At 35.8% G+C, this 72,089-nt stretch overlaps 2 protein-coding genes across 7 annotated transcripts; one reads left to right on the plus strand and one right to left on the minus strand.

Moving 5' to 3' along the window:
* The first annotated feature begins 16,855 nt into the window (after nt 1-16,855).
* Nucleotides 16,856-59,222, plus strand: TCERG1 (transcription elongation regulator 1). Of its 6 annotated transcripts, none has more exons than XM_070937347.1 (21): nt 16,856-16,954; nt 21,261-21,486; nt 24,447-24,590; nt 25,356-25,629; nt 28,528-28,770; nt 33,284-33,346; nt 34,620-34,820; nt 37,141-37,256; nt 39,567-39,655; nt 39,932-40,092; nt 42,414-42,480; nt 42,709-42,844; nt 43,871-43,960; nt 45,753-45,871; nt 47,861-48,011; nt 53,341-53,505; nt 54,922-55,104; nt 55,339-55,518; nt 56,535-56,618; nt 56,771-56,871; nt 58,053-59,222. In XM_070937347.1, the coding sequence occupies exons 2-21, from the start codon at nt 21,262-21,264 to the stop codon at nt 58,252-58,254; spliced, it is 2,994 nt and encodes a 997-aa protein (XP_070793448.1). In that variant the 5' UTR covers nt 16,856-16,954; nt 21,261; the 3' UTR covers nt 58,255-59,222. The 6 variants fall into 6 exon arrangements, with proteins under 6 accessions (XP_070793448.1, XP_070793454.1, XP_070793449.1 ...); XM_070937348.1 differs by having other exon boundaries at nt 16,876-16,954; nt 42,399-42,480; XM_070937349.1 differs by lacking the exon at nt 16,856-16,954 and adding an exon at nt 17,152-17,228 and having other exon boundaries at nt 42,399-42,480.
* Nucleotides 59,223-62,855: 3,633 nt separating this feature from the next.
* Nucleotides 62,856-64,082, minus strand: GPR151 (G protein-coupled receptor 151). Its single transcript, XM_070933945.1, has one exon. It carries the CDS (start codon nt 64,080-64,082, stop codon nt 62,856-62,858), a length of 1,227 nt encoding a protein of 408 aa, XP_070790046.1.
* Nucleotides 64,083-72,089: the final 8,007 nt, after the last annotated feature.

Raw genomic sequence — 72,089 nt, forward strand, 5'->3', positions numbered from 1 at the left:
ATTAAACATGTAGAAGACTTGATTGGCTAAAGAAATAAGAGGAGGATGTAATAAATCTGAATGAAGATGTGGTCTTATCTTAGGGTACAAAGTAAATGAATACATGCAGGGAACAGGAGGCATTGGTTTAATCATGAATGAAGAGGCTAAAATCTATATAAAGATAAAGGTAAAGGTATATAAAGGTAGTCTAGATGGGAACACCTGGGTTGAGTTTGAGCCTGTTTCGCTGGATGACGTGGACAGGATTATGGGTAGGCTGGGGTCCTCCACGTGTTTATTGGACCCTTGTTCCTCCTGGCTTGTTTCTGCAGCCAGAGAGGTAACTGGAGACTGGATCCAGGCTGTTACCAACACTTCATTAAGGGAAGGGGTCTTCCCTGCTGCACTCAAAGAGGTGGTGGTTCAACCCCTCTTAAGAAGCCCCGCCTGGATCCTGACGTTCTTAACAACTATCGTCCAGTCTGTTGAGTCTGTGGTGGCGCAGCAATTCTCTCAATTCCTGGAGGAAACAGACTACCTCGATCCTTACTAATCTGGTTTCAGGCATGGTCACAGCACGGAAATGGCATTGGTCACCCTAGTAAATGATCTCTGGTGGGCCAGGGATGGGGGTTGTTCCTCCATCCTGGTCCTTCTTGACCTCTCAGCGACTTTCAATACCATCAACCATGGTATCCTGCTGCAGCAGCTTAGGGGGATAGGGATAGGAGGCACTGTTTTACAGTGGTTCTCCTCCTACCTCTCTGGTCGATTGCAGTCTGTTTGGGTGGAGGGTCAGGGATCCTCCCAGAGGCCCCTCACTTGTGGGGTGCCTCAGGGTTTGGTTCTCTCCCCTCTGCTCTTTAACATCTATATGAAACCGCTGGGTGAGATCATTCGTGGTTTGGGGGTGAGGTATCATCAATATGCTGATGATACCCAGCTTTACATCTCCTCCCCTGACCACCCTAGTGATGCCCTTTCCGTGATGTCCCACTTCCTGGAAGCAGTGCGGGTTTGGATGGGGAGGAACAGACTCAGACTCAACCCTTCCAAGACTGTGTGGCTGTGGATGCTGGCATCTCGGGATCTAGAAGTTCCATCTTTAGTGATCGGAGGAGAGACTCTTACTCCCTCCGACAGGGTCCGCAACTTGGGTGTCCTCCTGGATTCTCGGCTGTCCTTGGATGACCATCTGACAGCTGTAACCAGGGGGGCCTTCGCACAGGTGCGTCTTGTGCACCAGTTGTGTCCTTTTCTAGTCCGGGATGCCCTTGCCACAGTCACTCATGCCCTAGTTACCTCTAGGTTGGACTACTGTAACACCCTCTACATGGGGCTGCCTTTGGGATGCATCCGGAGGCTCCAGCTAGTCCAGAATGCAGCCGCACGGGTAATTATGGGGGTTTCTCAATACTCCCGTGTAACACCTCTCCTGCGTGAGCTGCACTGGCTGCCGGTGGCGTTCCGGATTCGTTTCAAGATGCTGGTACTTACCTATAAAGCCCTTCATGGCTTAGGCCCGGGGTACTTGCAGGACCATCTCCTGCTGCTCTCCCATCGTCCCGTGCACTCTCACAGAGTGGGCCTCCTCAGGGTGCCATCGGCCAAACAATGTAGACTAACAGCCCCCAGGAGGAGGCCGTTCTCTGTGTGAGCTCCGACCCTCTGGAATGGATTGCCCACTGAGCTCAGGACAACCCCCAACCTCCTTTCGTTCCGTCGCGAGCTGAAGACATGGCTCTTTTGTCAACTCAACTGATCCGTTTTGGGTGTACATTGTTATAATTTTAAATTGTTTTAATTGGCTGTTGATTTTAATTTTATTGTGATTTGTATTGGAAATTGTCATTTTTGTAAGCCGCCCTGTGTCACTCAGGAGAAAGGCGGCATATAAATTGCAATAATAAATAAATAAATAAATAAATAAATAAATAAATAAATAAATAAATAAAGTTTTCGCCTGTTCAGTCATGTACGACTCTAGAGGAAAGTGCTCATCTCCATTTCTTAGCCGTGCGAGCCAGCATTGTCCGAATTTCCATGGTTATGTGGCAGGCATGGCTATATGCTGAAGCACACAGAATGGTGTTACCTTCTCACCAAAGTGTTACCTAATGATCAATTTGCATTTGCATGTTTTTGAAATGCTAGGTGAGCAGGAGCTGGAGCTGGAGCAAGGACAGGAACTCACCCCCTCAGGCAGCACTTGGGTCTCAAACCGGGGCTGTCAGGTTTCCAGCTGACAAGCTCAGCATCTTTAAATGCTGAGCCATCGTGACCCCTCTTCTCCAAATGTATATAAAAAACATAAATTAGGGTCAACTGTAGATACATATGAGCATAATCAACCAGCCAGAAAATCATGGAAACAAGAAAGACATTGCTTCAAAAGGTAAAAGTAAAGAGAAATAAATAAAAGTAAAACACCTTTGATATGCAAGTAGAGTCCTTCTTGTGTCAAGGGAGTGCAGAGTTCCTAAATAAAAAATTACTACACAGCAGCCTGGGGGATAACCTCTGATAACACAAGTTAATGGAGAGGAAAACATGAGAGAGTGCAGAAAAAGCAACCTGGCCATGTGCCATTTCAAGATTAAATAAGGATAATGATTGTTTATTTATTTTTTTATTTTACTTCAAATTTATATACCGCCCTTCTCCCTAGGGACTCAGGGCGGTGTACAGCCAAGTAAAAACACATAAATACATAATACATAATACATAGATTAAGAACAGATTAAAAGGAAATATCTCAATTTGGCCCAAAATTTGAAAAGACAAACGAATTTAAAATCATTTAAAATCATTTAAAAGGATTTGTTAGACCAGCCCGGCTTGTTGAAAAAGGAAAGTTTTAAAGGAACGGCGGAAGGCACGAAGGTCTTGGATTCTCCTTATCTCAGGGGGCAGTTGATTCCAGAGGGTGGGAGCCCCACAGAGAAGGCCCTCCCCCTGGGGGTCACCAGCCTGCATTGCTTGGCTGATGGCACCCCGAGGAGGCCCTTTTGGGTGAATATCAGTTCAGAAAAATAGATAAATCTATTCATGGGTGTATCTGGCAAAAGAATGAATATAACTCTAAAAGCACGATTAATTTGACTTTTTAGAATGGAAGATTAAGAGAATTAATGAATAGACTAGAAGACTAGAAAGGTGATGAGGGGTTCTGAATGGGACAGACCATTTTTTTCTCTCTGCCAAGATCTTGGGGAATAATAGACAGGAAAGAAAAAGAAAAAAGTGAAAGAAATCAAAATGCAATAGAATACAGGTAGTCCTCAATTTACGACCATAATTGAGCCCTAAATTTCTGTTGTTAAGTGAGGTTTGCCCCTTTTTACAAACTTTCTTGCAACAGTTGTTAAGTGAATCACTGCAGTTGATAAATTAATAATCTGGTTGTTAAGTGAATCTGGCTTCCCCATTGACTTTGCTTGCCAGAAGGTCGCAAAAGGTGATCACATGACCTTGGGACACAGCAATGGTCATAAATATAAATTAGTTGCCAAGCCTCTGAATTTTGATCACTTAGGGTGAAAAGTGTGTAAGTGTGAAAAACGGTCACAAATTACTTTTTTTCAGTGCCGTTGTAACTTTGAAAAGTCACTAAACAAAGTCAAGACTACCTGTATATGCAGGAAGAGAAAATACACAATTTGTATCAGAAGATAAATTAGTTTCCACACCAAACAAAATGTAAAGATACAGGATGTCTGCTGCTTAAAGCAAATTGAAAAGAATTGTGTTAAGAGTGCCACAGAAGTATGTAGAGTTATGCTAAGGGCAAACATTAAAAAGGGATGTTTAATGGATGAATCGAAAAAGACATGCATGCTACTAAAAGTGAGGGAAGGGAAGAACAAACAGTTAAGGGAAAAGGAGATTCAGAAAAGATAACTCAGTTCTGGGAAAGAAACAAACTCAGGTTGAGAAAGCAACTCAAAAGAATCCTTGTTTTTGTTCAGCATAAAATGTGGTAGAGAAAGATTGACAGGTATTCAAGATTCTAAATCAATAAAGAGCATTCCTGGACTCCATGCTGCTTCTGTTTCCTGACCTTGCCTACCTTGAAAGGTTCACAATAGTCTTGAAAGCCTCATTACTCTCCCATCAGAATCTTGCCTTCTACACTTAGCATATGACAACAGAGCCTCCAGGTATCCCCTATTCACAGAACAAGTCCTCAGTGTCCTATTCCAGGCCAAACATGTCCATGTACACCCAACAGTAGTTAGCAGAGGCTTGTAGAAAGATCAAACCCCACTCCCTCATATCACCTTTACCCTGTTTCTTACCTGACCTTCCAACCCAAGATGATTATCATATTGATTTATTTATTCTCATTGTGTTCCTTAGTCATTGTGTTCCTTTATTGTTCTGTTATTTTACTTCTGTTTACACACCTTTTCATTTTCTTTCTTTTATCATTGTCAGCTGCCTAGAGTAGCCCATTGGTGAGATAGGTGGCAAATAAATTTAACAAATTTACTGATCCTTGGAAGGTTTTTTCTAAATATCATTCCCTGGATGATCTGAATATCTAGCCAGCACTGGCAGTGGTATATCATTTATTGTACATGAGGTAACTGGTTTTTTTAAAAAAGCCTTCTGAAACCCCAGAGGCCTCTTTTTATAAAAGAGTGGGTTATTCAGACTGCACTAGCAACAGACAATCATTCTGAACTGTCACTAAATGTGTAGTACCAATGGTTTTAAGCTAAATAAATATATGAATAAAATTAATAACAATAGTATCAAAGTGAAAGCAACCAAGATCTGTTTTAACGCCTGTTCATCCAAAGACTCCCTTAGTAACGGTGGTTATTCAAAGTAGACAGCTGTTTCATGGAGGGAAACGTAGAGAGAAACAGTAAACTAGGAAAATGGAATGACAGCAGATCAGCAACAGAAAAGGAATCACATACCTGTGGAATTGGTGAGCCACAATTCCTATAGCTTTGTCCAGTTTGGTACCTTCCAGATACCCAGGACTGTCATTTTTCAGAATGTTCTGATTTGTCATTCTAACTCAACTAGAGCATATTAAGTTGGGGAAAGCTGAAGAATCAATCACAGATATTTATCCTTTGATGTTCTTCCATTTTAAGGTTGAAAGAAAAAAGAAAGAGCTTGTATGACCTCTTTTTCCCTTCCTCTCTTCTCACTTTTCCATGTTTTTTTCTTTGTATTTTAGAATAGAATAGAATAGAATTCTTTATTGGCCAAGTGTGATTGGACACACAAGGAATTTGTCTTGGTGCATACGCTCTTGGTGTACATAAAAGAAAAGAATTCATCAAGAATCATAAGGTACAACACTTAATGATAGTTTATACTTTGATAAACTAATAAAAAAAGTTTTAAAAAAGAATTCCAAGGAAAGAACCCAAGAATCAATACAGGGAATATGTGCCTTTTTAAAAAGCCAATCTTCAGCCAATGCATTCCCTCTGGAGAGCAACCACTCTCAACACTGCTAGTTCAAAACATTCCTTGTAATATATACTGACAAAAAAACCTTACATATGACACTAACAAGGTCCTGATGTAGTTATGACATAGTATCCATAATGCTCAAGTGAAGGGTTTTTTTTTTTTTGTATTTATCATGACCCAGACCTTGGCAACAATCTCCCACATTGTTTTGACCATTTAAATATGCATGAGGCCATTATCAGCAATACTTTCAAGTAATCAGAAAAGTCTTTTTTAAAAAAATCTTTCCATTCTGGAGAATAATATAGTATTTCCAAGAGGATTTGCTTACTGGTATTATTTCAGCCCATGATATTCAAGGTGATACATTTATTAAGCAACTCAGTTCCTCACAAGACACTTCCATACTATGTTTGTGAAAAATTATGTATCCTTGCATTTATGTGGTTTCAGATTATTGTAACTGCTACTCTATTGAACATCACCTGTGACTCTTTGCTGATAATGAAAAAGAAAAAAAGAATTTTTTTTAAAAAAAATCTGTTTTACTTTTCTATAAATTAGCACCAGTGTGAGACATTAACATAGATAAAGTAAATTGTTTGATATCCATGTCATTATTCAGAATGTTATGAAATGTGTATACTCCTGCTACTCTTCTTCTATGCCATTTTGAGTTAATGGTTTGGTTAAGAGACAGTTTTTGTTATTAAGCTATTTTTGAAAGAAGGAGCTGTCTAGATTTTAAAAAACAAAAATAGTTTTAAACACATATACTTATTACACACTTTCTTTATTTACAATAATTCTGTCCATAAGAACATTCAACTTGTTTGATTAATGTTGAATATTTCAAGAATGAAGCAATCTGCATTAGACTTCCCTAACCTGCCTATTTTCCAGATCCATGGATTTCAATTCCCAGAATCTTTAGTGACAGTCATATGGTTGTGGAATTCTGGGAGTTGATTCATATATTTGAAAAACCCTGGTAAATAGAATAACATAATTGGAAGGGATCTTGGAGGCTTTCTAGACCAATTTCCTTGCTCAAGCAGGAGACCCTATACCATTCTGAACAAATTGCTGTCCAATCTCTTCTTAAAAACCTCCAGTGATGGAGGTTGACGATGATTTGATAGCTACTTTAAAGCCCTACATGGCTCAGGGCCAGGTTATCTTCGAAACCGCCTTCTGCCGCATAGCTCCCAGCAACCGGTAAGATCCCACAGAGTTGGTCTCCTCCGGGTCCCATCAGCTAAACAATGCCAGCTGGGGGGCCCGTGGGGGAGGACCTTCTCTGTGGCTGCCCCAGCTCTCTGGAACCAGTTACCTCCTGAGGTCCGGACCATCCCCACCCTATTGGCCTTCTGAAGAGCGGTGAAGACCTGGCTTTTCCAGCAGGCCTGGGGCTGTTGATCTCGCTCTTGTGATCTGGCGAGATCCGGCCATGAATGGCATGAATGAGTTTTTAGTTTTTAATGTTTTTAATTTTAAAATGTTTTTAATAATGATTTTTTAAAATGTATTGTGAGCCGTCCTGAGTCTTCGGAGAGGGGCGGCATATAAATTGAATTAATTAAAATTAAATTAAAATTAAATTAAATTACTGTACTGTGGTGTACTGATTAAATGCTGGTCTGCATTATGTCAGTTTCTATCATCACAGCACTGCTTCTTTAACTGAATTCAGCGAAATATTCTGCCTGTGATTGTTTAGAAACAGATGTTATTGCCCATATTAAAACAAAATTATAAGATTTACACAATACAGAAAGCACTGGTTTCTTGTAGGGCAGGAATTGCGAGAATTTCACTTTTTAAAAAACAACCTCTCTCACTACCTCACAGGTGTGTATGTATGCATGTACTGCATGTGTGTGTATATGAATGATTTGATGTGATGCTTCTGTTTTCTATAGGAAATTTCTGTAAGATATCTGAAGCAAAATCTAAACACTTAGAAGTAAATATGCATATATTTTTTCTTCAGCCTTAAGCTCATTGATCATACATAATAGAATACATAATCAGATGTTCAGGAATCCCGTGTGGCAGAAGGAGGGAACAAGAGGTATTTTTTCCTAAAAGCACATAATTTCTTCAAAAAGATCAGACTTGTCTCAAAAAGCCTCCATTCCTCCACTAAGAATTTAGTCCAACTTTTATGTCATGTTTGGATTGATCCCACAGATCTTCAGCTCCTCCTGGGTTATTTTTCATTAAACATTATTAATAGTCTTTAGCTTCATCTGATGAATTAACATTACAGGTCTCTCAAAAAAAAAAATCTTAGGACTAGTGCAGGTTTTGTTTTGGTTTATTTTTTGTTTGTTTTTTTATATTTGGCAGTTTGCTAAATGTTTTTTTTCCTAGTTTGTTCTCTGTCCTACATACTTTCATGTTGATCTCAGCAACCATTATACAATTACAACAGACTTTGAATCCTAACTGCTGAGCAAGCATTTGTTCTACCTGCTGCTCTTTTATTTCTAAATAAAAAAGTCCTGACAAGAACTGGTTACGATAGCTTCATAAACAAAACCTCTATATTGGAAGTAAGGCTAAATCTCTAAGCATACATATATTCATAATTTACAATAGGTTAAGGTAGCTCCATAATAGGTATTATTTAATACAAATATTAGACCCTTTCACATTTGTAGTTTTCTATCTGTTACGGAATTTTGTCTATGAATTTGTTTATTCATATCCCACGTTATGAAAAGTAAATTCCAGCTCTCTAAATAGGCATGATGTGGACTTGCCAAGTAAGTGTCAGACATATGTAGCTAAACATATGTAGATTAATATTCCTTCATATCTGATACTAAATTTGTTTTAATCATGGTTTGTTAAGAAAGAAGATTATTAGCCTTTAAAAAGTAATCACAACTTGTTTGGCAAATCTTGATTTGTTTTTTTTTTCCTGTTTTCTTCTGCAGCTCTGAGGATTGGCTAGAGACTTAGACAGTGGTGAAATCCAAATTTTTTTACTACCAGTTCTGTGGGCGTGGCTTGGTGGGCGTGGCAGGGGAAGGATACTGCAAAATCTCCATTCCCATCCCACTCCAGGGGAAGGATACTGCAAAATCTCCATTCCCACCCCACTCTTGGGGGAAGGATATTGAAAAATCTCCATTCCCATCCTACTCTGGGGCCAGCCAGAAGTGGTATTTACCGGTTCTCTGAACTACTCAAAATTTCCGCTACCGGTTCTCCAGAACCTGTCAGAACCTGCTGGATTTCAGGAACTTAGACAAATACAACAGGAATTGATTTCTGCTTGTGATGGCACAGAATGTGCAAGACCAATTTAACATGACTGAGTTTAAAGAAGCTTGGGGTAAACACATGTCCATCACCCAACAAAAATTAAAAATCAAATATAAAAATAACAATTAAAAATAATAAAGAAACTATAAAGAAAACAAGAAAATAATAAAGAAACTATAAAGAAAACAAAAAACAAACTCAAAGGGCAGACTCCATGGCCCACTAAGTCTTTTTCGGCTGTCATTTTTCTATCTTTCTATGACCAAATCCTGAGTCAATTGTTTTCTCCATGATGACTGTGAAGAAAGAATAGAGGAAGATGGGAAAACAGTTATATGGGAATCTTCTTATCTGCTGAAATTAACTGAAATTAAATGGTTTTAATATTTCACGCTGGATTTTTGTTGTTGCAGGGGACAAGGCTAATTTTTGAATAAGTACAGAATTCCAACTTAATACTCCTGCAAACTTCTTAGAGCGGCACCTTTATAGTTGCAAAATGATCTCAATATACCATTAACACACAATAGTTCAATTCATAGGCATTGTTCCAAGAAGGCATGTGGCTCTCCAAAGCCTTGGACTCAGCACCCAGAACTTCCAAGAATAATCAATTTGTAATATTTAATCTGACAGGACTGAAAATATTAAATAATGAAATGGAGAGTCATCATATTAACTATTTAATTTTATCAAATTTAAAGGTAAATTATATTATAATTTTTAATCTTGCTGCCCACGACTTTCTGAAGGACATCTATAGATCTATATCTAGCCCACAGCCTGCAAAACAGTGTTCCTTCTTACATTACATGAACATAAATGTAGAGCTTTGCTGTAACAACCCTTAACACTAATATATATTTAGGATCCATAAGCCCAGGGAGATTTAGCTGAGATGAGATATGAAATAAACGAGGGAAAAGATTGCACTGCAGGACCATAATTGTCACATAATGAGTTATTTTGTGTTTTCCCCACCTCTAATTTTTCTGACATACCATGGTTTACTGTCATTAGAAATAGCAGTGGACAAACACACTGCCTTATATGTTTCTAAAAATGCAGATGTCATCAATCTACATATTTCTAGCAACAACTCAGTAGTTCCTCTTGAAGTTTTGACGTGATCACCACAGAATGGTTGGGAATATGTTCCATTTCTCTGCTAACTCTTTGTAGATTCCCATCTGTGACTCTATGAATATTTGATGCCGGGGGCCATTCTACAAACCCACATTACTGATAACTTTTGCCCAGGAGCCAAAGCATGAGGATCAGCCATCAGAGCAAGTTAAAAAGAACTCATTCATTAGTAACATCAAAGGATGTTCTTGTGTAAGAAAACACACAAAACAATTTTCATTAATTTTGTAGCTATACAATTAGCCAAAGCTCTCTGGTTAGGTTACTACCTTCCTTAAAAATGCTGCAAAAAATAACCCAAGGTAGCTGAATGTTTCTGTCCTATAAATATATCTCTTTATTATCAAATCTTTCCTTTATAATCCCCTTATTTAGTTGTTTGAACATCTTTTGATGATTTATTATTTGCTCCCGTCCTGTCCTGCATCATCTAGAATCTGTGTTAATATTGTTTTACAGGTATAATGTATAAAGCATCTCACAGGGTTGTTGTTGTGAGGAAAATAGGAGGCAGGAGTATTAGGTATGGCCACCGCCTTGAGTAACCTTTAAGTAATAAAGGCTGGATAAAAATCTAATTAAAAAAATAAAAAAATAGCAGTTGCACAAAAGTCATGAGCAAAAGTGGGCAACTTATCTAGATTAAACAAAAGAAATGGTGATTTAGAAAAACATAATATTTTAAAAAAAACATATTTCCTGAATGCCATCACTCTGCTTAACAATTAATTCCCACAACACTGTCAAATAATTTACTAAGACTGTATTACTATTCTTCTTCTCTTCTTTACTAGTATCTCTTTCCACTTATTACTATAACCATATTTCTTGTATCTTTCAATTTTTATTGTTTTTGTTTATTTGTACGATTTGATAGTTTATTAGTAACCTTGGCTATCACTAAGTGTTGTATCTTTTTATTCTCGATGAATGTATTTTATTCTCCTTATGTACACTGAGAGCATATACACCAAAGACAAATTCCTTGTGTGTCCAATCACTTTTGGCTAATAAAGAATTGAATTCTATTCTATTCTGTTCTGTTCTGTTCTGTTCTGTTCTGTTCTGTTCTGTTCTGTTCTATTCTATTCTATTCTATTCTATTCTATTCTATTCTATTCTATTCTAAACGATGGTACAATGAATAACATCATCTATGGTTCTGACTTCCATAGACTTCTGTTGGTGTGCTTATACTAGTGGCTAGCCTCTTCCAGTTATTCACAAATTGGCAAGCATACAGATATACAGATGTAGAGATATTTCTCAATTCCTAACATTCTGTTTTACCACACTACGACCAAGAAACAGAATAGAGCCATTAAAATTAAATATTGAGCCACAGAGAGATGAATTTCAGTTCTAAATGGCTATCAGTGAATGGTGAATGGTAGACTAAATGGGCTATAATCAGAAATAAACACTTTTACAAGGAAAATTTATTACATCATGCAGCGCACAGAGCATAAGAACAAGTTTTTATTTGTTCCACTCTGATGGCATCTCAAAGTATATTTTTTTCTTTCTCTTGAATAGAGCAATGAATAAGCAATGTGATAAGTTTAAAAAGCTGCTAACTCCAACATTGGGTTAACAGATTATTATTGCTAGTGAAGTCAGAACAAAGATCTTTAAATTAAGTAGCAAGAATATCATGCCCACCATCATTGTGGTGGTGTGAAAGACTGTGAACAGTCTCCCTTCCTAGAGTCTTGTGACAGTGTACATTCCAGTAACAACAATGGTAAAGTTATGAGTCTATATAGATGTCCAAATATATCCAATAGGATTTTCAAGTAACATAAACATAGGATTACTGTGTGTAGTATATCTACATGTGTCTTACCAAATGCAAGTAGAGAACATTTAAAACATGGATATTTGGGGGAAACAATCATATTTCTAAGCTAAAAAGCACAGGAGAGAATGCAGTTCATAATCAGAGTTTCCTTAACAAGCAAGCATTCTTTTCCTGTTTTAATCAATTGACTGGCACACCACCTGGAAGAATAGAAAGAATGAGAACTAAATTACTCAGTTCAGAATTTTTAAAAGAAATATCTGTTGTAATTACCTACAAAAACCCAAAATGAGTTATGAGTCCACTTAAAACAAACTTTTTGGCTTGGTTAAGCAGTTGCAGCCATTTGCTGTGATGTGGTGGCAGTCTTTAGAGCGACCAAGGAGGGAGGGAGAAAGAGAGACAGAAAGTCATAGGACATAGGTCATAGCTCTTTGTGATTAGCAAGTTCAGCTTGCTTAATACTAAATATCTGTTTAATGGAAAATGAGAGAGGGATTATTATATGTTATTCAGGTGCTAGCCCAGACACAAATGTTCTTCTTCCCAAGGACCAAAGGAGTCCCCAAAAAAACAAGGCTGACTGAAATTTGCCATCAGATTTCTAATAAAATTGTCCAAAGCTTAGATGCAGAATTGAAGAGATGTGACTATCAGAACAGATTTAACTAAATGAGTGTCTTTTTCAATGCAGTCTTCCAAGTGGACAATCACAAAGAGAGACAGGTGGATTAAGTAAAGGACTTCCAACAAGGGTTGCATTATTACATCTATGAAAAATGTGCCTTCATAGAATAATAGCTAAAGCTGATGAAGGGGATCTCCTAGTGGCCAAAATGAAGAATGAAAATAAATGAAAATAAAACCTGTTTAATAAAAAAATTATAGACATGATGAAATAGAAGTTGTAATTTTTATTCACGTTGCATGTGGGATTCAATTCTTGTAAAACTAATTTGACTACCTCCAATGATGCCTATTGTTATTTACTAGAATTTGTTGTACATATGTTTTAAGATTTACTCATTATTGGAAGATAGTTCTTTACCTTCTTTACATAAGAACTCCAACTGATAATGCTCTACAGATGTGTAGCTGGGCTTTCCAACTTGGTCACAATTGCCCTGACTTCTTGACCCAATGAGCAATTTATTTCAGAAAATGTAGCAGAGCCAAGGAAGTGCTAGGAATTAAAAGGATGGTTTCAGAGGGTCAGAGTTTAATTGTGTTTATATAATAAAACTATGACGTTTACCTGGGTTATAGAGAAATGTATTCCTTGGAATTGTTGCTAGGAAAAATATGGACTAATAAACAAACAAACAGCTGGGAGTTAGTGTAACTGACATATGATACCACTTGGATTCTTCTCACAGTATGTAGCATATTTTTAAAAGAAAACTCTCACAAGCAAATAAATAAAATACATAGTGAAAAGGAAGAAACAGAACTGGATTTGGAATAATTTTGGTGAGATGGAACAAACATGCTGAAAACAAGGAGAGAACATTTAAGTAGGACTGTATAGAAATAAAATTATTCTAAATTATTCTAATACTAGACAAACCCTTGAATTAAATGTATGCTTGTTCTGTTTATGTTAAGACCATTATTATTAATGATTCTGTGCTGTCAAATTGGTATGACTCCTAGTGGCCAAATAGGTACATTTACTTCAGGATGATCTGTCCCCTACAGATTATTCAGATCTTCCAAGAATGAACCCCTGATCTCTGCGATTAAGTCCATTCACCTTGCTGATACCATCCTATCTTTCAGCATTATGGACTTCTATATCACTTTATAATGTGTCCAAAGTATTATAATTTGAGCCTACTCATGTGTGCCTTAAGTAATAACCCAGAATTGATTTGTTTAATGAACATGACTGAAGAATTTTATATTTTCCAAACACAAGAATAGGGGAAAAAAACTTAATTGGCAAGAGAAATTATACAGAAACTGTTATTCTGGCCAAAGGAATACTTTCAAAATATTGATTAAAAATTGTCAAATATCTGCACTTGCCATATTCACAATTTTCTTATTTTGAATCTGAAAGTAGCAACATGTGAACACAAAGAATGTATTCGAATCTGCAGAAAAATATTGTGCTTAAAATTTTATTTTGAGAGGACTGACCTTGAATAACATAGATGGGAATTATTTTTTACTTTTATTAAATAAACAATAAACTTGTTTATATTATTATATGAGAGCCAGTCAGACACAAATGAATGGAAGAAAAGAATTATATGATTTGCCTGAAGACCCATGCTAGACACAACTTTCTTAGAAAATGATCCTGGTTAACAATGAAAAAATCAAGACAGAGGAAGAAAAATTTCTATAGGATATTCTAAGAAAAGGAGGGTAGGGCTTTCCTCCCCCCCCCTACCATTCTAACATGAAATTATTCATGTGAATTATTTGGAAATTATATAAGCATAATAAATACCCTATTTCCCCCCAAATAAGACATCCCCTGATAATAAGCCTAATCGGGCTTTGGAGCACATGGCAGTAAGTCCAAGCGCTTATTTCAGGGTTCAAAAAAATATAAGACAGGGTCTTATTTTCAGGGAAACACGGTACATAATTTGGGAAAAAGTAATATAAGGAACACAGTAAAGATAATACAGCTATTAGGTTTACAACAGACTGCAAATTTTTGCACTGCTCAATATGTGCAGTTAGTGAAATTGCTTCTTATCATCCCCACTACATCCCTGGAAATTTCTTACTTTTTCCTTTTTCTTTGTGAACTGGTCCAGAAACATAGAGGGGATGGTAAGAAGCCATTTCACTAACTATGCCTGCACATACTGACCAGTGCAAAAGTTTACAGTCTAACACCTTGATTATCAGGTGAGCTGGTACATTCTCAACATAACACTGGGGTTTAGCCCTCCATCATTGTTATTTCCCAAGAATACTTATGGCGTATTTATGTGTAAATAAAGATTACAATTTTTCAATTTGCAGAATGTTAGCTTCCTGTGTTTGATTTGGTTAGTTGGTTGTTTTAGGAAAATAATAAAGTAGGTTTCATGAGGGAGGCACTAGTGAATTGCCTAGTCCTGGTTTACAGTATCTTGGAACAGAAATTATACACACGGAAATCTGATCTGCACCATCAAGTTTCTCCAGTTTGAGTGTAACCCATTACCTATTTCTGGAGGCAGGAATGTACATCATCCTTTACCTGACCCCAGACTACTAGAAAGTAATCTCTCCCATCTTTTCTTGCTATGGGGCCAATATTTTTGAAGTTATCTCAACTAGTGAATGCCTGTTTTTTGTTTGTTTGTTTGTTTCATACTGATGGATATTTTCTGTGGATTTTATGCTGTTGTTCTTGCTGTTTAGATTTTCAATTATAAAACACAAAGGTGATTTTTTCTTTTTTTTTCCTTTTCATTGAAATTGATGAAAGTTTTCAACCTATGATTTGTTTTGGGAATGGCAATATTTTATACCAAAGGTTTGTGTGTATTATAGTATAGATTCTGTGATATTTTACAATTATGTCTTCTGTTGTTCATATTACAGTAGTGAATTTATTGGTAAACTAGTGACCATTGATAAACATTTTTTTTTCCTTTTCCTTAGATGGTATTTTTAGTTTGCATTTTTAATTTTTTTAGGTTTCCTTCTTTTTAAGATTAAGCACTGTTTTGTTATAAAAAATATTTTAAAAAAATAAATTTACTAAAATTTTGCCAATTTTTCCTAAGAGCGGGAATCAATACAGTAGAAGAGATTGGCCAATGGAAACCACTTCCTTAAAATCCTGCCCATGGAATGGAAAGGGTTTGACATTGTACAGCACTTGCTTTATTTTATTTATTAGATTTGTATGTCGTCCATCTTGTTTCTTGGCATGGGTAGGAGTGCAACGAACAGCTTAAAGTGGAAAAAACCCCATAGTTTTTGAAAGTTAAATAACCCGCACTATATTTAACTTCAACAAAGCTGCAGAAAAAGCGATTCCCGCTATCGCCGAATACCTTCCCCAAAGGCTCTATTGTGTACCTTTTAGAGAGCAGGGGCTTGAAACAATACACTGAATCTGTCCGACACAAACACTCGGTTAAATCAAAATTTCCCTCTCAATTCCACCACCGCCTCTTCTCTAAAAGTGACTCCGCTATTGCGGATTGGATCCCGCAGCTCAAACGTCTCTTCCCATGTGCCCATTAAATTGGTATGTGATTTGGTATTATGCTGATACCGAGATGTCTTTTAAATGGGTGCAAAACTCGCCTTTTTATCAGAAGTATAAGATTTGTAGGATACATAAGCTACTTAAGTCGCTTTTGTCCCCTTTCTTTATAACGGAAATCCAATGCAAAATCCAAGGTTATCCAGCTATTCAGTAGTCGGGTTGATCAAGACAGCAGGAAGCAAGAAAAGAAAGGCTCCTCGTATCTCTAAACGAGCTCATTAAATATAGTTTTAAATAATTTGAAACGCGTATTGTGCTTGCATGGTATTAACGCCCCGCCAATAAAAATCCACCAGAAACAGGTGAAATTGCAGATTAATTTTAAAAATTGCACCTTAACATGTGCAGAAATCTAAAAACCATTAAAAAAAAAACCCCTAGACTTTAATACGAAGACTGTGACAAAGACGGATGCCTTTAGATTTTTCTAAAAAAAAAACCCGAATTTTTTCTTAAAACGTCGCAAATTGTGGCATGTCGTCACTTAGAATTTGTAGGGTGAATCTGACGGGCTGCATTGAAATTGGAATTAGCAATACGGTGGCACGCTTAAAAATAAATCATAATTGATTCACATCAAGCAAGACCTCAAAAGGTAATAAATCGGGCTACAATATAACCTCGGACATACGAGATTACAAAACATTTCTTCCTTTTCTATCTCTGCAATTTTGGTATAGCACTATATTTTCTTTCAAAAGGCCTGTTCCGGGTTACAGGTCACGTGACGCCACCTTGACCGGTCCACAAGAGGGCGCATACAACGGGGCGCTTCCTGACGGTCTAGGAATAAAAATGGCCAGTCATCGCGCGCTTTCCGCCTCTCATTCAAAATCGGCGGCGACCACGGCCAATCAGAGATAAGATGAGCCCTTTCGTCCTACGATCGACGTTCCTAGTAGCCATTAGCGAACAGATGGGCCTGGCGGCCGTGGGCGTGAACAAAGCTAGAGTCGGCTAGTGATGGCGGAACGAGGCGGCGGCGGCGGCGGCGGAGGAGGAGGTGGTGGTAGCGGCGGCGTTGGTCCTGGCGGCGGCGAAGGTGATGCTGGTGCAGCGGAACGGTACAACAATGAAATAAGGTAAGGAGAAATCTCCCGCTGGAATCACTTCGCGCAGAACACCGGGAAGGTGGGAGGAACAAGCGGTCGCCGGCAGCACGAGGCCTTTTAAGAGCGCGCGCCTGCGCGCGCCTGCGCACACGACGCGCCGAAACCTCGAGCGTTCTTCGGCTTCACTGTTTCCTCAGTGGTTCATTCGCCCCCCCCCCGCCCTCCCTCTCTTTCGGCGCGAGGCGGAAGCGGCCGTTCAGCTTCCCCCCCTCCCCGCCCCTCTTCAGTCTTCACTTCAGCTCCGGTGAGGATTTGCTCTACGTTTGCTCTCCCGGGAGGGACCCCCTCGTTCTTTTCCCGACGCTCCCGAAAGTGTGCCGTTTGGGTGTGGGCTTTTTTGTTTGTTTGTTTGTTTGTTTCTAACGGCTATCAGGTGTCTTCGAGGAAGAGAAAACGCTGCGGGGACGGAGCGTTTGGTGCTCTCCTCAGGGCTGGATTCCCGGGGTGGGGGTGGGGGTGGTGTGTGTGTGTGTGTTGCTTCTGGGCGCGAGGACCTCGTCAAGCAAGCGGGGGGGGCGCCGTGGGGAGGGGGGAGAGAGAGAGAGTTCTCGCCCTCTCTGGTTGAACCCCGAAGCCTGACACGTGGCTTCGGCATTAGGCATTTAGGTGGTGGGCTCAGCCCAGAAGTCTGAGGTAATGCCGGACGACAAACTTTCCCCAAGTCTTTGGAGCCGCAGACTGACTGGATCCGGGGTCATTCAGCAGGAGGCAGCGAGACGTTGGTATGGATACAGGAAGACTGCACAGATGGCGATTATAAGATGGTCAGGGGTCGTCTGTGTCGAACTGTGGTAGTATATATATATTATATATGGGTGTGTATACACATAAATACACATAAAGGCCTACGAAAAGAATTTGTGTATATATATATATATATGTGTATACACACACACACACACACACACACACACACACACACACACACGAGTTCCAGGTATATTAGTAAAATGTATATGTATAGGCATCTATATGTCTATATATATATATATATATGTATTTCTCTTTAGCCAGGTTCTTCCTACATAAACCAAGATTTTTATGCAGCCCTAGTTCAGTGAAATCACAATCCACTAGTTTCTAGGCTTTTTTTTCCCGGCAGCCAGCAAACACTGCTGCCTATTGGGAGACTATATATATATATATATATATACCACCTCCATCTGAGGATCTTTCCCAGACTAATCCCCCTACAAGGATTCTTTCTCCAACCCGTCAAGTAGCTATAGCACGTTTTTCCCATTTGTAAATGAGATCTTGGGTAAGGGTGTTTGTCGATCGCATGCTGGGGAAAGCTGCAGCTTCTCCACATAACACCAAATCGTGTTACCCAGTTATAGGGTAGTCTGATAAGGTAATACAACCGGGATTTCCATTAGAAAATATTACTATATCTCCCTTTATTAGAATGAATGTATTGTTTCCGTTAGAAAATATTTAATCATCCATATAGTAAATGTTCTTCCGAAAAGAGTACGGTATATTATGAAACTAACCATGAGGATATTTGAGTGCGGTTATTATTGGATTGTAATAAAGCCCTTTGCATTTTTTAAGATGCAATTGAGGGGGCTCAACATGTAGGACTAACATGTAGGACTATAATCATAGGGTTATGATTAGTGTACCCTGCAAAAAAGGCTATCCAGAGTTTACCAGGATACTTTTATGATAAGAGAATTGTCCCTCTTCCAAAAAAAAAAATCACCCATAATTTTGTTAAAATTATAGTTAAATCTTAACTCCTAGGATGTCTTTCCTACAATGCCGATGAGTCTGGGTTTTTTTCTAGTGAATAGCATTTGTCAGTTCAACAAATCATGTGACTTATAACAGCCATTTGGGCCACTATTCCAAAAATCTTTGAGTGACAAGTGAACAGTTACCATTTTAAATAGTGTCCATGGAGATTTAATCATGATGTAGAACACTGAAAACAGTGCATCATGGTGGTAAAATGAAAAAGAGTGGAAACAAATATAGCTGGAATTGTCCCTTTTATGGTTACTCTAGCCTCTAAAACTTTGTAGGTGGAAGTGTTCAGATGTTTACTTATTCAATTTATGGGCATCACCAGTCTGCATCTGGTGGCTAGAAATCAGTTTATATCAAAGTAACTCAACGTTTTGAATCTGGACGACAAGATAACTGTAGTTAAGATATGTTACACAACAGCAAATAAGTAAAAAGTAAACTTTTTAAGTAAAAAGTTTGCCCAAGCCTTTAGTTTAAAAACTTATTCTCAAAATAACCTGGTATAAAGTCTTACATGAATGCAGCCTTAGATTTTATGGTAGCAGACTGCAATTACCCAGGTTTATATATAGTATTTGGAATTAGTAAACAATAGTGTTCTTACAGGTAATTCTCAACTTACTGTTTGGAGCAGAATTTCCATTGTAGTTTGTTGCAGTTGTGAGTCAAGTTGGATCCAATTTTATGACAATTTTTACAGGGTCATTAAGCAAATCCCCACAATTAAACAAATCCAGGTTTTCCCAATGGTTGGGGGTTTTCCCCCCAGAAATTGGCAAAAAGAGTACAAATTGCAACCGCATGGCTGCAAGACACTATCCAGTTGTAAATGCAAGCTGATTGCCTCATGATCACATGACCATGGGGTGCTGAGACAGTCATACATGCAGGTCATAAAAGCGAGTAAGTCACTTTTTCAAGGACATAACTTAGAACAGTTGTTAAATGAATAGTTGTAAGTCAAGGACTACCTGTATTAAACATCAGAAATTAGGGGGGAAAAACTAGACTCTGCTGTGGTAGATTTGGCCCAAATCTTGTTCATTTTTACAATAACTATAGCATGCAATATTGTATCCAATAATTAAAAGCCTTCAATATAAGATACGGTTAGCTTACACTGTTTGCCTTAATGCCAGAATTTGAGCAGTGGTTATGTCCAGTGAACAGTGTAGATTTTGGTGGAGAAAGGTAACGGAGGGTTTTATTTTGTGAAAGCGCTGTATTCTTTGGGATTACATTGTCCCTTCTGAGTCTGAAGACGTTTTTCTAAATGCCTACTATGAACTAAACTGAAAATATGTGTAAACATAGGAAATAATACGGTACATGTTCTGTTGAATCTGTCATGTCGTCGTGTCATTTGTCCGTCCGTTTTCCCCCCCCCCCACCTCCCCCCCACCCGCATGATTGATTTAGAGGAAGTTGCAGAACACACTTGCTTCACTGGTCATCTCCAGTTTGTATAAAATTGGTAGTCATGAGAGAATTTACTTTTCCATTCTGTATCTGCATGGCAAACAGGAAAAATCTAACTTTTTGTACAAGTTTTGGTTCGGGAGTTAAACTTATCTTTTCAAAGAGTTCATGTCTTTTATGATTGTAGATGCGTTTACTCTTTGGAAGAGCTAACCCAATCAGATTTCAAGGTGGTTATATTTACTGTAAGCAAATTGTACTTATCTATAAGCAAATAATTAAATGCTTCATAAGGAGATCTAATGAGACATGTGGATGACAGATGGAAAGGTTAGATCAGCATTGCTGATATTTTTAAAATGCCACAAACCAGATGTTGCGCTGTTTCCCATTTTTATTTTCTATTTCTAGCTATAATTTTTGGGCTTGAAGTTTAAATGGATAGAGGCTATTACATTGGCTTCACCAATGTTAAAAGCATAATAAAATATTTACATGTTCATCTTTCATATCAAATTATGAATTTACTATTAACAATTACATTCTTAAGCATATGAATTTGGACAAATTCGAAATGAGAAGGCATTAAATATGTCTTTGTTGTTTACTACCTTATAACCTTTGCTTTCAATTTTGAACACACACAGACACATTTACTAAAGTATCTTTATAGAAGGCTAGGTTGCATAGTGGGTTTAGTATACTGTACTCAAATTTTGCTCTACTAACAAGTGAAAATAATGTAGATATTCTCATGCAGCCATGTTTTGCACATCCATTCATGTTACGATATTGTTGGGTGTCTTGGTACTATGAGAATTGATTTCGAAATCATAGATATCTGTAGGAAGGGTGTGAGATTGTTATCTCATGTCTGAGATACTTTGGTACTAGGAGGGAAACTTGCATAGTGTCTTTTCATTCTAAGTAATTCCTGCTAGCTACTGGTTCATAGTAATTTAAAAGGTGAAAACAAAGCCTCCCCAAAAGTTTGGTGTCTCAGTATTATTTTTGAGAATTTCTGTGAGTTTATTTCATTACATGCATAACAGCAATGCTTTTGATGATAAGCAAGTTTTTGTTCTTTTGGTTTTGCTGATAGAATGGCTCAACAACAAGCACTGAGATTTCGTGGTCCGGCTCCTCCGCCAAACACTGTTATGAGAGGCCCACCACCTCTTATGCGTCCTCCACCACCTTTTGGTATGATGAGAGGCCCACCTCCACCACCTCGACCTCCTTTTGGACGTCCTCCATTTGATCCAAATATGCCTCCGATGCCACCACCTGGAGGAATTCCTCCTCCTATGGGACCTCCACATTTACAGGTAAAAGGTTTATGGGTTTTATTGCTCAATTCTTTGTAATGTGTAATTATTCTGTCTGCTGAAAAGTCATTGTAATATATTTCCAATGAAAAGCTTTTCTGAACTGCAGACTGTTCTTACTGAGTTCCAATTTTGTCCTGCTATTCATGGATAGGTTACAAGACTTCAAGTTGATCACTGTTGAAACAGGAAACGTAAGATGTTGGCTGTCCCCACCTTTTTTTTAATTTCAGCTTGCTACCTGACAAAGAAAATTAACATGGCAGTGATAGACTTTTCCTCTTCCAAAGACTTCCCGCATCACCCTGTGCTCTGCTTCCTGCCCCTTTGCATACCCACGGCCCTTGGGCTACTTCCCCCTCAACACTGGTTTCCTACTGGTCTTACCCCTGCACTGGGTCCCTGCAGGGTTTGGACTTCTTCCCCATGACCCACCGCGCACACATCTTTTGAAGATCTCTGGAGGTCTGGACTTCATATTAAGGAAGGAGGGCTGGCCACTTCATCTGTCAGTATGCCTGGGTTGTCTATCCACATGCTGAAAGCAGTCTCATTTCAATATGGCCACAATTCCTTGTGGCAGTGATGAAATTGCGGCTGCTTCCAGGATGCAGTTGCACAACCCAGCAATGAAACAGTCCTCTGGAGCTTTTCACAGCACTGCACAGACCATGTTAAGGACCCAGGAAGCATCGCTTTGTTGCTGGGCCATATGGGCACAACCCCAGGAGTGGCAGCCATTTTCTGAGCAAATACACTTCCATGCAGCTGCTTGGAAAATGACAGTTGCTTTCAGGTTTGCACCATGTGATCCAGCAATCAAGCAGCTTACTATGCTTCCCTAATCCAAGCTTTGGAGATCTTTAAAAGATAAGTGAGGAAATGGTTGGACCTGGGAAGAAGTGGGAGTGGAAAGAAGGACCAATGCCTGTGTGACCTAATGGAAGGGATAATTGGGAAGGTGGGCTGTAGCATCCCTCTGGTCGGTCCTAAGGGTGAATAACCATGGGTGCTATGGTGATCATAACTTCAGCACTAGCTCATAAGTAACCTTTGAGGAGGTCCACCATAACGTCAAATGGTGGTTAAGCAACTAGTCGTAAGTCAAGGACTATCTGTACCAACTAGGTCATCTTCATTCAGGAGTGTGCTTTTAAGGCCTGTCACTTGAACCTTTGCTTTAATTTTTGATTCATTCTTATTGGTTTATCAATTGTTTGGTTTTAATGAAATGTTCTTTTCCGTATCTGCTAGAGGTAGAGGAGGCCCATTTTCCAGGCAGACTGGTCTCTCACAATTGCTTAATTGTTCCCTCTGAACTTTTACAGTGTTTATTATTGTATGATATCAGTGAGCTTAGTCAGTGCCAGAGAATTTACAATATAATTTTGGGGTAATTAAGATGTGCACAAAGTAACTGGATTATATGAAAATAATTTTCTAAAAAAAGTTTAAAGATTATATCAAGATCTTGCACAGTTATGGGATTTCTTTCATGGAGAGGCTTGCCAGACATCCACATTGGTTTGATGTAATGAAGGTCTTACACATTTCCCAGACTTTTTAGTTCTATGTCTTAGCAGTATGTTAAATTGGGACGATTTACTTTTTTCTTGAGGTTAATGCTCTTCAAATTTTATTCATTTGTGCAATTTATCTACCACCTCAATTTTGACAGTCTCTTAGTTTACAAATATATTCAAATCTGAATAAAGCAAAACTACATTTTAAAATATTTATTCTCCGGACTTTAACCGGTCTCCTGGGGATTTTAAGTCCAAGGTGGTTCAGGAGTTCATGGCCTCTATGTCAATTATTGACTTGCACCAAGTAAATGAGGGCCTGATGCATGGGGCATGCTAGATTTGGTTTTGGTTTTGTAACATGGTCTAATTTTGGAGAGTATTGCCATCAGTCTGTTGCTATGAACAGTTCACTCTCTGATTGCCCTCTGGTTTGGCAGTGTCACTCCCTCCAACAACCTCCCTCAGGAGACTAAAGGATCTTGTTCAGTTCCAATGGGGCATCAGGATTTCCTCTGAGAATCTGGTAGGCAACTTAGCTGATGACTGGGTGGGCACTGAGGTAGGTGATGAGACTATAGATTGGATTGGTCCAGTGAGGCTTCTTTCTGTGTGCAGATCCAGAGGTACATCTTGGTTTTCTGAGTTTCTCAGGGAAATGAAGCACCAGAAGGAATGTTTAGAGCGCTCTTGCAGAAGACAAACAATAAATCTGTCTGAACGCAGATAACAGCCCACATTTTGGCTTACGGTATTTTGTGATGATAAGGGCTGGAAAATGCTGTTATTTGTTCACCCTTTTTGCATCTGGCAGTAACCACCTCGCAGTTCTGGTTAGGATAACCTATTGCCTCCTGGGAAGCTATGGGTCCTAGGAATATCCATAGGGCCACAGTGAATAACATTCATGCTATCTGACCAGTTGTTCAGAGTTAGACTCTGACTGGGAAGATCCCAATTGAGTTGCCAGTCTTGCAATATCATCCTGATTGGAGTTTTATTCTGTGAATAGCTTGCCTTGAGATCCTGAATAAAAGGCAAGATATACATCAAAGTAGGAAGACTTTATGAAAAATTGCTTCAGGATCTGGTACTGTAGTCTTAAATATAGTAGTAAGATTAATTCTGCTGCTTTCAGCATTCAATTCTAATGAATTTAACAAATTTCACACATTGAATTGCTATGCTTTGTGTTTATTGTTAATATAACTGTAACAGTTGTGATAGTTATATAACAATTGTGCTTGTTATTGGAACTATATTGGGCAAGGTCTGCTTTCCTGTAATATGAAATGCATTTTTCTGTTCTGTGCTACTTTTTCCTCTTCCATGATAACCTTGTTTCTTTTACATGAACAAGCATATTTAACATTTCTGTAGGAAATAACATTTCTGGATTAAGAGTGTTTGATGTATTACTATTATTTCTATTTATAGAGACCACCTTTTATGCCTCCTCCTATGCCACCCCCTCCTGGTATGATGTTTCCTCCAGGGATGCCACCTGTGTCTGCTCCTGGAACACCAACTATGCCACCTAATGAAGAGATATGGGTAGAAAACAAAACTCCAGATGGAAAGGTCAGAGTTATATCTATTAATAATTACAACAGTAATTGTTACGTCAGCAAATGAAATGGAAAAAAATATTTTTGCATAGCCTAAACAATTCCAATCAGTGCATTCTGTTTTATATTCTAAATGTTTGAGAACAGTCATAACTGAAAATCACTCTTTGTTGCTCAAAAGATGTTGATTGGCATGGATAATCAATTTTATTAAAATTGGCCGATTGGCATCTTTAATTATTTTAAATCAGATTTTAAATTCTCATAAGAAACTATGGAAAGAGAAGTTAAAAAGATTTATTTTATTTTTTATTTTTTATTATTCAATTTATTTGTTATCCATTTTAACCATTGGCCTACTCTGGGTACTTACAACATAAAACATAATATGTACTCTGTGTGTGTGTGTGTGTGTGTGTGTGTGTGTGTTATGTAAATAAAACAAAACAAAAACAATGAAAATATGGTAATATGATTTAAAAGATGGACAAGTAGGGAGATTGCACAGGATGGCAAGACTGGTCTGCTATTAATAACCAATGGTATTCCCCCATAGGATCCCCAACCAGCAGAGCCACATTTTCAGACTCTTACAGAAAGACAGGAGAGTGTAAAATAGACCTCATCCTGGGGGTGAGTGGTGGGGTGGGTAGATGTTATGTGCTGCCTATACGAACCACCATAATTTTAGCTTGAAGCTAAATTAAAAATTATAATGGTTAGATAGTAGAGGTTGAATGGAAAATTATTTGGAATAACAAATGTAATTTCCTCCTAGGTTTATTATTACAATGCACGGACACGTGAGTCAGCGTGGACTAAACCTGATGGAGTGAAAGTTATTCAACAGTCTGAATTAACCCCAATTTTAGCTGCTCAAGCTCAAGCTCAGGCCCAGGCCCAGGCCCAGGCCCAGGCCCAGGCTGTAGGTGCATCAACACCAACTACTAGTAGTCCTGCATCAGCAGTATCTCCTTCTACATCATCGAGTAGCTTGTCTTCTACTACATCTACCACTACAACAGCAACTTCGGTTTCACAAACAGTTTCCAGTGAGTAAAATTTGCAAAATGAAATAAAATAGAGGACGGGGGAAGCTTATAAACATGGGAAATAATTTATTATATAATTTGTTTTATCAATATAATTTTGTAGGTCTTCATGTATATTCCTTTGGTACACATAGGATTATCATTTATGTTGTTAATCAGTTAAGTGGAACATTGTTTAGTATATCTGCATGGATGTAAACAATCTAGCTTTCTTGAGGGGGTACCTTTGTAAACGAGTTAGGTTATTTAAATTGTACACCTGTCCTATGTGCATATTGTTGCACCTCCACTGTTTCTATGGTCATCTGTATCACATTTAAAATAACCTTATTCTTTTAACAGGAAAAAACCCTCTTTAAAAAAGGAAATGTAAATTTTTTCAACTTTGTTTACTTTTTTGATACAGATACTAAATCTGAGGTAATTCAAGTAATAAAATCTTCACGTGCCTTGCTGGCTTAAACATGCAATTGGTGAAATTCTGTCTCAAAGTAGAATTCTACAACAATTTCCCTGTTTGCCTATTACAGCTAATGTCATTAGTAGGGAAATGTGTGACAATAATCTCTAGGCTTGCACTGTGCTTTGAATCTGATCTTCAGAAACCACTACAATATGTGAATGTAGCACTGATTTGCAACACCTTGTAAACATCTGGGTATGCTCCTAGGAAAAGCACAACTGCTTTAAGGTGTTGAAAACAGCACTATATTTGTACTTCTGTATGCTCTGAGGCACATTTTGAAACACCGTACCTTTCAATTCCTTAACTGAATTGCTAATAGAACGTACACTTTTGCTTAAGAAAGGAAAAAACCTGCATGCTTAGGTCTTCATATTTCAGAAATAGATATTTGACTTCTGTTGGCCTTTCTTATTAAGGGATCAGCTGGTGACAGTCCTAATCTGTTAAACTATATGTATGTATACATATCCAGTTGGAAAGTGTAAGAACAATAACAATGCTTAATAATATAAAAGCACATCATTATCTGTCCCAAAATAACCACAGCTAATTATTTCCAAAGCACTGCTTTAGCTTACAAAATAGAGAACAGCAAAATTCTTGATCCTTCCATATGTTTATCCCCCTATGGCTCTTCAAAAGTATTTCTTTCCTCTTTCTCTTCCTTTTCCTTCTCCTGAGTTTGATGACTCTGCAGCACTCCAAACTCATGGCAGTTCAAGGAAGAATGGTTTGAGCTTGTGAGAAGTGCTGTATATTGTAGTATATTAATCATATTCAGTTTATATCATAAATGCCTAATTGATCTTGTAGTGTGATGACTATATGGCAGTGATTCATAAGAAATTTAACATATTAAGTTTCTACGATGTCTAAATATATGTTTGAATGTGAAGTGATTAAGTGTGGTTTTGTGTCTTTGTACATGTGTATATATACATAAACACAACTTTCCAGAGTTCATTCCTACTTGCCATCTGTAAATCAAGGAGGAGACAGGAAAAAACCACTAGAGTTCAGTTTGTATATATATTTATTTAGTATACCGTACTTTTTGGAGTATAAAACACACTTTCTCTCCCCCCCCCCCAAAAGAGGGTGGAAATGTTGGTGTGTCTTATACACTGAATACAGCCATTTTTGGCCTCCCGAAACCCCACTCCATGCGTCCTGTTTTCACGTTTTTCGCAAAAACGGGGGGCGCAGAGGGTTTGGAAGGCCTGCAGAGTGCTCTTGGGGGCCGGGAAGGGCAAAAACAGTTTTTTTCTTGTTTACCTCTTCGCAATCTTGGTGAGTCTTATAATCCAGTGCATCTTATAGTGTGAAAAATATGGTACTTTTATTTCCATCTGTCTTTAAAGTATAAATATTTGGCAGTACAGACAATTTGTAGAAAGTGGCAATTCTTAGGGAACAATTGTTTATATTTGTGATTCTGGAAGCAATGAGAATGTTATTAGGCTCTTCTATAAACTGTAGATTTATTTTTTTAAGACGGCAAAAATGCATATGATCTGCTAAAAAATTAAATACTTCAGTTTGGGGAGACATCGAACTTCTGAATTACTAAATGTGTGTTTCCTGTTTTATTCTTTTTAGATCCACATAAAAATAAGAACATATTGAGTAAATAACTCTTAAATTAATCCAAGTTGCTGGTTTTCCTGATTTCATTGTATGATCTATTTTATTTTCTTAAATGAAATACAGTATTGAAATATAATGTCAACCTATCCAATGTAGTATTAACTTTTAGTGCCAGCTGGAGGTGCTATAGGATTCTAAAATTTGTACTCCTTCATTTCAAGATTGAAAGATTGTACATTATACTCCTGTAGTGCTTTCCTTTTGGTTTGAAATGTTTTGATTTGTATTTCATATTTTCAAATAGTCTAAGCAACAGGGAAATTATCAGCTTGGTATATATTTATATTATTACATCCACTTTTTAAGTGGCTAGATGTTTTTCTATTTAGTCAAGTAAAATAACGTAAATATACATATAAACATATTTTGCCATTGCTATGAAGGTTTGTTAGGTAACTTATATAGAAAATGAGGTGAAATATAACCATTTGAAAAAAAATCTCAGTATTAGTTATATTCAGAAGTATAGCTCACTTACGCTCTTGAGATGAATATGTGAATATAAGGTATATTTTTAGAGTTACCCAGAATACTTATTTACTCTTTGAAACAGAAATGCCTTTGAAAGAATAGAGCAACTTGAGGATGTTAGTTCTAACTTTTAAACATGTTAAGCAAATTTTTACTGAAATGAAAAAGTGTGTAAATTCTTAAGCAGTCTCTTTGCAAATTGTTTATATATTTATAAATATACCCAGCTTTGCAAGGAAGTCTTAGTGGACCCTATAAAATATACAATTTGTATTATATGATTCAGGGTTTCAGATGTTTGTTTTCTTTATCAGCACCTACAACACAAGACCAGACCCCCAGCTCAGCTGTTTCAGTTGCCACACCTTCAGTCAGTGTTTCAACCTCTGCTCCTTCTGCTACACCTGTGCAGACTGTACCCCAGCCAGTCCCACAGACGCTGCCTCCTGCAGTTCCTCATGCAGTTCCTCAGCCAACAGCAGCAATACCTGCTTTTCCACCAGTAATGGTACCTCCATTTCGTGTTCCCCTTCCTGGCATGCCTATTCCACTTCCAGGTAAATTGGGAGACAATGACTGTCTTATTAGCCACATGTCCGTGTTGTCAATTTGTTTGCACTCATGTGTCCACTGTGTATGCAATTTGCCTGAATCCTCTTCATTTAAAATTTATTGTTAAAATTTGGACTTTTTAGATAGGCTATTTAAAGCACCCTTCCCCAGCTCTCAATATCTATTTTTATTAGAATGAAGCCACATTTTTTGCTTGAGCAGAATACATGTTTTAAAATGTATTTATTTCAACTAATATTTGGAAGAAATTCACCTTTTCTGTGATACTTAAGTTGCAATCCTTTAGAACTTAACTTATGAATAAGTGGTCTTAAATTTGATTTAAAAAATGCTTTTGGGTAGCCAATGCAGGATTGTGACATAAAAATAAGATATTGAAAATATTGCTATGGATAGAAGAAAATTTTCATGTTAAACAAAACTGTATTCAGAATTTTAAACTAATCACCTTAAAAGTTCATTATATTGCCAGAAATGAGTTTAAACTATACTTGGTAATAGCAGTATTTATTATTTGGAGAACAGAAGAACCTTTGAGCTCATATATTATCTGATCATAACTTTCAACAGCCTGAGTCATCATGACCAATAATGAAGGATGGTGAGAAGTGTAGTTCAGCATTGTGTACTAATTTAGGCCCTTTATGCATACACACATTTGATAAATATTAAGTTGAAAAATTATAGAATTTTAGAACACTTTAAGCATTAAGAGTTATTTTGCTCACTAGTAATTATCAGGTAAAATGTATTATTAAAAACAAGGAGCACAATACATGACAGCATGTGTAGTCGGCTCCTATTCTATCCTTTTTATTCCTTTGTAAAGCTGTTCCTGAAATATGATTTGGCCAAGAAAGTTCATAATTATGGACAGATATTTAGATCTGTACACACTACATATACTGAAGTGTCTATTAGCATTTTCAATTACATATTGGCCATTCAATATTTTTGTACTGATTTCCTTTATTGCAAATATAAATATAATCATAAATTAAAATACAAAATATAAACAGATTAAAATAGTATAAAATAATTCATTCAGTTAAAAATTGAAAGAAAGAACAGGGAAATTAAAAGCCATTTATATAAGGCTTGGGAAAGAGATATAGACTTTAATTCTGCATCTCAAATTATAGCCATAAGTTCCTCACGGATTTCAGGGAAGATTGCTTTTCAGAGTAGAACATAATGTTATGTTAAATTTCACTTGATCGATCAATGTAAAGTTTTTAATCTCAAAATGAAATCAAGCGTCAGGTAGCTGTGCTTAAAAGGAGATGTACAACTGATGTTAATGGGATTAAATCTTTTGTTAATAAACATGTTTATTTATTCAAATCCTGGTTTCTTCACTCCTTCCTTTACCTGATAATGGGTACAGACTAGAAAGCTATTGAGTAAGTGCATGCAAGCTACTAGCTGTGGCTACTGCATTTTGACAAGCCAAGATTGAAAAGTCCAATTATAAATTCATGTCCTGGCTTTTTGGGAAACTATCAGGTATAGTTTCCTTGTTTGAATCTAATGTAAAGACGTTGCTGCTTTTCTTGGCTTTCTTACTCTTCTCAAGTAGTAACCTAATCATAGAAATATATTTGAAAATGGATATAACTACAGAGTTAGCTCTTTTATGAATATTGCAACCATTCTCAATTGCCTGGAAGCACTTTTTAGAATAGATATATACAATGCCAGTTTCATACTTTGACACCATCAGTATCATGCTGAGACATAATGTCACATTTCAGAATGGTTGTTTGTGGTCTGTGCTACTTGCCAAAATGTTTGAATTTGTAGTGGAAACTTGACCTCTTAATAACATACAAAGTGATGTTCTAGTACAGTGGTTCTCAACCTTCCTAATGCCGCGACCCCTTAATACAGTTCCTCATGTTGTGGTGACCCCCAACCATAAAATTATTCCTAAAACTATTGAAAATATATGTTTTCCGATGGTCTTAGGCGACCCCTGTGAAAGGGTCATTCGACCCCCAAAGGGGTCCCGACCCACAGGTTGAGAACCACTGTTCTAGTAGCTATTTTGTAAAGTAGTATTCTCTAAAATATCAGCATGAATGATCATTTATCCTTAAGCTTGAAATGTTTCCAGAATATTCAGAATAGCAGTTTTGCAACTGAAGTTAATAGTTTTTAATTTCATTTGTTAAAATAATTTAAAATAAAAAAGTCTTTGCACAGCTGTTCATGCCACTGTGGTTCATTTTTTTCAATCTGTGTTACTTTGAAGTCCTGTCAGGTTAAAATTCTATTTCACTGAGGGAAAAAATACAGGGTTGGAACATTTTCGATATTGAAAAATGTTCTTGCATTTTGCTAAATAAAATCAATAATAAACAATTGAGAGATATCCCAGTTTAGACTTTTTGTAATCCTAAAAACTTCTTTGCTATTATAAGAACTGGAATCTTTATTGTTTAATCATAATTAAGGGAAATACATATTTGATCTGTTGAATAATTAAATAAACAATATTTTGCCCTTGAGTCAATGCAGACTCCTGGAGACTGCCTGGACTAGTTCCTGCAGTTTTCTTGGCAAGATTTTGCAAGTGGTTTGCTCTTGCCTCCTTAGGGCTGAGAGTCAGAGGGGCTAGCTAGTTGGCTTTGTGTCTAAGGTAGAATTAGAATTCACTATCTCCTGTTTTCTAGCCTGGTGCCTTAATCACTACATCAGACTGTAATTACAACCGTGCAGATTTGAAAAACCAGTGTAGCATAGTTTATACTAGTATTTATAAATATAACTGCTCTTCCTTTGAATATTTCTTGTAAAAGGTAGCTATAGATTTGTATGTCAAAGTTGACAAACTTTTTTTTTTAAAAAAATCTTGTACAGATTCAATAGTCTTTCATACATATTTGTTTAGAATAACTTTAAGTACAGTTGTGTATGTGGGTGTAATTTCCTCTAAATGAAAAGGGCTTGTTCTTAATAAAAGTGTATAGACCTTATTTTCAGAGTTGTTCAAACAATTTAGCATACACTCAAAACCTTTACAGTTTTGCTTTATACATAAGTAAAGGTTCTGCATCTTATTAAAAAAAAATATCCCCAAAATATCCCTTATTAGAAAAAATATGCCAAATCCCAAAAATATCCCAAATAACTGGGCTCTTTGTTTTTCTTTGGACATTTCGCTTCTCATCCAAGAAGCTTCATCTCTTTTTCAGTAAACTGAAGAAGCTTCTTGAATGAGAACCAAAACATCTTCAAGGTCCATTGCCTTTTGAAAAAGCATGACATAGAAGACTGAGAATCCCATATAGACAATTATAAAAAATAGTTAGCAGTTAATACAGGTTCTGGATCAATTTAATGATACCTTAACATTTTATGTTGGACACTTGTGGAGAAGCATTTAGTTTTATTTTTGTGTATGTGCTTGAACTGAAAATTTCTTGCTTATTAAATAATAGATGGGAGTGAAAATATGTGGAAAAAAAGATTCAGAAAGTCCCAATTTTTCATATTAAGTGTTAGGAGATATAATAACTATACCTCTGTTGCAGTTATATTCTTTAAATAATCTCTTGTGTGGAAACTCATTCTGTATATTATTTCCTCCCTTCTCTGTTCATTATTGGATGCCTAATGTTATGTGATCTGCCAATCAGTTTTTTAAATATAAAACATTTACCAGCTTTGTTCCTTTCAACAAATAAACTTAATCAGATCTTTTCAGTTATCTTTACTACTCAGTAGTTCGCAGAAGCTCCCATATTTTAGGGAACTTATTTAAAATTTAGATGAGATATTTGAGGTGAAAAAAATTATGAGACAGCTAATGTAGGCTGCTAATGAGCCATCAACTCAGCTTTTCTCTTTCTTTATTTCGCCCTGTTTATCTTATCTCTTTTTATCTCAGTTTACTTCCTTGCCTTCAATCTGGTCTTTCCCCCCCCCCCTTCCAAACTGATACTTCTTGACCTTCTAATCACATTTTGGCTTCTCACCACCAGTTTTCTGTTCTTGTTAAATATAAAACAGTCCAGTAAGCACTTATAACAGCCCTATTGAGCACAGTGGGACTTATTTCAAAGTAAACATGCAGAGAATTGATTTGTATAAGCTGTTCTTACCTAAGTACTTGATAAAATTATGTAAACAGAGCAGAATAAATATGATTTAGTCTCATAGCATTGCTTTGTAAGGGGGTAAAGAAGTGTGTCCTCATTGAATTTAAAGCCCCGGGTCATTGTTAGATTTTTTTTTTTAATAGAAAGGACTGGTGTCTTCCAAATCTTGCTCATTATAAAGCAAGATTATTATAAAACCAGTAATTTTCTGGCATGATTTTAAGAAAATACTATCACAAAACTGACTTTAAATCTTCCTATTTATTTCTTGTTGCCATTGGAAAAAAAAAATGGCATGCTAAATTTCTAGCAGAAAATTGATACTGCTCAGATTCCCAGTGGTAGCTGACATACAGTGGCAGCTTTCCAACATGCTTGCTTATCCATTTTACAGGTGTAGCAATGATGCAAATAGTCAGCTGCCCGTATGTAAAGACAGTCGCTACCACCAAGACCGGTAATTTTTTTAAAAACATCTTAGTCTGTTTTGTCTGTAAGTTGGCATGGTAGTGAATGTTGTTGTTTTACCTTTTATTTGCTTTTTCCCAAATAACTGAATATTTATCTTTATTTTCAAAATATACTTATAAGTACAGATTTCACATGTAGCCAGCAAGAAACTCTCCCAATTAACTTAAATTATTAGTTTAATTATTGTAGTATGGATTTTCTGCAAGTTAAAATTACTCATGTGAATCTCTTCCATGTCCATGTTTTGTTTTTCTTTTTCTTTATGGGGATACAGTGCTTGGTTTTCCCTCTCCTGCCATTTGTACAGTGACCAGATCTTGTTTGCATGTTAGTGTGTTTGTGTTTGTGTATCTATGTATATGTCTGATTTTAAACCAATATTATGAAGGTTGTTCTACATACCTATATTTCATTAAAAATAAATAAACATAAACATAGATTTATGTGGCACTAAGCCTGTTATTTTTGTTAACATATATACTTTACATTGATGTACTTAAAAGAAAAATTCTTAATTGGCAACACAGTTATAAACTATCACTATTTAACCCAACAGCTATCTAAAATTGTACTAAGTATTTCAAAACCTTTCTAAGTAAAGATCGGGTCTAGGAATAAAATACTGTAAAGTTAATCTTCAACAGAAATATTTTTCCTGTTAAAAATGACTATAAAGAGGCTATTTGTCAAAATTGGAATATTTCCAATGTTCAGGTTGAAAAGACATAGAAAAACAGCGATTCCTATAAATGGTTACTACCATTGGTAGCGAATGGAACTTATAAGTGTCTCTTCTTTTTCATGGTGCTTTCATATATAAAACTTGGTAGATCACATACTTTTAACTAGAAAAAAAGCACTAAAAGTGATTATTTACTGATATTCACTGTGCAGTGGTTGACTTTTTACTACTTAGTTATGTTGAAAGTATTACTTTTCAAGGAAAGTAAATTATTTTTACTTAATGCTAAAAACTAATGTAAACATTAAAAAACTTTTTAAACATGAATGGTACAATTTCACATGGTATGTCGAATGCTGACTACAGTTTGTGTTAGAAGTTGGTTGTGAAATAAAGGAATGATAGTGATTAGAATTTGTGCTGGAAGCACACTTTACTATTTAGAAGAAATATATGAACTATTATTAGTAATGGCTTGGTTTTCAGTTGCTTTATATATTGAATTTAGGTTGGTGGTTTTAATTAATAGAGTTACTTTTCATCAGTATTTGCCTTTTTATTGCTCCTTCTTATGTAGGTGTCTTGCCAGGAATGGCTCCTCCTATTGTACCTATGATCCATCCTCAGGTTGCTATTGCCGCTTCACCTGCTGCATTGGCTGGAGCAACAGCAGTCTCTGAATGGACAGAGTACAAAACAGCAGACGGGAAAACATACTACTATAATAATAGGACCTTAGAATCAACATGGGAGAAGCCTCAAGAACTGAAAGAGAAAGGTACAATGTTTAGTTTTGGTTTGTATATACAGTGTAAGTTGGTTCAGAAAATTAAGACAAATTGCAGTGAACTCTCAGTTTAATGGACACTGAGATAGATATCTATTAAAATCAAATGTACAATAAGTGGTTTCAAGACCAAAAATGCACTTGTAAAAAGAAAACCTATCAATAACCATCAGTTCAAGGAAGAGAAGGGGGCGGGTTTGCTGGTTTACAGTTATATTGATATTGGATGAGTGAGAAGTTTGAAGAAAATGTCTGATGCATCTTGGAAGACTCTGCCTTCTTTGTTGAATCACTATAAGCTTCACTGATGATTCAGTTTGTTAACACTTCCATTCTGTTCACAAATTAACAAAGCTATTCATCACTTGATTTTATAATTTATTTTCAATTGGTCCACTCCATGTACATACGAAATTTCTTAAACACAATATTTGAGTAATTGTTCATTGCAGACAATAATGTCTAGCATTTTCCTGTATTAGATCATATATTTTCTTGGCCTAATTTCAGATTTATTTATTTTTTTTTACTGCTAAGCATTTATCTCCCTCTTCCTTGAAATTCAGTTTTTGTCTCATAAATCCAAAACTTATCTACAAAACTGATAAAATCAACAGTTTGGTATAGTGGTTAATGTATTTGTACCTTTTTGCAAGAATTCACATAAGACACTGCCAAAAATATTGATGCCACTCACTTTCTCAAAGCATCTCAATTTGGCATGAAAAAAAATTGTAACTGACACAAGGAAATGACACCTATTTTTCTTTATTCTGCAGTCTTTAGAGCAGACACTTTATTTTAGATGTATGACTTATGGCTGTAAATATTCACTGAGCTAGAAAACATAGTATGTCTTTTTGGGTAGTGTAATGATTGCAGTAACTGAATGATTTGCGAAGGCGGAACTGAACAAAGCATTAACGTGCAGCGGGAAAGAGACAGCACAATTGAAGATTGTCTTCAATAAAGAATTTGGCCAATAATAATTACCGTAGAAGTGTTTATCTAGTTTGATGTTTTTATACATTGCAATGCTAATAAAAGAAAATATTTTTTCAGAATATTTGTTTTACCAATTACAACAAGTAAACTCTATTTGTGTTTGTGTATTCCTTCCGTGCTTTTCCCAAGAAATGTATTGCTATACTGATTCTTCTCTGAGTGCTGTTTGGTGAATATATTTATTTTTCATCAGTAAATTTTCCTCAGAACTATATAGCAAATTTGTATGTATACATTTCTAATAGACAGTTTGGTCATTCCTATATATGTAATTGCTCATATCTGAATATTATTTTAATGTAACTTTGGTATTTACTGTCATTGCAAATAACCCATTATCTAGTACTTAAAACCATGTTTTTCCTGTGATTATCTTGAATTCTGTATTGATATTGTGCATGTAAAGGTCTAGCCAACTCCATTCATTATTTTAAAAATAATTCTTTAAAATATTAACTTTTTCATAATGTTAATTTGGAGTCAATCGATTAGTTGTAATGAATTTTTTTCAAGGATTGCTCTACTATATGCAAATGACAAATTGCCTCTGGTAAATATTGAGTATCTAATTTGCTTTGGACATTTTTAATTGTTTTGTATGGTTAATATATAGATGTTTTACTCTGAAGGCTGCTTTTTAGGATTTTCTACTGTTCGCCAACATTTTCTTAGTCCTATATTCATCTTCATTTAAAAATAATAATTTTGTCTCATGATTTTGCTAATTCTGCCTCATGATTTTGGTATTTTTTTCTTTGTCTGTATGTCTAACTATCTAGCTATTTAATATTCTTTGCCTCTTGAGTATTTGAGAACTGTAGATCTATAATGATTTCCTGGGTTCTATTTCTTCTGTGCTTTCCTATAAGGAAATTTAAAATATTATGACTCATCATTAAAATAATCTGGTTTTAAAAGCTAATGTACCAGGTGTTTAACAGGGTAGGAAAACTCAAAAGAGTAAGAACAAGTTGCATTCTATGTAGATTGAAAATCGTGAAAGCAAACTACACAAGGCCATGAAAAAAGACCACAGTAAAAAAAAAAAAACAATCGTTACAACACTTGCAGCGTTCAGAACTGGAAAATGAGATTCTTCTAGGTAGTTATTATATCTTCCTGCAATGTAACTTCTGTTCTAAAGAATTCTTGCTCATTGAAAGTATAGTCTTCATTGCCTTTAACTTGGGGGTGGGATAAAGCTGATTTTGATAATTTTGCTCAGAAAATGAGCTTGAATGTATATTATTGGAAAGTAAAGGATGTACAGCAGATGGAAAGTAAATAAATTATACATTTTTCTTAGAAAAAGTAGAAGAAAAGATGAAAGATAGCATTAAAGAACCTGTTGAAGATCCTTTGCCTATGGAAACAGAAGAGGAAGAACCCAAAATTGAACCCATCAAGGAACTTATAAAGGAGGTAAAAGCTCTGATGTACATAAAGTCTAATTTGATATTTGTTTGTTCTTTTAATAACAAAGTGACATCAAAAGAAAGATAAACTAATACCACCTTGAAATAACTTATTGAACTTATTTGCCATTTAGATGGTTTCTAATGCTAACTGCATAGTTTTTACATTTTATCATCTTATTTAGAAGTATTGTTTAATATTATAGATTATATGAAGAAACAAAGAACAATGTTAAGATTTGTTCCAAAATATTGCAATTGCAGATATTGGGAGTATATTTTTTTATTACTTTATTAATTTTAAACACACACACACACACACACACAAAGAAAAGATACAAGTAAAACAATACACAACATATACAACATTTAAACGTAATGACTTATTTCTTAAGATAAGTACATCGGTAAATTACGTTTCTCAATATTTATATCCACATCTCACCTTATATAACGATATTTTTTAAAGTTCTATTTTAACTCTAATATGTCTCGTTTGGTACACGAGTTGGTTCAAATCTTTTAGGATCATCTTTTATTTGGTTTTCCTTTTCTCCAGCCATTGGTACCACTTTTGCCAAACCAGGTAGTATTCAGATTCTTCCTTTTCTTGGATTTCTTTAGTGAGTTTGTCCATCTCGGCACATTCCATTACTTTCGATATTATTTTATCTTGTGTTGGGATTTCTTCTGATTTCCAATTTTGTGCGAAGATGGTTCTCGCTGCGGTCAAAATATGTGTAATTAAATATATTGTTTCTTTTTCGTAGTTATTTGTGAATATACCTAATAAATATGTTTCCGGTCTTAGTGGTATTTTTTGTGCTGTTATTTCTTCAGTTGGGTTTTGATTTTATTCCAAAATTGTTTTGCTTTTGGGCATAACCACCACGTGTGGTAGTATGTCCCTTTTTGTTTTTTGCATTTCCAACAGAGTGGAGAAGTTCTGGGAAACATTTTTGAAATCCGTGCAGGGGGAAGATGCCATCTGTAGAACATCTTGTAGGCATTTTCTTTATATGATACTGATAGTGGGAGTATATTTTAAAATACACATTCAGTACTTTATATGTAGAAAACTTGCCAATTATATACTGCTCAAAAAAATAAAGAACACAAGCAGAAGACATCCGAGATCTGAATGAATGAAATAGCCTTATTAAATATTTTGTTCGTTACATACAGTAGTTTATATACATTGCTCAAACAACTAAAGGGAACACAAAACTACTGTATGTAACGAACAAAGTATTTAATAAGGCTATTTCATTCATTCAGATCTCGGATGTCTTCTGCTTGTGTTCCCTTTATTTTTTTGAGCAGTGTATTTTGAAATGTACAAATAAAGTGAATATTGGAAGCACAGAATTTAAATTTTATGAAATTTAAGTCTTGGTAGGTTTATTGCTGAGATTTTAATAAAAAGTGGGTTGGTTTAAGTGGTTATCTAAATAGAATTTAGAAATTCCTGCAGATCATGTGAGAAGTCAGCCTTTATTGATTTTCCTCATCAGTTCTCATCACCATTTGATATGTTCTGAAATGTACCAAATGGTAATGAGAAGCACTCCAGCACTCTTCCCCAGCAGAGTGGTGAATTAGTGATGATTGGTCTCCTATCTGTAGAAACATGGGCACTAGATTGGAAACCTTCCAGATGTAGGGGAACTTGTTTCATTAAGAAAGAAGGCTTAGCTCTAATTCGTTATTTTCTAAAAATGTGTTTAATTTTTATTCAGTCTCAGTATAAATGAACTAATCTAATCTAATTTAGAATGGTTGTAATGTTTGTGAAAGCATTTTTGATCTTGCACATATATCAGATCTAATATTTTTGTTTGTGACTATTTACACTAGATCTTGCACAAGTTATGTTACATTTATGTAATCATTAGTATAGGAATATGAACTGAATCCTATGCAAGATACAGAGTTTGTATAGACACAAATGTATATGATAATGTTAAATGTTAGGACCTTAGAGATCTCTTCCTAAAACAACAGCTTGGTATCTTCTGTGTAAATGGAGGAAAGGCAGTCCTGAAGACTACTTGCACTTTGAAACTACCATCTTAATTTCTTGTTTCATTGCAAGCCCACCTTTCTGCAGTGGAAAAAGTTAAAAATATCTAATGAAGATGCAATCCTTGATACAAGATATTTTGGTAGAGGTAACAGAGAAACTTTTAATTTCACAGATTACATGTTGTGGTGGGAGAAATGTTTCCTATCTATAGTAGGAAAAAAGTTATTGTTCTTTCTTTGCTAGTGTTGTATAAATAGTGACTGAATATTCAATCTTAATATTTCTCACCAGGAGCCCAAAGAAGAAGAAATGACTGAAGAAGAGAAAGCTGCTCAGAAAGCAAAACCTGTTGCTACTACACCTATACCTGGTACTCCTTGGTATGTAGCATTTGTTCTCAAATTGATTGTGTGGAGAAGGCAGTGACCAACCACTTTGATTTTGTTGGAAAAGAAATGGTAAAGTGCACCAAGTTTCCAGGAGTTGAACTCAATTTCAAGATTTTATTAGAAAAACTTTCTTAAAATTAGTGTTAGCTCTACTCTACATAGTCTATTTTGAAAAAAAGCATTTTCTTGCTTGTTAACTTTCATATAAAATTAAATATTATTTAAACCCTGCAACAATTATATAATATACTCTATATTTTTTTCTAGGTGTGTGGTGTGGACAGGTGATGAACGGGTTTTCTTTTATAACCCTACCACTAGACTATCAATGTGGGATCGACCAGATGATTTAATAGGAAGAGCAGATGTGGATAAAATTATTCAGGAACCTCCCCATAAAAAAGGAATGGATGAAGGAAAAAAACTAAGTAAGGCTAAAAGTCACTTATTCAATTAATTCTGACAGGTTATTTTTTTAAAATCTGCATTTGATATGAAGGGATATAATATAATATGGAATAGAAATAGTTGTGATTGGTTTGCAGTTTTGGGAATTATTTGTTAATACCTGTAAACTAGATCTGTGCCCTTTCTGGCTCCTTCAGGTAGCCAGGCATAGTATGAGCAGGTTGATTCAGGAAATTGCTAAAGCTTATCTGAGGGAAAGAGTAACACATACGTACATTTAAAATAGTTTATATTAAACAACAATCATCCTACTCAGTACCCTTTGCTTAATCTTCGGTCATCCATTTTTATGGAAGTCTGTTCAGAAAGAAGTGATTCATCTAAAAAGGATCCTAAAAGTAACATCAAAAACTGTCATGTTATGAGACAGAAATGGCATTGGTGGCCCTGGTTGATTATCCTTCTGAACTTAAAAGCTCCTGCTCAAGCAGCAGTTGAAGATTATATCGGGGGTTTGGTTTGCTTAGATTTTGCTGGTTACTAACCTACAGTAATTGTTGAGTTGATCACATATTTGCTCTATTGTTAACACTCTACATGAAATAGAGTGGAGAATTATCTACATGGAGATAATTCAGAAATTGCAATTGTTTCAAAGAACTGGTGAGTAAACCATCTTCATTGCAGAATAACACTGATTTTAAAGTTGCTATACTGGTTATACACTGCCCAGAATGTTTGAGAAAAATCACAAATAAAATAAATTGCAGAGCCTAATCATCCACATTTGATAGGGTGTATAACTACTAAGAATGCCTTTTCCCAAACTTTTCCACAAGGCATTTAAGGTACTAGGAAGGTAAAGAGCATCTTCTTCAGAAGATTTCAACATCTGAGTAGGTTCATGCAGGAGAAGATGACTTCTTAGGTAATTTGGTCTTAAATAATTTAAGTTTCTAGAGGTTATAAACAGTATTCTCAGTTATGACTGCAAATCATAATCTACCAAAGAAATTATAGCCTGGCTAGTGTATTTGTAAGACCTTTTTGAAATGTCTTCAAAATCAGCCTATGTAGATTATCGTATTGTATTGTGGTATAACGAACAGACCTAATTAGCTTTGGATGACTAAAAGAAGTCTGCGCCAAAATTGGCACTTATATTTAGAAGTTAAACCAGAAGTATTTCTAAAAGAAAAACCCGAATCTTCCGTGGAATGCTGCAGAAGGCTGAAGAGCTCTCTTTAGGAAGTATAGCAAGTTTTAAGTTGTTTCATTGCTGGGCAGTGTGGTGGGATCCCAGAAGTGGCTACCATTTTCCAAGTTACCATGGTTCATTGTGGCTGCTTGGAAAATGGAGGCCTTCCGGAAAGCCCAGCAATAAAGCAGCTTGCTATGCTTCCCTAACCCAAGCTCTGGGAATCTCCGAAAGGTAAGAGAGAAGGAGAGTATGGGTCCTGGTGGGGTGGAAAGCCAGGCCCATAGGGATCTAGTGGGAGAGATTCAGATATACAAGTAAATGTCTACAGGGGCGCTACAGCAGCAGTAACTTCAGGACCAGGTTGTAATTAGCTTTTGGAGGATCTGCCATAACTTCAAATGGCCACTAAGCAATTGGTCGTAAGGTGAGGATTACCTGTATTAATTAGCCTGGCACTAATTAATTATTTTTTGAAATTCATGTCGTCTTCAAGTATTTTCATTGAGATTCTTTGGTGGTCCTTGTATCCTGTAAAATAGTTCTGTATTGTTCAAGTGATAATTCGATTCAAAGGTAGTATTAGTCCTTTCATCAATTTGGATCTTTCTTGGAAAGAATAATAGCTTCTGGAAGCTATGCCACGCACTTTTTAAAAAATTATGTGGATTTTTAAATTTTAACTGGAATTTTAATTTAAATTCTTCAACTGTTGTTGAAGAAATATATTGAATTTTAAGATACTAAGATGCTAATGTAGAATAGTATTTTGTCTTTTAATTATAATATGGGATATATTTAATTTATAATGTGGGATTTAATTATAGTTAAGGCACCAGGCTAGAACCCAGGAGACTGAGTTCTGGTCCAATTTTTGCCATGAAAGCTGGCTGGGTGACTTTGGGCTAGTCACAGCCTCTTAGTCCACAACATCAGACAGGTGACAAGTTGGTCAATTCCTATCACATCCAATGGATCAAAACCCGGTTGATCTAAAAAAAAAAAAAAAAAAAGCAGATCGGCAGTTGTGGGAAAATGGGAGGAAGAAAATGTTCTTTAAAATTTGTATGTAGATGTTAATTAAGCATAACTAATACATTTGAATGATGATCTACAAAGTAAAAATAGGTATTTCTTTTACAGTGAAAGATGAGCATGAAATGTTAGAAGAAGCCAATGATGATGAGCCTATTAAAACAAAGAAGCGGAAGTAAGTTTCTATATGAAAGGAAGAATGCACATGATCAACTTCTCTATGACCATAAAGCTAAGTTAACTGTTTCTTATTTCTGAACTCAGAATGAAGTAGTAGTTGTCTGAGTATAAAAACAGATCATTGAAATGTAATATTGCTCCAAAATGAGTTTTGATGAAATTGATGGCATACAAGTTTGATAAATAAATGAACAGAATCCTACCATATGTTTTTATTTTATAGGAAAGAAGATAACAAAGACATGGATTCGGAAAAAGAGGCTGCCATGGAGGCAGAAATTAAAGCTGCTCGAGAAAGAGCCATTGTCCCTCTGGAGGCTCGAATGAAACAGTTCAAAGACATGCTCCTGGAAAGAGGGGTCAGAAACAATTCTCAGATTAAATTTATATGAATTTTTCAAAGTATTTCATTGTTTATGCTATCACTGAGGACCATTTCCTAAATTGATGAGATACATAAATTGCCATATGCTCTAATATAAAATAGTCTAAAAGGTTGGTCTCCAATCTTTCCTTTCTATTATTGAGAAAACTATTGTTCTACAGTTAGAGAATACTAAAAGAAACATAATCTGGATTCTTTTCAGTCAGAATTTAGACCAAAGTGTGAAATCAAAGCACATTAGTCACTCTTGTTTATGACTTTTAATGGAACCAGAAGGGAGAAAGTGTGACTATCCTGGTCCTGTTATATTGATTGATTGAATATAATTACATTAATTTGAATTTTATTTTAATCTTATTATATTAATATTGCTATATTAAGGTGATTATTTAATGTCAAAAACACATTTAGTACTGCTTGATTAATGAATAGTGTTTGCAATTAGGGAATAAATAAAATTTTCATTTTTGAAAGATCTGCCTGCACTTTGGTTAAGAACTAAGCATATTTGTAAGGAAACGTCTGGTTTTGGTGCACTTCTATGAAATGTCAGAATCTAATTGAGCTTTCAGAATCTTCCATTTTACATGCTACAGAGTTGATTGTATGCATAGTACTTCAATTTATGGGGAGAAAGTGGAATTTCTGATCATTCTGTAGAGACCTAAGAAAGCAAAGAAAGTCAGAACTTCAAGGCTTTCTTTTGATAAAGCAGTTTTTAAATGTCACACAGTAGTGGTCATTTTAATGAGTAATTAGATATGTGTTACTTCTCTGTAATTATGTAGAAGTTTTCAGAGCCAATTAGTGTGGAAATTGGCCCTGCTGACTTCCTGCAGTTCATCATCTATTAGTGATGAAACTGCTGTAAAGATTTCAGCTATAGCTTCTTTCTAATAGAAGTCCTGTAGATTTCAAGCAGAATTGCACAACTTGTATCTTTTTGCCTGAATTTAATTGCCTGCAAAATCATTACTTTTCCCCACTTTATTTCTTAAAGGTTTCTGCTTTTTCTACATGGGAAAAGGAGCTGCACAAAATTGTTTTTGATCCCCGGTACCTCCTCCTTAACCCCAAGGAAAGGAAACAGGTAAAAGAAAAGGTCTTTTAAATAAATTATGTATTATATTCATATAATAAAATACAAAAACGGGGTTTTTAAAGGTTGGAAATGTTTGAAAATATTTGAGGCTCTTTACAACAGTTTATTCTTCAATTGGACTTCTTTCATTAATATCTGGAAGGTTTTAAATGACTGAAGTTTAAATTATATAGAGGAAGGAGGAAAACTTCTAAAACACTATTTTCTATTGAGAAATAGAAGCTTCATCCTTCAACAAATTACATAGGTACTGCTTTGAATAGTTACAAACAAGAAATACTTATTTCAGATAAATTGCACCAAACTAATATCTATAGAAATAAATTAAAACACCAAACAAACCTTGATTACAAAAGATGCTGAATTACTGTAGTTAGATGAAAAACTTTCCAAAGAAGGATAAATTCTTCTAACATATGTCTCTGGAGATTCCCAATCATCCAGGTCATGGTTGTTCCAAAGATGCTTTTTTCAGGAGCCAGCTGGACTTTGAAGACATTTCACTTCTCATCCAAAAGGCTTCTTTAGCTCTGACTGGATGGTGGGGAATGGAAGGATTTATATTCCTTGCAGACACCTGGTCATTTGCATTCCTTTAGAGAGGTTTATCTGTGTCCTCAGGATCATCTGAGTAGTGCAAATGGATGTGGAGCCTTCTTGGCTGCAGGATGTTTTCTGCCCTGTGTCCCTTTCCTGTTAAAGACAGGCACAGGCTATTGGGGATGAGTCTGTTGTCCGCGTCTCAAACTGAAATCTTTTAACATATATAACATACATACATACATACGTACATACGTACATACGTACGTATATGTTTATGTACACACACACACAAAAACATACTCTAAAAGTTATTAATAGTCACCTCAGAATCAAGATGGAATGGGTATTTTCCATGCCAAATCATATGATTTATCTTAGATGTAACTTCATCTTACCCAAACTATTCATTACAACAACAACAATACTACTACTACTAATAATAATAATACTATAATTATTTTAGGACTGTGCAAAGCAATGAAAATAGATGATTCACAAGTGCATTAACCCAAAAGGAGCATCTCTCAAAGTGTCAGAGCTGCTGTGCCCTTCCCAAAAAGCAAACAGCTGCTTTGAAGGTTTTTCATATGAATGCATTTGAAGCATATTTTTTTCATTGACAGGTACAGTGGGAGTGTTTTCTTTGCATGTGTATGCGTGCAGAGATAACTATAGACAGCATTTGAAGCAGTTGTGCAAGCTTGCTAAGGATGCCTAGTATTTATTTTGAATAAATGTATTAAATTACAATTATTTATTGCATTACAGAAGAAATTATTTCTGCTCAGTTTTTAGATTGTCTGCTTCCATGTTGGTCTCCAGCTCTGTAGCCTACTCCGTGGGTCAGGGTCCTGTGATCTCTCTTAACATTTTCAGATAGTAGAGGAAGCTTGTTAGAGAATATTCCATTCATCTGACTTTGAAATTCATTACCTTTGGAAAATTTCCTTGACACATAAACTTAGATGCATTCTTCTTATTGAAAGCAAACATCTTTTTAAGTCTGTTTCTTTCTGTTACTATAATTTGTCGCATTAAAAAATAGCAGTAAAACTGCTTTTTATAGAATGGCCTGGTGTAAAAGTTATTACTAAAAGATACTCATTTCAGTGAATTTGAGATTCACTGTGCTGATTCCTTTATATTCTTTGGTATTTTGTTACATCATCACAAATAGGTAATCCTAGTCTTTGTTCTCTTGCAATAATGCTCCAAATTATATTTGCTATTTATTCAGGTATTTGATCAGTATGTAAAAACCAGGGCAGAAGAAGAACGCAAAGAAAAGAAAAATAAAATAATGCAGGCCAAAGAAGATTTCAAGAAAATGATGGAAGAAGCAAAGATTAATCCTAGGTAAGTCAGTGTCTTTCTCTCCCCCCCCCCTTTTATCAGATACCCAGTTTTAATTGTAACCTGAACTCTTAATACATGTTGACTTTCAGAAAATGAAAGAATCCTGACTGTTTCATGAGGATGAATTTACTAATTCTAGTAAACCATGCCTGTAATACTGTAATGTTTCCTAAATTTAGCTGACCATTGACAATCCTAATAAAGGAAATATATGATGTAATGGAGGACTTGCCCCCTTTTACACTATTAATACTGAATATCTTATAAGAACTGATGATGATAATACCTCACAGTATTTTTTTAAAAATCTATTTGACCTACTTCAACAAACTACATTTTCCTGGATCCTTTTGCCATCCGATTGTCAACAAAGGGAAAGACTTATGTGGTCATTCAGCTAGTTGGTTATAGTCTTATTGTTAATGTCCAAGTGGGTTTCTTCAGACAAATCATATTGTACACAGGATACCTTTAATACATTGTTAGACTGTATGTAATTATTACTTTTTTAGAGAACTGTTCAATTTTATTTTACCTAAACTAGTTAGGAATTAGTTTGCATTAACTCTCAGTTCTTTGCTATCTACTGGCTTATTTTCAGTTGTTGCGTTTATTTTGCTTGAATTGATTTACTATCCTCAAAGACCTCTTTGATTAGGCTTCTGATCCTTAATACTGTTAATTGGGATTATGCTCCACTGAACACAGATGAACTGAATTTTGAATCAGTAAGCATATCTTTACATTGAAGTTCTGGAATACAATAAAATTGTATTTTTTAAAAAATAGTTTAATATTTGGAATAGCTGTAATACTGAATTTCAATATAATTGTTTTAGTATAGTTGTCCTTTTTTATAATTTAATCTCAGTAATTCCAAATTGCCTTTTATATTTCAAAGGGTGTAGAATAAGTTAGCTCTGATTTGTCCTTTTGTGAATAGAAAGCCTTCTTTCCTTGATGGAAGGGCCCAAATCAAGGAGGGATTGCTGCTGGAAAGAGGAAATATAAGGAAATGTTAACTTCCTCCAGTAGGAGAATTTCACTGCAAGTAGTCTGCATCAAATCTATTACTATATACTTATTGTTTGGTTTTGATAATCAGTAAATAAGATAACTTTTGTATGTCATGTCATTATAGTGTAGCTTCCCCCCCACCCCCTTTTTAGTTCAAGGTAATGAAGATGTCCCTTTGGACACTTGCATTCCTTGAAAGTCAACTCTGTATTTTCTGTGCTTACAAATTTATGCCCAGACTTGTTTTTGCAGGTCATTTTCTTTAGCATAGGCTTAAGTTCACTTCTAAATAATAGAATAAGCTACCAAATTCTTCTCTTGTTTTAATTTACCCTACAGCAACAGTAGGCGGGATTTCCCAAGTCTAATTATTTCCATGCTGTGATGAAAACATTCATAGGATTATAATGTCTCACGTAATCTCGGGGTCAGATTAGCATCAGATCTTGGAAAAAGCACAATAATGGTTTTTTTTTAAAGGTAAGTGGCAGTATTATATCTACTGCACGTCTGAAATTTGGAATCTGGCCCTGAAGGTGAGAATATCTTGTAGCAAAACTACAAAACAAAGTGTAAAGCTTGGCAGATACTGCTACTAATTTCACACCTGGTACAATTGGATGGCAAATGAGTACTGTTAATTTTTTAATTCATAACCTTGAATTCCAGGACCAGTGAATAAGGAATTTCCATTCAACAACTATTGTGCGGTTGCTGGAAATTTTATTCTATATGTATTCTCTTTATAAATCAAAAATCTGTAAGGCTGTCCTTGCAAATTTTTGATGAAATCAAAAGAGCTGCCCTTTTTTTCATGAAAATAAATATTTTACCTCTTGGTCATATATCTGAAGAGAAGATAATTACGTAATAGTGTTTAGTACACACTTTGTAGCAGAACAAAGATGTGTTTAGAATACATTTCCAGTTAAGAAAGCTCTGCCAAATCAGTACACTTACCATTTTTTACAGAACTACTTTTAGTGAATTTGCAGCCAAGCATGCTAAAGATTCACGTTTCAAAGCAATTGAAAAAATGAAAGACCGAGAGGCCTTGTTTAATGAATTTATCACAGCAGCAAGAAAGAAGGAAAAAGAAGATTCGAAGACCAGAGGAGAGAAGGTAAGATTTTCATATGAAGATCATAAAAACAGTATGAATGAGAGGGACTCATGCTAGGCTTCCAGGTTCCCATTACCACTACTTTCTTCTGCCTTTTGGCTCATAATTTTGCATCTATACTCAGAAGAACATCATTTCCTAGAAGATGTATATTTTGCCTCCTTCTTCCAGAATCAAGATCTTAGTTTTAAATTGCTGGGGGTAAAGACACATCTTGCTAATCAAACCATTGCTAACCAAATCTTTAGTTCTGTGTATCAGATTCTGAGACCTCCTTGTGGGCAGATTTTAAATGGCATTCTGCCTAAATGCTAATATTTTATTGTTGTTGGTTTTTTTAAAATCTTCCACTAAATATGTTTTAGTTTGGCTAGTTATCAAAATTAAAGGTCACCTATCAAAAATTAATGAATTCCAAATGTCATTTGTCTGCACTGTCACTTCAGGAGACAAAGTGCATATCACTGGGGAAGGCAGATGCATGAATGTTCTCAGCAATATTAACATTAAAATGTGTAGAAGCTTTTTTTAGAATCCCACCTAACTGGGTGAATGAAGGAAAAACATATCTAACTAACCTTTAATTGAAATCAATATAAGTTCCTGGTAACAAAAAGATATGTGATATATCATGCAAAAGCTGTCATTCATAAACATTTCGTAAGTTAAAATGATACATATTGTTTTCAACTTTTTTTTAAAAAAAAATAATTTTCTTATAGGTCTTAAATAAATTTCATAGTAGTTGTAGTTCATTCTCTTAATTTGCTGCTATTACTGTAATTGTTATTCCTGCTGTGCCTATTGTTCAGAAGTGCTCTATACATCGCACTGCAGTTCACCCTTATAAAGTGGATATGTAAGTACTGTTAAAATATTGCAAATAAGGAACTAGGGTAAGAATGACTAGCTTAAGGCTTCGTGGTTTAGTTTATGGGAGATAAGAGATTCAAATGGAAAATTTCCTGATGCATTGCCATAGATTCACATATCTAGGAATAAAACCTATTGAACTTAATCACAATTTACTTTAGTGTTGATATGGTAGTATTAGTGTCCATCAATGGATTCTCTTTTCCTCTTGTACTTCCCTCACTCTGATCTGAAGAGGTGGGGAGCCCTCTTGTGTATGGAGGGAACACATAGAGACCTTCAGGTGGGTGGAAAGCAAGAAAACAGGAATGCTCAGTGATCGTTCTTTGACCAATGCTAGATATAGCAATTAGTCTTCATACAATATCAGTCATCAGCTGTCTAGAGGCGAATATGTGAAATCTGAAACCTCAACCTAAACTACAGTTTGTTCTATAATTATAGTTTAAAAATTACTGTTGCATCTTAGCCATAATCATCAATAAATTCTTTAATATTGCATGAACAACATCAGTAATATTTTGTGTTAAATATTGCATTTATCTTTGTATTTGAAACTAATTATTTCTTTTCTCCCAAAACCTCTTGTAACCATTTTATGTATTCTGTTTTGTAACAAGTGGATAGATTTTACAGTTTTGTGCTGTGCGGCCTGTCAATCAGTTCAGTCTGACAGCTGTCAATCACTGACACGCAAAGTATTATGGGATTCCCTAGTGAGGAAAGAATTGGTATCTCTGTGTGGTGACTTTAGCCTCCCGCAGTTCCGGTACTTTACATTTTTTTCAGTTTTTTTCCTTGTGAAGTGATGAGAGTTGTACCCAGAATGTGTAATCTGCCAAAAAAAACCCCAGTCCTTCTAAATACACAACAGTGTTTTCTGCCTTGCTTTTCTTATTTTACAAAGAATAACTAAATGTTAACAAGAAATGTGCCCCACAATGTTGTGAAGCTTTCTCAGCCAGTTTATCAGAAAATAATTTTATTGCATGATTTCTCCATAAACCCTTTAAAGTAAGGATTGGAAACAGCACACTTTGATTAATTGCTTATCAGTATTTTATAATTCTGTTTCCTAGAGAATCTTCAAATTAAAGAAAATAATTAAAGGTGAAAGAAAGAAAATAGTATATCATGCAGTCAGATTTTTATGTTGAAATAGATTGAAAATGTTCCATTGAAAGCTTCTGTTGCTTAACCATAGGATTTGGATAATATGAAAGAAGACCTGCACATTGCTTATGGTAGGGGAGGGGGCAACAACCACATATCCTAGAAACTTCTTTGCCTTTCCAACAAACATTAGAATTTAAAGTGGAGAAAGCAAAGATTGCATCAGTCTCTTCATTATTATACCCACCCCATTATGCTGCCCTCTCGAAATATGTGACCCTTACTCTTATTTAAAGTAAGAAATTATTTCAGAGGATTATCATATTAATACCTGTCTAAACAATTTCATACCCTATCCTTTTGATTTGAAACACTTCACTTCTCTTCCCCAAGCAGGAATGTGTATATCTGTGTGTGATTTCTTCTCTGCTCTTCCTTTAATGTTAAAGTTGAACAGCTTTTAAGTAACATCTCCTGCACAAAACTACAAATTTTGTGACCTTTCAGCAATGATGCTAAATTAAAATATTAGTTGTCAGAATTTATTTCCTTTATTAGATCTGAGTACTGCAAATACTTTTGACCCTTTTACTCCCTCTCTTTTGGGGCAGGACCACAAAAATAACATACGGCTAGGAGATGAGAGCTTCTGTTTCTATAGAAACAAGGATACATGCTGGGTGAATGATGGACACGATTTACTTTATAGTTGTAATATCCCGAGTCTTTCTAAAATGATCTCCCAATTTTATTTTGATTTGACTACCAACATAGTATATTAAGTCTAAGAGCTGATATAAAAAGAAATAAGAGAAGTAGCATTTATTCATAAGTGTGCTCATTCAATTATCCTTATTTTAAAAATAGGACAGAACTGTAATTTTCTTACATCTGGCTTAGAAAGCTTTATATTTCAATACTACTTATATGTTTAAGTTCAACTTTGAAATAATAGATATTGTGTTGGATCCAGAGAGAGAAATGTGGAACTTTGCTGATAACAACACTTTCCTGGTCTCTCCCTCCCACTATAGCACTATATGCTCTCTCTAAAAATTCAATCCGGGGATCAAGGGATCCTTTCTAATTCTGTGTGATAGACTCCCAATGCTATAGTAGGACAGGGAAATCAAGAACAGTAAATAAAGTTGCCTAACACAAAAAAGCAAGATATCTCTGGACCCAAGCCACATAAAAAAAAAAAAAAAATAAGGATGTTGCAAATCTTCTTAATTATATGCTTCTGCGATTGATGGACGATTTACCAAATTGCTGTATACAAGGCATTTATTTTCTTTTTTAATTTGATTTTCTACTGCAAAAAAATCATTGATGTACTTGTATGTGAGGATACTGTGCTAATAACCAAATGTCAATATTGAGGAATATCAACAGACTATTAGTATTATGCCCTTTATGTAGACATAACTAATGATAAAAGGAATCACAAATGCAAATTTTAATTGACCAGTGAAGGTGCATCAACTGGTAATAATAAGCGCACAAGATTTGGTTTTCTTAAATGTGCCTTTCTCCAGCCTTGCACTTCTGGATGTACTAGACTACAGTTTCAGCATTCCTAGTCAGTATGGTTGAGAATAATGGAAATTAAAGCCCAGTAAATCTAGAGGACACTAGAGTAAGGAAAATTATTACAACACATTAAAAATGGAGTTTACCTTTATCATTATATCCCTGTATAATTCTGGATGTATGGGAGAAATGGAATAGTCTAGTTAGGCTAATTCATTGAATGTAGAAGCCAGGGTAAAATCTTTTCTGTCTTGTACCAAAAAGTGTGTGAATGTTCTGAAAGGTGTGACCGTTGCTAATTAACAAGATAAAATTACTGAGCTCACTAAAAAGCTCTGTCCCATGGATCATAGTTTGTATTATGTGTGAATAAGCTATTCATGTGATTTAGGAACTATATGAATTGCAATGCACTAAAAAAGAATTCTTTGCTCTACTGCAATTAAAATTCCTGCACCCATAACTCATTGATTTAGATAGATTATAATGCAAAATTGAATTAGTGTGGATGTATCAGAAGCATCCATTATGTATCTTATATGTGGTGCATGTGTGTATAGATAGATATGTGCATATATACATACATATACAGAGCCTAAGATTTTGCAAGCATCTCTGTTGAAGAAAATCCTTTGAATTCTTAGGAGTATGGGATAGAAAAGAAAGAAAGCCTATATTTGTTTGCAAAATAATTATTTTATGAAACACATCAGTGTAGGCTGAATTCTATGTATCTACTGATTTCTAGTTATTTACCAATTAAAGAAGGTGCCATAATTTACCCATATTTTCTTTAAAAATTATGGAAAATCCATATTAAAGCAAATATATGATTATTAAATTCTAATACAATAGAAATATACCTATGTTCTTTGTTTTAATTTTCAGTCAGATAGCCACATATTGTCTTATTAGCCTTCAGTGAAATTTAGCTGTAACTGTTGAACAGATTTTTAAACTAAATCTCTAGCTTCTATTATCCCTAATGTCCATGAAAGATTAACTTACTCATTTTATTGCACATATATAAATGTTGATGCTTTATTCCTAAACCAGAAACTCGGTGAATGCAGTATTTAAAAATGTACTAATAAGCCAAGGCTATATATTCTATCAAATATTGCTTCTGTGAAATAATAGCTGGTATTCAGAAGTACTGTTTGCACATACATGTATTCTAGGAAACTCAGTACAAGTGTGGATACTCAGGCAGCATTCCCTGTATTTCCTTAAAGAGGAAAAATGCACAATAATATTTATTTTCATTACATGATTTATTTATATCAGCCTTCCCCAATATATGCACCTTCCAGATTAATAGTTATTTTTTATAGTTAATACAGTTACCCAAATTATAGTTAAACTTCTGCAGTTCTCAGCAGTGACTAGAAAATTGTGCACGTTCTAACTCCACCTATCCAAATGATACCCAGATTGCAGAAAGTTGCTATATGTATTCATTCTTATCATGCACATATATGGCCTCTTTCAGTAATTATATAGATTAGCCAGGCTGTCTTCACAGCTTGGCTTGTTTGTGCACTTATTGAAGTGCTAATACAGAATAGTAGGGTATACCAGCATAGTATAAACTTGTTAAGAAATATTCTAGTATTGAAGCAGTTCTCTGACATACATGTAAACGTAGCCATTACTACTGTTCCTTAATACTCTAATGACTCAGTTTCTAATTAAACTAATTTTTCATTGCGGTAAGTTTATTGCTTTTTTTAAAATTTTGGAATATTTGAAAAGCAAAATGACTTTATTTTCCTCCCCTTTTTCTTTTGTCTTTTATTTAAAATCATAGATTAAAATGGACTTCTTTGAACTGTTATCTAATCACCACTTGGACAGTCAGTCTCGCTGGAGTAAAGTGAAGGACAAAGTAGAGACTGACCCTCGCTACAAAGCCGTGGATAGCTCTTCGCAAAGGGAGGATCTTTTTAAACAATATATTGAAAAAATAGCCAAAGTATGTGTGCCAGTGACAACACTGTTTACATTTTTTTAGTATTTCACTGTAGGATCAATTGGTATAGAATTTGAAGTACTGTTTTGTGGAATGCTGTTTTTAGAATTCAATTAATTAGTGCTAAGCATTGTTTGTATTCTCAGACTAGTGTTTTTATCCTATTTTTGCTAAAATAACAATTTCAAATGAAAGAATGCATTCTGAAAGGGAAAAGCAATAATTAGGAACACTTGTGGGCATATATAGAGAAAGATCTCTTATATAGTGATCCAAGGATTTATTTATGCTCTTAACACTTTCTAAAAATATTTTGAGTTAAGTCCTCAAACTTGCAATTTATAGTTTGAATAGTCACAAGAATAAATTCTTGCAAGGTTACAGTAATTGTAAAATATATCAGTGTAATCCCTGAAGCAATGTCAAATTAATTTAAACACAAAAGATCCTTCTGTGATACCTATCAGTGATCTAGCAGCCAAAAACTTTCATCCTAAGCATTGTGTCCTAAATGCCATCAATTAAGATGGCTAGTGCTTCCTCTGGAAAGAAGAGTTCTGGCATTTGGATTCTCCAATTTGGAAATCCCTGCTTCTTCAAACTATTTATTTCCGATACCAAGTTGTATCATTTGTTGAACTATGTATACTTTAGTTCTCCTGTATAATCTTATTTTATATAAGTAGACAGTATGTTCAGTTGGGATTGAGAATGGTTTTTTGGTTATCTCCCAGTCTTCATACCATTTTTCATATACTTTGATGAAGTGATGCTCTACATATCCCAGCTTCAGGAACATATTGTAGCTATATGATAGTATTTTCTACTTCGCTCAACCTTAACTACAACCCTAGTACTGTCTTACATGCATTAGACAATTTATAATTATTTAGCTATTTTGGTGGAATAAATGGTTCCTTATTCATGGATTTAGGATTCTCAAAATGCTTGATTATACCAGATACAGTTTTTAACACATCTCTCTATATAGTTTATGTAACTAACCTAATATGTAGACGATTTTGCATTTTTGATTTATTATTATAAACTTTTATTCATTAAACATGAAACTCAGTCAACTGAACATTTAAAAATGTATCACAAATATCATTGACTGGCTCTGATAGTTGATACGGGTTGCTGCCATTTTTATTATGATTATGATTTCATGAATATTTGATATATTTGTATCAATTTAGTATATTAATGTTAGGGGTTTTTCTATTTTCTTTTTTTTTTTGTATATTTTCTCTTTTTAAGTCAGAAAAAGACTAGAAGATGCAACACAAATATCATAATTCTGTCATTGTGGATCATACTTTAAGTATATTGGGTTTTTTGCTTGAATTTACTTTTGTTAGTACTTTTATCTATTAGCCTAATATAAATGCAGTATGTGTGCTTTGGATTGCATTTCAGAATGTAGACTCTGAAAAAGAAAAAGAACTGGAAAGACAAGCACGAATTGAGGCAAGCTTGCGTGAACGAGAGAGAGAAGTTCAAAAAGCTCGTTCAGAGCAGACAAAAGAGATTGATAGAGAACGAGAACAGCACAAACGGGAAGAGGCTATCCAGAATTTCAAAGCGCTCTTATCTGATATGGTGAGGGTTTTTTTTGTGTTGAAAAGCATTTATCTGATATGCTGAAGTTTCTTTGTATTAAAATTGATTGTGTAATTTTAACAAAGTAATTTTTGAAGTGCTGGCAAGGCTGGTGTGAACATGGATTCCTCAATCACATAGCATGGAGGACAAATCTAGATTAGCTGCTGCTTTAGTATATAGTATCAGCACTTTTCAGTATATGATAATGAAATATTTGTTTTCTTCTGCTAGGTACGATCTTCAGATGTGTCATGGTCCGATACAAGGAGGACACTCCGAAAAGATCATCGTTGGGAATCTGGCTCCCTTTTGGAAAGAGAAGAGAAGGAAAAACTTTTTAATGAACACATTGAGGCACTTACAAAGAAGAAAAAAGAACATTTCCGGCAACTTCTAGATGAAACTTCATCAGTAAGGCTAATATGTCTTATATTTTCCCCGGACATTAATGTCATAATTTTGTGGTTCCTTAGCTCAATTTATGTTCATATCTTAATGATATTATTCTTCAGAGAAATTAGTGTCTTCCAATTAACCATTATTTTAAGATTCACAAAATCTGGAAACCATTGCTGATAGACTAGAGCAAGCCTATACTGCACTTCTACTTCTAAGCTAAACCATAGGAAAAAGGTAGTTGAGGGATTTGTGTAAACATTTTTTTGTTCCCTTTTAGTGTTTTAAGGGCTGGAGATCTCAGGAATGTATGAACCAATCACTGGCAAGAGAGGGAATAGATTTGATCCTGTATGTATCGCTATACTTAAAACAACTTACCAATAGGTGCAGTGGCATATACTAATATAAATAGTATCAAGGTAAATGCCTCACATTTTATTTATTTTAAATACTGTTAATGAATAATCTCAGATTATCATCCTTTTAAAAAGGTTTGGACAGTAAAATAAAATTCAGCTCAACCTGCAAATTACCTGATTCATAGATCTGTGAGCTCCATTAGTATCTTCTGTAATTTCTTAATGAAATAGAACCATCTATGCTTTTCCATCAATGAAGGAATGAGGAGAGAGAGAAAGGGAACATTGGGTAATAAAATAGGCAGCACATCTATGTGTATGTAAAAGCCATGCAGTGGAAGCTGGCCTCGCATAACAGGGAGTTCTTTTATCTTGCACTATTTAAATATTCTATTATTGTGACACCATAGTCACTATTCATTAGTCACTGAATAGTGCTAGTTTAGACTTAAGTCTAAAAGGACTTGGAAAGAGTGTAGTGCCTGTTCGCAACTCTTTAAAAGAGCCATGCCTTTTCCTGGGATGCATGACAGGTTGGTGATTATGGGTAGATGGGGATGCAGCTGCTTTAAATTGCAGATAATCCTTTATTCGTGGCCATGTACACTTAAAATTTAAATACTTCATTCATTAAACATGCAATTTTTCTGTTTTTTTTTTCTTTCAAAGATTACCTTAACATCAACATGGAAAGAAGTAAAGAAGATAATTAAAGAAGATCCGAGATGCATTAAATTCTCTTCCAGTGACAGAGTAAGAAACTTGTACTGGTTTGCCCTGAGTTTTTGTCTTACTGTTTAAAAGTAAATATAACAACCTCCTCTTTATATGTTTTTTCCTCAAGAAATATATATATATAATCTGGCAGAAATTTCTAGTGATTATTTCTATTTCTTTAAATGCAGAAAAAGCAAAGGGAGTTTGAAGAATATATCAGAGACAAATATATTACAGCCAAAGCTGATTTCAGAACACTTTTGAAAGAGACCAAATTTATAACATACAGGTATGCTATAAGATACAGTACACGAATGGTTTTCTTCATTTCTGTATTGTTTTTATCTTAAATGACTAATATGGGATAATACTTTGTTAATATTGTAGGACTTTTGGTTTAGCCTCTTTTCCAAAAATTATAGATGTACCAGATTATGAGTTAGTGATAGTGATTTACTATTGATAGTGTTTAACATTGATATTTCTGGAAATTGAATGGAATACTTTATTTGACACACAAGGAAATTTGTGTGTGTATATTGTGGGGACTAAATCATTTTTAATTATACAAAAGGAATATATATATAGGAATATATATTCAGCATGATATGGATTTATTTCTTAATAGAAGAGGAAAGGCAGGTACTTTATATGTGGCCACTGAATTAGATCTAGATGTTCTGCTTCCTGAAGAGCAGTCTTGTAAGTAAAAAATGGCCCCAAACCTAAAGAGTTTCTTCAAGCGTTAAGATTCTTAAACCTTCCTTATGACATCATGGTATGGCAGTACACAATCTCTTTCTCAAGAGAAATTGTATTCTCCTCCTCCTGCTTTCATTCAAGTTTAAGAGATCAGCAGTCCTAAAAATCAAACTAATGCTGCCTAAATATTAATGAGATTAATTTGATCCTAAAGATTAACCTGGGCTACCATTAGGTTATGGGAATATGTTTCCTATAGTGGTGTTTGGTTACAAAGTGACAAATCTTTTCCCTATTTACATTTTTACAGTTTAAATTAGTGCTAATTTTAAACCTTATAGCTCTCAAAACTGAAGCCTAACCCTGTATATAGAGCATAAGCAATGACAGGGCAATTTTTAAAAAAGCCCCTAATACTTTGCTTCACTTCAGGCCTGAAGAGGCAGTCTTTTAGGTAACCCCGAGAATTTTTTAATCCTCATGTTATTATTTTTATAAATAACTCAAGGCAGTGAATCCATCTAATATTCCTTCCCCCTCCTGTTTTCCCAACAACCACTACCCTATGAGGTAAATTAGACCGAGAGAGTAACTGGTCCAAAGTTGCTCAGTTGGCTTGCATGTCTAAGGTGGGAGTAAAATACAGTTTCCTGGTTTCTAGCCTTGTTAACTGGATGCTTGTCCACGAGTATTATTACCAAAATTCTAGTTCATTTGTGTAACATCCACTAATTTGATGATAATGATAATCTTTAAATTGAATTGCAGATCCAAAAAGTTAATCCAGGAATCTGACCAACACCTGAAAGATATAGAAAAGATATTACAGAATGACAAACGTTATCTGGTATTAGATTGTGTGCCAGAGGAAAGGCGAAAACTCATCGTATCCTATGTTGATGATTTAGATCGCAGAGGTCCCCCTCCACCTCCTACAGCTTCAGAACCTACAAGGCGAACAACAAAATAATTATAAAATATTATTGAGCAAAAGATTTATGTTAAATCAAGAAAATTGCATGAGCCATCTGTCAGGTCTAATCATATACATTACCATGAACCTATTGCAAAACCATCCAGGAAGCAACATTTATGAACATTAAGCAGTCTCTGTACAGAGAGAATATTTGCATTATTTATGCTTTTTCTCTTTGTTGCATGACTGACAAATATTCTAACCATGCAACTATTTCCAGTGATTTTTCAATCCTAGAACAATACAATATTTAGGTACAAGGCTTGGATATTGGTAGCATTTGGAAGTGTTCTTCCTGACAGTGTTACATGTCAAAGCCATGGGAAAATTGACATATGACTTGAAGTTGAGAACTGTAAAAATACCCCACATGTCCTAACGGGAGAGCTAATGTCATGTACTCTGAGGATTAATCTATTGAGTGCAGAAGACCATAGTGAGATAATGCCCTTTGGTGAACCTGGAAAGATAGGGCCTAATCTTTTACTCATGTGTGACTTTTCCTGCATAAATCAGGACTAACTTCATTAATGCCCGATCCAGCATGAGAGGAAAATAAAAGTGCAGTGACCAAATTATATAAACACCATTTGATCTAGTTAACAAGCCTGCCTTGATGGCTGCTCTCTTCCCTGTCCCCCCTTCCCTCCTCTATCCCCCACCCCTGGTTAGGTACAATCAAGTGGCTTTGCCTGGTAGTTTGGTAATGTTTTGCTCTGAAATGAAAATACACAGGAGTAAAAAAGTTGCCAGGACAGCATGGTTGTACAAAAACATTTTTATTTACTATTAAAATGTCTCTTATCTGCTTTGGATTAGAATATGGATTTTTTTTCCTGGATATTTCTTGTAAACTATGTTTCTGTTTTGAATGTTAAACTTGTGTTTCTATAGTTTAATTTTGAAATGTTGGGATTGTTCAGTTTATGTATTTGAACGACAATAAACCAACCATTTTTATATATGCATTGTACATATTAGTAATTGCGTATTACATTCTAAAGATAAAATTATATAATCACCTGAAATTCCATTAAAAATGGAGAAAATCAGTTATATTTGAAACTGCTGTGGATGTATATACTCATTTTTGCTTTACAGATCATGTAATCCTTATATTAATACTAAGAGTATAGCTGTAAAGCTTTCTATTTAATTTTGTCTCTGAACATTTTAAAACGGTTGATGAATGCTTGAGACCTCTTTATGTGCATATGTGTGCTGGGTTGGCAGCATGTGTCCTTGGATTTGGCTAGCCATCCTTATGACTTTTGGTACAAATAACCAATATTCTCATATTTCTAACCAGAATGAACTTTGGGAAGATGCTTCTTGGTCTTTTTAGTTCTTCCCGAACAGTAATTTCAGAAAACACTTGCTGAGCATTTCACCGTATTTCCAATCTTCAATGTTTTTTGTCCCCCATACTGCTCCACATTACTTCAGAAAATAATTGATGAAATTATCCACATGTTTGGTAGTGGATGTCATTCAATAAAATCACCCTCATCTCTCTTTTTTCTTTTTCTTTTTGGCTTTGCTTTCTCTCCTCTCCACTCCATTTTAATTTTGTGTCTGAGACCAGTAGTAAGTTGGATGTCCGAAGATTGAAATGCAATACCAACCGCACAAAATTCTCTTATTTATTTGCATTGTTTAAGAGTCCCGCATGTTTTGAATGCCATTGTACCTCTAAAAGGAATCCCATAAGCAGTCGAGTTGTTTGTGAATAGTGTCTATATTCCAGGATAGTTAGGCTGTACTTTTGGTTAGACTCTGTGTGCTTAGGTTGGAACTAGGTCCATTTCTGAAGATGGCAATACTTAATTTGCAAGATATGGGACTATATTTGAAAAAATGCTTGATACAAAACAGCATTTAAAGTGCCAACAGGAACTCATTTATTGGTGAATACCAACATTTGTTACCAGCTTCACTAATTTCAGTGTTAGTTCAAAGTGCTAATTCTAAGTATCTTGGGGCCTAGACAAAGGAAAAAATTCAAATAGTCCAAAATTGTAATTTAATTTAACCACATCTCTTGAATTCGAAATGAATCAGAACACATTTATATCATGAATTTCACAGGTGGAACAACACATAATTTGCAATACATCAACAATTTCTGATTCTTAATGAGATGTTAATCATGGCAATAACATTGTTTTTCACTTATTCTATAATATGCTTTCTCAAAATGGTGGGGGTGGGTGTGGGGCTATAGATAATGTTCAGTTTAGATGCTTATCAATGCAAATTTATAGTCTTAGAAAAAAAATATTTTAAAAAATATTTTAAAATATTAAAAACCGCATAACTTGGAAATAAATGAAGAATTTAGGTGCTAAAAGAAAGCTTAAAAATTGGATGCATCTTATCCACCGATGGACTCGTCCTCGTGCATTTATTGTAGTTCTCATGGCTAAGCAAACCCTCAAATTGAACCAGAATACCATGAAAAATGTGGGTCAGTTTATCCTTGGATGGGCTTATACGTGAGTATATGTTTATTTGATTCATATAACAGTTCAATTGGTTGACTATAGTTTTCTTATCTCTTTAAAAAAAATCTAACCAGCCTGACTATGTAATATCTTGTAAATTTAACCTTAAATTAATTATATTGTATTGGGCAACAAAATTCTAATATAAATGGTGGAAACATACAATACAATTAATGCTCATAGTTTAAAATTAAATAAAGGCATGACTGGGTAATATCTCTAAAATAGCAAATAAATGACAAGTTGTTACTGTGATTCCATGACATTTGCACAGAAAATGCATTTCAAAATATAACAAGCATGTGGCTATTCAGATTTAGCATCTTGAATTACAAAGCTTTGCACAAATAAATGACCAACACAGATGAAATCAGAATATTAAGGTAACAGTTTCCTGGGGGAAGGGGGGAGTTTTGTCCGAAATGAAATTGATTTGCATACACCCCACCTGTGTGTCCGGAAGTTATCTTAATTGGCATGCTGTTCAATCCAGTTTACTTCTTGGCATAGCAGTATTTTTTTTCTTTCACAAGACAAAAATGGCACATGAGTTGAGCTGTTTCATCTGCAGATACCAAACTGCTTTTTTTTTTCAGTGTATGTGTGTGTTGTTTTTTACTGGGCACATTCTTACCAAACTTTTTATCTAGTAAAAAAAAAGCTTTAGTGGCAAATGCAATGCTGCTAGTGCCGCATGCACACATACAAGCTGCTAGAGCAACGCAGTACAATAGCTGGATAAAGCACAGGACAAATATTGTATTTGGATGCTACAAACTACTGCCTTTTCTCACAATTTTTAGTACTGATGGAGATAAAACACTAGATAATCAAAAAATGGACAAAGATGCCACCCTCTACAAACAGTTGACCATAAACCAAAAGGGCGAGTGATTTTTAAACTGCTTACTGATGGAGTTGATATCTTTAACAGCCGCCTGCTCTTCATTTAATTATTTTCCAAATTATGAAACATACAACTGATCTCATTTGGGGGGGGGGGATTCCATTAAACAGTTTAGAAAACAAAAGTAGATCATTAATTTTTCTGTATGTATTTATATGACTCCACAGTTATGTATTGTCTGTGTGGTTGGACATAAGACAAATTAGTTTCCACTTGAAGTCTTGCTAAATCACAAATGGGCATATCACAGCTTGTCACATCTGAATAATAATCAGTTAATTTGTTTCAAAAATTATAAAAACAGTAAGATGAAAATGCCAACAGCATACAGTCAATATATTTTCTATACATCAGTAAGTCATACAGTTTTGGGGGGGGAAATTCTAAATTGCATATTGTGAAATCTTTTGTCTATTTGATATGACTAACATACAAGTTAATAGAATACTGCCAGCTACAACCTTTATGTTACTAAATGATCTTAATGCAGTACATAGGAATTGACTTCCTTGGAACACTAAAATATAAATTCAGTTCAATTACTGAGTTTTAGCAATAGAAAATACCAATTTGAAAGCTTATCAGTTAATATAATAACTTGATCCACCTTTTCTTTCAGCATATTTAATATACATTTTCTGTAGTACTGATAAGAAAATCTATAATAAATATTCTCACTACTGAAAATCAAATTATACCCTTTCCTTTGCAATTCTTTGTTCAATATTTAAAGTTTAAACATAGATCACATAGAACCAGCTCATAAACAATGTTACTTTGCAAATTTAACTTTAAAAAAAAATGTTCTGAAACTTTAAATTAGCATCCAGAAGTGCAATGTAATTTTTAAATAATAAACTCTTTAACAGAAGAGTAATGAGAATGAGAGCTGCATCTGTGCATCACACAATAATTGAAGAATAAATGTGAAGACAATAAAGACACATGAAAAGAGAAAAACTAAGTACAGTAATGAAAATAACTTCTACATGCTACACTGCCAGTTCAACATCACCTAAATAATAAATCTAGTGTAATCAGATTTAAGCATGTTAGAATGAGATCCATTAACATTAATAGATTTTTAGTTAGTCTTATCCAAGGAACATCCCATGATTTCAGTGAATCTCCCCTAAACATGACTATGCCTGAATCCACCCTAGTAAAACTTGGTTTCCAGCTTCCTAATTGCACTTTGGTTGATCGCAACCTGGTATCTCTCGTCCTTCATGTTCCCAAGGAACAGGATCATTGTCTTGAGCATCAGGAAGAGCTTCCCTTTCATTCCAGAATTGCTCAACATCTGGCAAAACGGGCATCTCCAAGTCTTCTGAGGTAGCAGGGACAGAAGGGGGCTCTTCCTCTTGATTAGGAGTCATTGCCTCTGGTGAAGGAGCATTGCTTGGGATTCCCTCCAAGTTATCAACTGCTGTTTCCTCCAGATCTTCTGTAGGAGGTAGAGGCTTTTTCAGTGTAAACCATTTCCATAGACCTTTAAAACCCTCTCTGAATTCTTCAGACATGAGTACAAAGATAACAGGATTTGCTGAAGAGATGGCAAACATCAAAACCTGGGTAGTGGCCATGAAACCTTGTGGGAGAGCAGGTCCATCCTTCTGGTGCCAGAGCCAGAACCAAGATATCCAATCAGGAAACCACATCACAGCAGAAGTAATGGTAACACTCAGAAGCATCATTGTCAAACACCTGGATCGAATCTGATTCCTTAGATTTTGAGTCTTGGTCCCCCTCCTCTGGCATCTACCATATGCTCTCCAGAAATAAAAGAAAGCAAAGGTGAGAGGGGCACAAAATACCAGGAAGGGGTAACATTTGACAAAGGCTGACATAAACTCGTGAGCTTGGGCTGGAATAATCACAATGCACGAAGATGAGCCTATCTCTGGCTCCCAAAGGCTGCTGAAGAACCACAGAGGTAGTGGGATTCCCAAGGCAACCAGCCAAATAACCATCAGCACTGCACAGATGGCGTGCCATTTAATATTCACTTGTTTCGCTGGATTATTTGCATACATGAAGCATGTCTTGGCAACTACAGCAATAGTTAGACTCTTCACTGTCATGCAAGCTTGTTGGAACCAGTCAGAGGCTTTGCAAAGAAACCAACCCAAGTACCAGACTCCTTGAGAATAAGCCGCTGCCCTGAAGGGCAGGACAAAAAGAACGAGGAGCAGATCTGCCAGGCTGAGGTTGAAGATCAAAGAATGAATCACCGAAGGCTTCCCTTTCTTTGTATTGTACATTAAGATTCCAATTACACACACATTCCCAGCAAAGCCTGCCAGGCAAATCACCCCCAAGAAAGCCGGGATGATCACCTTCCATTCCTTGGAGTCCTGGGGTTGGTAGCCCCCCGCGTAATGGAGAGGTTCAGCCAGAGAGCTGTTCATGATGTTGAAAGCAGCCTTGTCCTGGTAAGCGTCGGTGGTTTCTGATGTGCCTCTTCTTGTTTTGCTCTGCCTCTTTTGTTCAACTGCGGCCAAGATAAATCGGTAATGCTGTATATAATACAGAACCTCTGTGAGGTGTCTCAATTTGCTACATATGGATCTTAACTGAGCATCTCATTGCTATATAACTGCTACAAGCTTTGACTGACAGTCTCCCAGTGGGTGGGAGCACAAAGCCAGCTGCTTATTAGCGAGTCTGACAACCAGTACAGCAACCCTGTGGAGTAATTAAAACCATCCTTCCACAACTGGCGTAAAACCCAGAATTACAGTACTTGATTTCCATCCTTTAAAAAAAAAAAACCATCATCATTTGGAAATCTATTCTAGATATTGATTGAAGCAAGCATCAAAGCTCAGAAGATCATCAATTTTGATGATATTCTGAATTAGGGACAGGCTTAAAACAACTGTGCACAAGTACAAAACATACAGCGAAACAGCACAGCTCTACTCCAATTCTACATGAGCAAACCATTCAGCTTTGCAGAAATTAGCTTTAGCATTTGGAACTTTATCGTACAGTACAAAATCCCTTTAACATAGATTTCTGTTCTGCATTTGACTTTGAGGTATGTTTTCATCCCTCTTTGGGTGGAGTTTTGTGTGTATATTTTAATTGCAGCACTTGCTGCTGCTCCTCAACATTTTGTGTCCAGTGAAGAAAAAGAATTGTAGAATGGAGATCATTGTAACAGGATGTAGAGTTGTTTTGTTGGGCAGAGATACAGTCAGATGCTAGAAGTGATTGGCTGAAATGTCTAATTTCTAGCTGGAGTTGTGTTTTGAAATTTTAAAGAGTGTTAAGAAAGAAACATTGCAGAAATCTTGCGAACTAAAATAGTTGAATATTTTTACATTGCTTTACAAAAAGTGATGTTGGAAGATCTAATTAATTATGATAAGTATTGTAACTTTGATATCCCTATCCTGCAAAATAAGGCTAAGAGGCTTACCTAAAGTGAATTCCATATGATGAAATTTCAGTTAAGATTTCCCATTCTACAGCTTGTTCCTCTTAGTTGTACTGCTATTTCAGCATTCTGAGGGACAAAGAAGCCTTCCAGGATCTGAACTTCAACTCTGGAGCCTTTGAAGACATTCATTTTCATCTTCTTTATTTGCTGATTTCCATAACACAATAGGTAAAGGTAAAGGTTCCCCTTGCACATATGTGCTAGTCGTTCCCGACTCTAGAGGGTGGTGCTCATCTCCGTTTCAAGGCCGAAGAGCCAGCGCTATCCAAAGACGTCTCCGTGGTCATGTGGCTGGCATGACTAAACGCCAAAGGCGCACAGAACGCTGTTACCTTCCCACCAAAGGTGATCTCTATTTTTCTACTTGCATTTTTTACGTGCTTTCAAACTGCTAGGTTGGCAGAAGCTGGGACAAGTAACGGGAGCTCACCCCATTTCGCGGCACTAGGGATTCAAACCACTGAACTGCCAATCTTTCAATCGTTTCATCTGAAGGCTGGTTTTAACTATGCAGACACTGGGAACATCAGAGGGTCTGCAAGGGCATGTACTTACAGCACTTATGTGAAAGAGCTTATTTCCTTTCTTTCTCCCACCTTCAATTCTCACAAAAACAAGCAAATCTGTTGAAAGATACAGATTTCTTTTACCCTAAACATATTTCAACCTTTATTAACAAAGGTGAGTGAGTGGGATGGAGAGACGTAGATTTAAGTGCACACTTACTCTATAATAAAATATTCTTTTTCTATTTGACATATTCTCTTTCAAAGTTATATTTCATAACCCTTTTGTTTAAAAAGTGTAAATATATATACCAGTGATGGCTAACTTTTTTTCCATCGAATGCCAAGAGCTGGGGGAGTGCGGGGTAGTCATGCGCACACATGCCCACCCCCATAATTCTAGGCGCCCTGCGCCCCCATGCATACATGGGTGATCCCCTCATGCTTCCCCCCCCACTTTTGGCATGTGACAGCATGGTGGGCACGGTAGGCCCGTTTTTTGCCCTCCCCAGGCTCCAGAGGCTTTCTAGGAGCCTGGGGAGGGTGAAAACAGCTTTCCCCACCCCACCAGAGGTCCTCCAGAGGCCGGAAATAGCCCGTTTGCCAACTTCCAGTGAGCCCAGAAGGCCTAAAAATCAGCTGGCCAGCGCATGCACACATGCATGCTGGAGCTGAGTTTGGGCAACGCTCGTGTGCCCACCAATATGGCTCTGCGTGCCACCTGTGGCACGCGTGCCATAGGTTCGCCATCACGGATATATAATATCGAATCATTTGATTCATCTAATCAGCTTGCGTACATTTATTCATTTGTATCCCACCTTTATTATTTTTACAAATAACTCAAGGCAAAGAACATATCCAATACACTTTCCTCTTCTTATTTTCCTCATAACAGAAACCCTGTGAGGTGAGTAGGGCTAAGAGAGAGTGATGGCACAGCTAAGGCACTAAAGCAGTTTTGATAGAAACTTGATAAAGCAAGAATTTAGAGGGGGCAAATATTTAATTACAATTTTGCTTATGGAATCTCCATTGTGAATTTTTTTTTCTGCCATAAAGCTGGGATTTCTGGAATACAGACTAGCATTAAAAATGATCTAATTGGTAATGGTGTATGACCAAAACAAGCCTCAATCACAATATACATATTATAATATATTATATATTCCTGTCTCTTAAGTGTTTTACACACATACACACATTTAAATATATAAAATCTACATACATTATATATTATAAGGCTGGTATCAAAAAGAGAAGCTGCAGCTTTGCAGGTATGAACGTCAGATTTTCCCAGGCTGAGGTGATGATTTAATTCAATTATACAATTGAGTTGATTATTGATCATTTGTATGACACATTTTTTGCTGCAAGGAGAGGGAAAGGTAAAAGTAAAGGTTCCCCTTGCATGACTCTAGGGGGCGGCGCTCATCTCCATTTCAAAGCCGAAGAGCCAGAGCTGTCCGAATACGTCTCCGTGGTCATGTGGCCGGCATGACTAAATGCCAAAGGCACACAGAACGCTGTTACCTTCCCACCAAAGATGATTCCTATTTTTCTACTTGCATTTTTTACTTGCTTTCAAACTGCTAAGTTGACAGAAGCTGGGACAAGTAACGGGAGCTCACCCCGTTACGCAGCACTAGGGATTCAAACCGCTGAACTGCAGACCTTTCGATCGACAAGCTCAGTGTCTTTGCCACTGAGCCACCACATCCCAAGCAGCAGGAAAATACCATCTTAAAACCAGACCAAAGTAAATCATTTACATTTTAGAGCTAAGGATGTTATGAAGCTGATGTTATGTATTAAAAGTGGGGGGGGGGAGAGTGCCAGTAAGTATAGTGGTTAAGGGTCTGAATTTGAATGGGAAACTCCAAGTTTTAGCCTTCCCTTCAGCTGGGGGATTTTGAGCCAGTCGCTACCTCTCAGTCCTTGATGGAGAAGTTGAAAAGCATCTATCAACCAATGCGCACTGAACCTATGTAGTAGATTGCAGTCCATAATCTTCAATGAAGAAGCCTTATTCTGATTGATTTTGGACTAATAAGTTATTTTACCCATTTCCATAAAAGATTATTATATTTCATTATAATTGTCTGTACCAAAATTATGATTGTAACTCATTCATAAATCACAAGAAACATCAGGTCATCAATCCACTGAGTAATTGGGCCATAAATTTATCTTTTCACTGTTGAAGAATCAGTGTCTTAGCAATAAGAATACAAAGATACCATTTTTGTGTCCCAGCATCAATTTCCATGTATTAGTTGTGTAATTTAGAAGATTTGAAGCCATAACTATTATTTATCTCAAACTGAAAAATAATGGTAGTCTTTGACTTACAACCATTCATTTAGTGATTCACAACTTCTGGAGGCAAGTTGTTCCACTGATTAATTGTTCTAACTGTCAGGAAATTTCTCCTTAATTCTAAGTTGCTTCTCTCCTTGATTAGTTTCCACCAGTTGCTTCTTGTCCTGCCCTCAGGTGCTTTGGAGAATAGCTTGACTCCCTCTTCTTTGTGGCAGCCCCTGAGACATTGGAACACTGCTATCATGTCTCCCCTGGTCCTTCTTTTCATTAAACTATACATATCCAGTTCCTGCAATCGTTCTTCATATGTTTTAGCCTCCAGTCCCCTAATTATCTCTGTTGCTCTTCTCTGCACTCTTTCTAGAGTCTCCACTGTATATGCAATTTATTCTCCTAGAAAATCATTCTTTTAGGACATGAGATAAATTATAATAAAACTGTACTCTCACTGCATCTTCACCAGTAATGTATTTATTGATTCCTTTTCTATATCAACACAAAAGAATCAAATAAGTCTGAATGCTATTTTAGTTGAATAATCTGCAATTGAATTTTTAATCAAAACCTTTTATATTAAATTAAACAGTTTTCCAGTGTTTAGACAAAATGAGACTCTCCAGTTTCTGATTCCATTCAGATTTTAAAATTTGCCTTTCAAATTTATTTATTGAAAATAGGCATCATATAGGTTTTATGATCTCTGTGACTATGGAAGTTTTTTTTATTTAAGTGATCACTTTTTAGAAAATAGGTGTGTCTAATGCAGAAAATGTCTCAGATCAAAACTGAAATGTCACTAAATGCTGTAGTTATAAATTCTGCCAATGGGTGGCAACAGACAAATAGTGTTTATCTTTTAACATTGGGCAATAATGAAAACTCGGCATTTGTCATCCTTTAGATGTTCTAAAGTAACATTTCCAGTATCCATCCAAATATTCCATATAACAGATTTTTAAATTCAGTCTGATATGAGAAAAGGGATAAAATGCAATTTTCCAGAAATGGCATACAACAATTTTCAAACTGATACTGATATTAAGTATACTGATAACTAAGTATACTGACATTAAGTTATACTGATTTGAGTTTGATACTGATATCAAACTCAAACTGATATTAAGAAAAAATGTGTCGTATCTTTTGGATCCCAAACAGTCCAGTTAGTTGAAGTTGCTATGTATGAATATTCCAAAAGAGAGCAGGGAAGGGAATTTATACTATATAAAGGCATCTAAAATTTAATACTAGTCACAAGATATCTACAATGGCAAGATTTTGGAAACAAAAACTTTCATCTATAAAAAAGAATTAATCATTTTCAAAGATATGATCAGAATTGAATCATAACTTTCACAGAAGCCGAGCTTTTGAAAATATCATTTAGATACGGTATGTATGTAGTAAGCAAAATAGAAAGTGGCCTGGGAATTACTATTCATCTTGAGATCGTTTATCTTACTAAACTAAACTAAATCAGATAGCGGTACCTGAACACACTTGTAAGTGGATCACAAGCTTCCCAACAGACAGGAAGCAGCAGGTGAAGCTAAGCAGAATCACATCAGATACCTGTACAATTAGCACAGCCCCCCCCCAAGGATGTGTGCTTTCTCCACTTCTCTTCTGTCGGGATGGGGTTGAGGGGTGTCCCCGAACCGTGAACCAGCTCACGAGCGAACACACTAGGATTGAAATAAAACTAGCAGAGGAGTCTTGTATAAAAATATACTTTACTTCAAAATGTTTAAAAAACACTATATCTTTAAAAAGGCACATTAATAACAAAGTCTTATCTTGGTTAAATGAAGCCAGGCCATCTCCCTAAATTCCTTTCCACAATACCGAAACAGTCCATAAGAAAAAACTAACATGACATTAAACAGCTTTGGTGTTGATACATCATCGAGGTGGTAGAAGGGCAGCAGCGTAGGCTTCACAGCTAAAAGTCACCTGTGAAAAACAATTCAATCAGCAAACGTGGCTTGAAGCTCCTGGGAGGGAAACTGTCCAGCAACAACAGTTCAGATGTTGGCTTGCGTGCTTCAACTCAGCAAAAGGCAAGCCGAAATTGGAGACTTCAAAAGGCTTCCAGCTATCTCAACTCACAGTTGCAGCTGGCTCCGTGGGAGTATCTTTACACAGCTCTTTGGCTCCTTTTCTGCTGCTATCTCTGCTGTAGCCGTCAGGACTCCTTATCTGAGTTCTCCTCCCTTCTGCAGCTCTGCTCTGGGTTCTGCGTCCAGGTGCTTCAGCACTGGCTCTGCATCTAGGCCTAAACAGCGTCTAGGCCCGAATAGCAAGCAGAAAGGTCCATGCTTATATGGGGAGTTAACCTGCAATTAACTAGGGCGGGGAAGGCTTGCAGTTAATTGGCTTGATTGGATCCATACTGTTTGTGACTGATCAAGTAGCCACAGCAATTCTGAAAACACTGGTGACATCTTCTCTCTATATATCAATGACTGCAAGGGTGGGTTCTACTTACCTTTACTACCGGTTCACAATGGGGCTGTGAGCATGCATTTCAATGAAGTATGCATTTTGATGACATCGGGGTTGGTGGGCAGAGCCTCCCACCGGTTTTACTACCCGTTCTATAGAACCGGTGCAAACCGGGGGCAACCCACCACTGAATGATTGCATCTCAAATGATCATCTGTTAAACTACTGAAGTTTGCAGATGATACAACATTGATTGGTCTCATTTGAGACAACGATGAATCCACATACAACTAGCCTCATGGTGCGAACAATCTGGAACTAAACACACTCAAAACCGTAGAAATGGTGGTAGACTTTAGGAGAAACCTTCCCATACTACCACCTCTTACAATATTAGACAACACAGTATCAACAGTAGAAACCTTCAAATTTCTAGGTTCTATCATATCTCAAGACCTAAAATGGACACCTAACATCAAAAACATCATCAAAAAAGCACAACAAAGAATGTTCTTTCTGCGCCAACTCAGGAAGCTCAAACTGCCCAAGGAGCTGCTGATTCAGTTCTACAGAGGAATTATTGAGTCTGTTGTCTGCATCTCTATAACTGTATGGTTCGGTTCTGCAACCCAACAAGACAGACACAGACTTCAGAGGATAATTAGAACTACAGAAAATACAATTGCTACCAACCTGCCTTCCACTGAAGACCTGTATACTGTACGAGTCAAAAAGAGGGCTGTGAAAATATTTACAGACCTCTCACATTCTGGACATAAATTGTTTCAACTCCTACCCTCAAAACGACGCTATAGAGCACTGTATACCAAGACAACTAGGTACAAGAACAGTTTTTTTCCCCGAATGCCATCATTCTGATAGACAAATAATTCCCTCAAACTGTCAAACTATTCACTAAGGCTGCATTACTATTGCTATTGGTCTTCTCTTCATTCTTGTTGCCCATTTCCTCCCACTTGTGACTGCATGATATAAACCTGTTGCCTATATCCTTGTGATTTCTATGGCTATTGATTGTTTCCTACTATGATCTGATTGCTTATTTGTACAGTATGACTGTCACTGGGTGTTGTACCTCGTGATTCTTGATGAGTGTATCTTGTCTTTTTATGTAGACTGAGAGCGTATGCCCAAAGAAAAATTCCTCGTGTGTTCAATCACGCTTGGCCAATAAAGAATTCTATTCTATTCTATTCTATTCTATTCTATTCTATTCTATTCTATTCTATTCTATTCTATTCTATTCCAAACTGTATAGCTTACATTCTCTTGTCTATCAATATTCAAGGAAGTTTCTTATTCGTATTTAATATAAATATGAGGAATATTATATGGGAAATTATCATCTCTCTAGAGTCCCATTTCATTTATATTCAAGCTTGGCTCCAGATGAATCTGTTTTTTTTTAAAAAAAAAAACAAAGACCATCTTCAAGCACTGTCCAGAGCCATGATTTGTTTAAACATGGGTGAAGCAAAGATTTACACGGTGCATTAAGACAAAAGCAAAGAGAAAATATGATCAAAACATATTGATTATAGAGTCAACAGCACCATTTCCTTCAAAGGGTGGGAAGACTCATTTGAGAAGATCTGTGCTTAGAGTCTTATTCAGGAACAGATCTGTCTAGTGCTGTGAATTTTGGTCTTCTGAAGAACTTTGGGTAATGGAACAGA

The sequence above is a fragment of the Pituophis catenifer genome, unplaced genomic scaffold, assembly GCF_029215685.1.
Source record: "Pituophis catenifer annectens isolate HBS135680 unplaced genomic scaffold, rPitCat1.0.hap2 SCAF_2, whole genome shotgun sequence".
Taxonomy (NCBI): Eukaryota; Metazoa; Chordata; class Lepidosauria; order Squamata; family Colubridae; genus Pituophis; species Pituophis catenifer.

What these genes read in the sequence shown, in the direction of transcription:
- TCERG1 (XM_070937348.1), top strand. Translation starts at nt 21,262, where the DNA reads ATGGCTCAACAACAAGCACTGAGATTTCGTGGTCCGGCTCCTCCGCCA. An exon ending in ATTAAAACAAAGAAGCGGAA is followed by an intron (nt 42,481 to 42,708) that starts GTAAGTTTCTAT and finishes TTTATTTTATAG; the next exon opens with GAAAGAAGATAACAAAGACA. An exon ending in GAAGCAAAGATTAATCCTAG is followed by an intron (nt 45,872 to 47,860) that starts GTAAGTCAGTGT and finishes CATTTTTTACAG; the next exon opens with AACTACTTTTAGTGAATTTG.
- GPR151 (XM_070933945.1), bottom strand. Translation starts at nt 64,082, where the DNA reads ATGAACAGCTCTCTGGCTGAACCTCTCCATTACGCGGGGGGCTACCAA.